Raw genomic sequence first — 56,777 nt, forward strand, 5'->3', positions numbered from 1 at the left:
CGAGTAGGAGCAGAGAGGTTATTGTACTGCTGCATTGGCACCAGTGCGGTTGCCGCTGCAATATTGTGTCCAGTTCTGGTGTCCACAAAACCAAGAAGGATATTGAAAAATTGGAGAGGGCTCAAAGAAAAGCCATGAGATTGTTAAACTCAATAGACCGAGTTACTTGAGATGTGTTTTCCAATCCTTTCAGCCAAGAGATTCATTAAAAACGAAAACAACCACCCTGCACCACACCACGCCACCAGGAGCACAGTGTAACCATGTGTCGTCGTTGTACATAGTCCTGCTAACCACTCTCCTTCAGCGCCGCAGGGGGTGTAAACCGGCAGAGCTCCATCAGCCTCAGGGGAGCTCTGCTGATCTAACCAGCAGCAGGCACGGCCCCAGGCCCTGCAGCTATGGTATCGGTCACCCTTTGTGATGGAAAGGCAATGCAGAAGGACCATCTTCCGAGGCCATGAGGCAGGCAAGCACGAGCATGTGCTTTATGTCATTGCTAAGATGCAAAATGTTCCAGCAAGAGGCTGGGACAAGGAATGGTACCAATGTATGAAGGTGGGCCGTGCAGAAGGGAGGTGCTGAAAACAGATTTTGTTGTCATTTTCAGCCAAAACACCTCCCCTTCTGCAGCCGTACAGCCCTTCAATCAGCGCTCAGTCGGGGGGTTGGGAGGGGCCATTCACCCTGCGGTAGGCTCTGTGCCAAGGGCTTAATTTCTGAAAGGAAGGCAAGGGATGTTTTCCCTTCATGCTGAAGGAAAGTTCTGCTGGAGCCACATGAGCAGCAGCCGTGGGGTGTGTCCACTTCCACCAATAAAATCAGCGCGATGAGACATTTGCACCATGAACCAGTGAGTGCTGGCATTTTTGGGGGCCTGGCTACACCGTGATTAAAAAACCTGCAGCACCAAGTCACAGAGCTGGGGGGGCAGCTGAGTCGGGCCTTCGGCGGCCCTGCTGCGGGGCTTTTATCACACCTTTTATGTTTCCCCAGCTAAAAGGGGTTTTCAAAAATAGGGGCTTACGTTAGGTGACTAAATCAGTAATGAGGCACCAAGGTAAATGATCTAATTTTCAGCAGTGCTGAGCAACCAAACACGTTAAAATGGCAACATGGTGGTTTCCTTTGTTAATGGACCGCTGCAGAGCCGTTTCTGGGAGACAGGAGAGGCTACTGGCAGGAGGACGGATTAGGCAGTGGGGAGGTCACTAGGCTAGTCCTTGGGAGGCCGGTGTTCAAGGATCTGCTCTGCCAGAGCCTGCCTTTGTGACCTTGGGCAAATTCCTTAGCCACGCTTTGCCTCACTACCCTGTGGGAATCACAGGCCTGCCCTAGCTGACTGCGGACATCACCTAATACCTGAAGGCCTGTGAGGGGCTCAGATGATACGGTGCTAGGGGTCCACAAAAATATACACAGCTAACCGGCCTGTGTGTCATGGGTCTGAACACACCAGGGTCATTCAGAGACTTTTCTATTCACCTTCCTGACGTAACGAAGCCAGTGCAGACATGATTTTCAGCTGATATAAATTGCTGCAGCCTCAGCTAATTTCTACCAACTAAGGAGCGATCCATATTTACATCTGGCTGTATCTAGTGGTGAACGCAGCAATCCTTTTCTGTCTTCCTTGGTGAAAAAAAAAACCCCTTCCGGCTGCTTAGCTGCTGTACTGATCAGTGTCTACCAAGCCAGGAGAGTGAGTGTGCGCCACGGTTAGTGATGCAGTATTGCTTTATTAGCAACCTTTACACAAGGGAACAAAACATTGTGTGCTGACAAGCTGGTGAATGATCAAAATTCAAAAATGATTAGCCTGGACCTAGCCTGGACCCAGCAGGTCTGAGTCCAGCAGCGCACGTGGTGCGCACTTTGGAAGATCTCCAGGCACAGCTGGCAGGACTGGCCCTCCGGAAATCTGTGCCTGAGTCACCCAACCCCTGCCTCAGCTGTGTGGGGTAACTGTCAGCATGGGGTATGTTAGAACCGCAAAGACAGGCACCCCAGAGTATGAATGTGAAACTGGACGTAAGCACTCAGGTAGCACCCGGAGGGGGGGGGGGCGGGGTGTGTGTGTGTGTGTGTGTGTGTAAAAAAGCAAATACAGTACTATACCGTGCTTGTATTGCACCTGAAAGGTCAGCACATCTGGGTTTCTGGGCCCCAACTCGCTGCCATGTGCGGGGCAGCTGCTGACAGGTGGACGGGGAAGATGCTGAAGGTCCCAGGCACTGCTGCCGGCCCAGGACAGCCTGACTGGCGCATGCAGAGCAGACGCCCCCTCTCCCCCACCGGAGGGGGGCATGCGCCTGGGACAGACTGAGTGGCTGAGAGCTGCTGCAGCCACATCCTGGCCTGGCGTGGGAGCCCGAGGTGCCGTTCTGGAGGGGTTTTAAAGGGCCACGGCCGGTGCTCTGCTCGTGGCTGCACTCCTGGGTCATGGCTGCTGCTCTGGACGTGGAAGGGTCAGGGGAAGGTGGGGCGCTGGCAGCCGGCTGGCACCGACCCCCGGCGGTGCACTCACGGGCCGGGCAGCCCGACGCAGCAGCCTTCCATCAGACCCTCCAGCTGGGTCTGGCCGAGCGTGGCAGCTGCTCCCCATGCCCAGGCCCGGCCCCCCCCCCCCCCCCCCACAGGCACGTGGGCCCCACAGTGCCCTGGCCGCTCCACACCCCCACCCCCATTGCCCTGCCCACCATGTGGGCCCAATGGCACCCTGGCCGGTGTGCTTTAGATGCCTGGCCGAGCTGGCCAGGTGCGCGCAGGTCACATGCGCTTAGTGCCCATCAGGTGCTTGCTTGGCCCGTCTTGTACCGGCAGCGGGATGCTGCGGTGCCACCAGGACGCGCTACCCGCTAGGTGTGATTGGCAGAGCTACACAATCTGAACTGATAACGCTGGGGGAGGCGAGAGTCAAGCCAAACAACCAGTCCATTGGGCAGAGCGCCTCTGTGTGTGTGTGTGTGTGTGTGTGTGTGCGCGCGCGCGATGTGCCTCAATTGCTTGTCCAGCCGAGGCAGCGTCAGGCTGAGCCCACAATACAAGGGGGCCCCCCCCAAAACCCCGCATGTGCACCTACTGTGCGTTCCATAGCCGTGTATGATGGACATGGTGGTGTACCATGGGGCGCTGGTGCCGGGGAGAGGTCAATGTTTGCATTTGCAAAACACACACACACACACACACACACACACACACACACACACACACAAAATGTCAATGTCTGTGGTAGTATCCCCCATGGGCCCATTTCCCAACTTTCCCCCCAGCGGAGGGGTGGCAGGTGCGGCTGGGAGCAGGCGTGACGGGGGGGGAGTGTGGGGGGGGGGGCAGGTCTGATGGGTTGTGTCCCAGAGCCCTGTGGTTGGGGTGGCTGCCTGGCCCCTGCACGGCTGCGGTCCCCACAGCACCCTCCTGTCTTCCTGGCATCCAGAGCTGGGCTGTCTGTGCAGATAATCACCCCCCGAATGTGCCTGGGGCAGCAGCCCTCGCCCCGGCCTGAGCCGCACAAGGCGCGCGCGCCTGCCGGTTTAACACACACAAAGAGGTCTTCTACCAGGCCCTCCTCCGGACCTGGAGCCTGGTCTCTGCCCCCTTTGGTCCCCAAGGGGGAGGAGCTCTGTGCGGAGCCCCTGCTACACAACCCACAACTCGGTGTGCAGGTGGCGGAGACCCCCTCGGTGCGACGGAGGCTGGTCTTGGCGGGAGTCACCAAGCTCGGAGACCTCCTGGACTACCGCCGGGGGGACTGGGTGGACCCCCTGCGCTGGCTTGGCGCATGGGGCTCTCCGCCCTTCGAACCCCCCGGCGCGTACTCCAGGAGGTGAGGGCAGCCTTGCCCCCCGCTGCTCACGCCTACCTTGAGCGGGTCCTGAGAGAGGGTGCGCCCCGCCTGCCCCTCAGCCCCGGCCCTCTCCATCGGGCCCCGGCCCCGCGAGCCCGCTCGGCCCCCCCTCCCTGCCCCCCCCCCCCCCCCCCCCCCCGGCCCCCCATGCACCGAGCCGGCTGCACGATTTGCAGCCGGTCCCCTTCCGAACCACGCCGAGAGACCACCTTTACACGCTTGTGCTCCACACCCTGCACTTCCCCGCCCTCGCGTCCCGCCCCAACACCAAATGGCGGGACCTGCTGCCACCTCTGGAGGGCGGGGAGCCCCGGTGGGCCAGCCTGTATTCCACCTTGACCCAACGGCCCGCCGGGGACATCAGTTGGCACCTCCTGCACGGAGCCGTGAGCACGGGCGTGTTCTTGGCGCGGTTCACCCCCCGCCCCGACACCTGCCCCTTCTGCAGCACGAGGGAGACCCTGGCGCACGCGTACCTGGGGGTGCGCCAGGCTGCAGCCCCTCTTCCGGCTCCTCCAGAACCTCCTGCTGAGGGTCTGGCTGCACTTTTCCCCACACTTGTTCATTTATGCACACCCCGTCCGTGGCCCCACTCATCAACCGGGACCTCCTGGCCCTGGCGAAAGTCGCCATCTTCAATACCAGGGAGGGGAGGTTGGCTGGGGAAGTGTCCTGCGACTGTGGGGCCTATTTCTGTTCCCTTCTCCGTTCACGTCTCCAGGCAGAGTTCTTCTGGGCGGCGTCCACCGGCTCCATGGACACCTTCAGGGAGCGGTGGGCGCTGTCTGGGGTTCTCTGCTCGGTGTTCCCTTCTTTTATACCTCTGACCCTCATGCCCTTTCCTGTTTTTACATTTGTTGTCCCCAGAAATTAGATGCTCTCTAGGTTCGGTGGCTCCTCCCCTTGGGCTGGGGGAGGGGCCTTGAGCGGTGGGCGGGCTCACGCCTAGTTTGCAAATAGGTAACACACAGCATGTGACGGCGAGGGGCAGCTCGTGACGCAGCCTGCAGCACCTTCGGACCAAGCCCAGCCCCTGCCGAGCACCTGCTTTGCGTCCCCAGCTGAGCGACTTTGGTTCAAGACTGGCAATACTGAAGCGCGGCCCAGCCCTGCCCTTGGCTCTGCCACACGCTGCGTTCGTATCGGCTACACGAGGACGAGGCCCGTGAGGGGGGGAGAGAAGCCACCAGCCACATTGCTCGGAGTCCTGGCCCAGGAGGGAAGGGGGAGCCAAGCAAGCAGCGGTGCGCCCACATGCCCAGCTGTTAGGAAACTCTGGGTGCGGCAAACGCCTCCCCCAGCCCTACCTAAATGGCGCCCCAGTGTCGGAGTGGGGGGCCCAGGAGGATGCTTGCTCCCCCTGCAACAGGAGCACTCAGCAGCCATGCAGGGCTGTCAAAGCCCAGTGGCCCCCTGGCCGCCTGCAATGTGTCGGGGGGAAGGGGGTGTGTGTGCGTGTGCGTGTGCGCGTGTGCGTGTGCCTGGCCGACGACACACACACACACCCAGTACACCTCTGTGACGCTGCACTGTAACAGTTTATGAATACTGTAGGTTGACCTGGTTGTTGGGATGGTCCCTATAGGAATATGTTGGTTTACTTTAATGGGGGCTGTTGGCAAACCAGTGACTGTAGATAAGACGTTTGCAGGACAATGTGAGAGACACTGGCCCTGAGACACTGGGCTCAGCTCCCAGGGTCCCAGCAAACGGGCTTGGACTGGAGGGCAGTCAAAGCCAGGAGCTGAGGAGACGAAGTAACTGGCTGAGGCGGGAGGGAATTGATGTTGAGAATCTGGTCAGGAGAACAGCCTGACAGACCGACCTCCCCACACACCCCGCCCCACTGGGGAGATCTGACTAAATTAGGTCTGGTGGGACGCATCACCACAGCAGAGTGTGTGTGACATACCCAGTGTACAATCTGGCCTGATGAACCGCTGTCCCCGCCGTCTGGTGCTTGTATTCATTGGACCTCTGGGCTTGCACAAAAGCGTCGCTCAGCAGAGCCATCTCTACTACTGCTTTTAAAGATTTAGCATGCAGATTATTTTTTACATTGTCAGTGCCTATGCTCAGAAGTGTTCATGAGCAATGAGCATCTTCAACCCTTTTTCCTTTTGCCCAGTTTATTAGGTCACATATCTTACAAACAGATTCACTGGATTCATGCCACCACCCTTTCTAAGATTTCCACCTATACACTTCAGGAGTCATTTGAAACCTTTGTAAAACAGCGTGATTCAATTCAGACTATATTACTGCTTCCTGAGTGGGCCTTCACTAAATACAGTCAATGCTTTAACAGACTGTTTTGTAATCCGTGTGGGGCTTTTCTTGTCCTCAGGAATCTTATGAAGGTCACATCGCTTTTCAAAAGTGGTGTGGTATTCCTCAACGCAGTCTCTCTCTCTCTCTGTGTATGCAGGCCACTTATCCAAATTGAGGGGGCCTGGAATGGATGGCACTGTTGGTGACACTGGGATCTTTCCATGTTTTTCTAGCAGGGGCTCATTATATTTCCTCTCCTTTTCCTTTTCTTGGGCTTCCTTCTCTTTCAGCCCCATGGCTCTTCTATGGGCAACTTCCTCGGCTCTTCTGTATGCGGCTTTCTCAGCTTTCTGTGCAGCAGTTGCTTCTTTCAGGCTCATTTTCGCTGACCATTTCTGGTATTCATATTCTTTCTCGCTTTCTTCTGCCGCCAATCTAGCTAACTGACGCTTTGCAGCTATTTTGCTGGTGCTCATTTTTATGCTTTACTATTTCTGATTCCCTCACCTGACATAAGCAAACAGCAAACAGCAACCTCACTTTGGCTGTTTCCAGCCACCACACTTGAGACTCACTTAAAATCACTATGCCAGTGCTTAAAGTGTAAACTTCATTTAAAATAACATGCTGTGCATATATCCTGCCAATTAGAACACTGTGATATACCCAGGTACAATCTGGACTGATGGCCAAGTATTCCCCAACCAGGGCTGCCTTTCCCACTGCTTTGTTGTGAAAGCCATCACTCCTGGTCTGCTCAGACACAGCCTCCAGCATGTAAGTTACTCCCAGTTATAGTGCATGCGTGCTATAGCCAGCCACTCTGGAACTACACTGAAGAGCAACACCAGTAACCTCCCATTCCCAGCCTTTCCCCAGAAATGTATGTCTTGCTGTGCCCAGCTCTCTCCTCAACATCAAAGGCTCATATAAAGTCCATCATTTTATTAATAGAAAATGGTATCCACAAATCCTGTTATTCCAAATAGAGTTTCCCAAACACACTGGCTTAGTTAAAACAACTTTATTAACTACAAATGATAGATTTTAAGTGAATACAGGTAATGGGGTATAAAAATCAGAATTGGTTACAAGAAAAATAAAAGTAAAATGTAGCTCTTGCCTAAGTGTGAATTCAAAGCAAAGGTCTCTCTCACCATGTTTCAGCAGTCTTACTAGCTGAACTTCTTCCAGTCAGGATCTTGCCCCTGGTTGCTTCCTTTGTTCTTCAGATTTTTGGATGCCGTAAGTAGCAAGAAAGGGAGATATAATTTATGGCATCTGCTCTTCCTTCTTCTAGTTCTTTCTCTTCTTCAAGAAGCATCTCCAGCTGATGTTCAGGAGACAGAAAGTCTGTGTGGATGGAAACCCTAACCTGTTTCTTTGTCAAGATGTAGACTTTTTGCCCAATCCCTCTTTCCTGACAAAGAGTGGCCACTTAATCAGGTGATGGTTTTCTGATTTCACTGACACCTGGCTGAGATATCAGTGTGCCTTTTGTCTCTGAGGAATGGGTTTGTGGCTGCTCCCCAGACTTAGAACATGTCTTAGTATTACCATACAGAGGAATCTTATAACTTTACATACAATATTGCCACATATATTTTACCAGGACAATAATGATCAGCAAATTATGAGTGTTCTAATGACACCTCACAAGGCATACTTTGTACAAAATTTGTCATAGTACTGTAAAAGGGCGCACACAGGGGTATAGACCATCACAGTAGGGCTTTAGGAAAACAGACTGGCTTGTAGACTGTTCTTTCAAAGTCCTTGTTCTCTTATGTTATGTTTGGTACAGTTAGGGGTTAAAAAATACTAAGGCTATCTGGTCCCTATATGAGGACAGGTGAGGTCCCAGAGGACTGGAAAAGGGAAAACATAGCATCTATCATCAAAAAGGGGAACAAAGAGGATCCAGGGAATTATAGACCAGTCAGCCAAACTTCAATACCTAGAAAGGTACTGGAACAAATAATTAAACAATCAATTTGTAAACACCTAGCAGATTATAAAGTTATAAGGAATAACCAGCATCAATTTATCAAGAACAAATCATGCCAAACCAACCGAATCTCCTTCTTTGACAGAGTTACTGGCTAGTGGATAGGAGGGGAAGCAATAGATGTGAGTGATATATCTTGATTGTGGTACGGGTTTTGACACAGTCCGACATGACATTTTTATAAAGTAAGGAAATGTGGTGCATTACTGATTGAAACACCAAACTCAAAGAATAGTTATCAATGGGTCACTGTCAAAGTGGGAGGGTGTATCTAGTGGAGTCCTGCAAGGGTCAATCATCGATCTGGTACTATTCAATATTTTCATTAATGACTTGGATAATGGAACGGAGAACATGTTTATAAAATTTGAAGGGGACACCAAGCTGGGAGGGGTTGCAAGCACTGTGGAGGACAGGATTAGAATTCAAAATGGTCTTGACAAATTGGGGCATTGGTCTGAAATCAACAAGATGCAAATCAATAAAGACAAGGCAAAGTACTTCATTTAGAGAGGAAAAATCAAATGCACAACTATAAAATGGGGAATAACTAGCTAGGTAGCAGCATTGCTGAAAAGGATCTGAGAGTTACAGTGTATCACAAATTGAATCTGAGACAACAATGTGATGCAATTGTGAAAAAAGTTAATGTAATTTTGGGATGTATTCACAGGAGTGTTGTATGTAAAGACACAGGAGATAATCATCCTGCTCTACTCGGCATTGGTGAGACCTCCGCTGGAGTGCTGAGTCCAATTTTGAGCACCAAACATAGGAAAGATGTGGCTAAACTGGATTCCAGAGGAGAGCAACAAAAATGATAAAAGATTGAGAAAATCTGACTTATGAGGAAAGGTTAGAAAAACTGGGCATGTCTAGTCTTGAGAAAAGAACTCAGGGAGGGGAGGGGACCTGATGATAGTCTTCAAATATGTAGAAGGCTGGCATAAAGAGGACTGCGATCAATTGTTTGCCATGTTCACTGAAGGTAAGACACGATGAAATGGTCTTAATCTGCAGCAAGGGAGATTTATGTTGGATATTAGGAAAATCTTTCTAAATCTAAGGTTAGTTAAGTTCCAGAACAGGCGTCCAAGAGAGGTTTTTAAAAACAGGTTGAACAAACACTTGCCAGGGATGGTTTAGGTTCACTTGGTCCGGCCTCAGAGCAGGAGGCTGGATATGATGACCTCTCGAAGTCCCTTACAGGCTACATTTCTATGATTCAGATAAGAATGGCTCACTTTCCCCACTGGCTAACCCCTATGCGTTGTCACACTTAGCCCCTGCTTTCACATACCTGAAATTACACAGAAAATGCATCACAGTTTGTAAGTCTGGAACATGGGCAAACTTGGATTGTATGGCTCTGGACACTTCATGGAATGCCTGATATATATGTAAATTATACCTGCCAACCAGCAAAGCCCCACAGTTTTCCCCATTTACCAATGGGGGAGACAGAAATCAATGTATTAGTCTGAAAGCAGGTAAGAATATGCCCTCGCTTCTTCTAGAGGGAGTTAAGAAGTTCTGTTCCCACAAGCTTGCTAATCCTAGGGTTTACATTCCAGTGATTTCAATCAGAGCAGAGTTATGCCAAAGCAGAGCACTTTGGAAAATCCCACGTGTAATGTTTATACTTTCTAATGCACAAACACACCGCTTGTAATAGCCAGTTATGAAACAGATATAGAGAGGTATACAAAACATCTGTGCTTATTACACTTAAAGATCACAAGGTGGACTGACATCAGTGCTCAGTGTATTCCTACACGGTTTAATTTTTCTTTGAACGTAGCACATTTAATACATCAGGATATCACTTGTTAATAGAATATTTGAATCTAAAAGAAATGGTCACCTTTTTTAAAAAATGAAATCACCTTATAATATAATCAGCCTTAATAGGATTAATTAATTAGGACCCAGTTGTGCAAACCTTGCTCACATTGGTGAACATTTACACACTGAAGTAGGCTCACTGATTTCAGTGGGTAAGTAAATACTCACCAGCATAATTGTACAGCAATTTGGAGATGTAACGCACGGTTCAAATGAGAAGCATTATTATTATCAACATCATTTATTGCAGCCAGAAGGCAACATCGTTTTCATTGCCATCTCAATTTGGTTTTGTCAACCCTGTACTCACTGAAAGTTAAAAAAACCATCAGTCCCAAGGTGCCACTATATTGAGCAGCCAGTATCCACATTAACACATGACTTTATTCCTATAAATTGCTGTTTAACCAGGCCTTCAACGCAGGGGTAAATATTAGAACGGAACCTGTGACTGACACCACCAAAAACAACCACAGGAAGATCCGATCGAGAACTTGAGCTACAAATTTCCAGTCTTGAACTACCTAGAAGAAACAACAACAATAATATTAGCTTGGTACTTTTTTGTGTGCAAGTTTTGATATATTTTAGCTGCAAAAAATGCCATTAAAATGTAGTCTGTGCTAGTCATAATTGTGAACAAATGTTGCTGATGCCATAAATATTGCTCCCTTGGACCCCCCAGTCCTTCAAACACATATGCATGTGTTTAACTGACTCGTCAATGAATCTGCTTCAGTGACTAAAGTTAAGCACGTGTATAAATGGTTACAGGATCACAGACTTGGAATGGTTTAATAAAGATTTCTTAAAAGGTTCATCCGCAATCGATACCATCGATCGGGCAAAGCACATACATGCGGGCAGAGCTTTCAGCACATGAGCTATCCCAGTTACTTCGCTATGTTTAAGTCCGTTGCTGGGTCAAAGCTTATCCAGTAGACAGTGCAGTTAGGAAAAAAATGGGATTTTGCATACCCAGCTGTAAGTGCCGCACATCACTGCACACATATGAGCAGTTTAAAAAACAATCAGGAGAACGTTTTTATCCTCCCAATTTCACACCGAAAGCCATGTGCCCATGGACGCTGAGCTCAAAATGCAAAATATTGTTTTTTCTCTAGATCCCCTTTTGACTCATTGCGGCTACTGGGACAGATTCACTGATCGGCTCCAGCTGTTTTTAATGGGCAGCTTTTGGCCGCTTTATGTTGCAGGCGTGATACAGAGACGCTAAAAGGTATTGGTGAATCTGGCCATTTAGTTATAATTTGTTTTTCCAGCCTAGACACCCTGGAACTGCACAGTCATCTGAACGAACCATACACACCCAAAACTAATCCTTTTCTCAACATTACCTACCCCTGCTGCCTGTAGCTAGACTAAGTCATTCAAGGTCTGGCTACACTGCAGTGTAAATCCAGGTCTGTGGACCCAGGCTTGTGGAGATGGTGTGTCCAAGCCTGCACGTGAACATCCATACTGCATCATCACCCTGGGTATACAATTGCTGGACTTGGGTCTCACAGCCACGCTAACACGGCCATATGCAGACCTTCTCACACAGCTCTGTGGCTTGAACTGTGTCCCTGCTACAGAATGACAGGGCTCAGACCCTAATCACAGCAGGGTCCTAGGACCCAGGTCCTGTGTGTGTGCCGCCCAAGTCAGACTGGTGTGTGTGTGAATGGAAGGGGGCTTGGCTCAGATATGAGCCAGAGCCCAGGCTCAGTGTGCTGTGAAGACATCCCTCGGTGGGCACGACTGGTCACATCAATACCAGGCGTGCGACAGAAGAAACATCTTGTACGAACGTCTGAGAGCCGGCTGCCCAAACAAGCACGTCTTTGGGGAGCCCCAGGAAAGGGACCGAGAGGCCAACCCAGAGCCACTCTCCACAGCAAAATCATGGTTGAAGCCGTATTTTTACATCTGAACACAGAAACCTGGACAAATGAGCGGAGGACAGGGCTGACTGGTGCCTTATGCGCTTGATGAAGCAGGAAGAATGATGCGGATGCCCTTAGAGCAAGTCGTCGTGTCCCCCCCCCCGTGAATGAGATATGCTGGCAGGGCAGCCAGTGTAGGACGCTTGCCCTGCTATTGCCCAGCAGATAAAGAGAGGCCGTCAATCCCCAGATCGGTGCTGACTTCAGGAGTGCTGCGGTCTGAGGCACCCACAGAAAAGAAGAGTGAGCTCAGCACCCACCGGGATGATTCGCCGTTGGCGTCCCCCGTGGAGCAGCTATTTCCCCCACACAGCTGCAGATGAGCTGCCTGCCGATCAGCTTGATCTAATCACCTGTTTCCACCATGCCTCCCTGCTCTGACAGGGCCTGAGTCAGCCCTGGGGCCTCTGCTCCGACAGCGGGCAGGGAGCTGCAGCTGCTAACCCAGGGGGGCAGCAAATCCCAAGCCATGTCCCCTCTGCATTGTGTAACCAAACACAAAAGTCTTAAGTGTGGTCAAGGAGCGCTGGGCCTTGTTCAGCCCCTGCTCACCGTCACCGTCTGCCCGCAGGTGTAGGTGAGGGACCGTCCCTCTGACTGCACGTGTGGGCAGATGGTGACAACGCACAGACGGTAGCTGCAGCTCCAGGTGAGTCTGGGGCTGGGGGCAGTGGTGGCCATTGGAGCCCTAGAAAATTGGCTCCCACAGCAGACCTGCAAGGCTGGCCTAGGGACCCACTGGGCATGGGGGTGGGGGGGGAAAGGGGAGCGAAGCCCCGGACGGGAGCCCTGCAGAAGACAGGCGGGGCAGGGGGAATCCCCACTGCCTGTGGCGAGGGGAGGAGCCCTGCTGCATGGGGAGAAGCCCAGGAGGGGACAGGAGCCTGGGCAGAAGCCAGGCAAGTGGGGGGAAAAGCTCCGCCACCTGGGAAAGTCCTGTGGAGAGGGAAAAGCCAGACTGCACCTCCGGGCAAGCGGGAGGGAGCTAAGCCCCAGAGACCCACAGTAGAAGGTGAGTGGGGGAGGGAAGCCCTGGCCTTGGCCCGGGCCCTGGCCCAGACCTTTTTTCCCTTGGGTTGACCTGGTGGCCGGGTGGGAGTAGGGGTGGACCTGATGGCTGGCAGCTCCCACTCTGTCCATTAGGCCCCAATCCTCTCCTGGAACCAGGTGAGAACCCAAGCATCCAGGCTCCCAGCCCTCACACTCTCACCACTAGCCCCCACTCCTCTCAGAGACAGGAGAGAACCCAGGACTCTGGGCTCCCAACCCCCTCCCCCAACTCTAACCATTAGGCCCCAATCCTCTCCTGGAACCAGGTGAGAATCCAGGCTCCCAGCCCCCGCACTCTCACCACTGGCCCCCACTCCTGCCCCAGAGGCAGGAGAGACAGGAGAGAACCCAGACCTCTGGGCTCCCAACCCACTATAACCATTAGTCCCCACTCCCCTCCCGGAGCCAGGCAAGCACCCAGGCATCCAGGCTCCCAGCCCCAGTGCGCCAGCCTCTAGCCCCTGGGTAGAGTCAGGGAGGGGCCTTGGGCGTGGAGTGGGGGGCGGGGCCGTGGAGGGGTGTAGGGGAGGGCACCCACCGGCAAAACCACGTCAGTACTTAAAAGTAAATATGCAGCAGTGTGGGGGGAGGCTAGATCCCAGCAGCTAACACAGCGACACTAAACTGTGGAAAGGGAGAGTTCAGTAAAAGGAGGCAGCTAGTCGAAAAGGTCCCTAGTCAAAAGGAAGGGACGTAAAACGCTCAGGTGTGGCAGGGCTGCCACGTCGGGAAGCAATGCTAGAGTGTCAGAAGAGACGTGTGCCCTGAACAAAAGGGAACCAGGAAGGCAAGACGTTAGTTGGCATGGCTAAATGGCACGCGTTGGGAACCTACTGGAGCCAAACAGCAAGCCTTCCAAGTCTGGAAATCTGACCTCGTCAAGCCAGTCGAACGTGAGGATGAAGAGGGAATATGTAAAGGGAAATTAGAAAGGCTACAATGGATTATGAAGAGCAAATAGCTGCATGTATGAAATCAAGCACGATATTTTTAAGTGTATCAGAAGCTAGAAGCTTGGAAAAGAATCAGTGGGTCCCTGGGTCACCAGGGTCTAAAGGGAGCAGTTAAGAACAATAAGGATGTTGCTGAGACACTAAGGGTATGTCTACACTGCAATAAAACACTTGTGGCTGGTCCAGGTCAGCTGACTTGGGCTCACAGGGCTATAAAATCTCAGTGTAGACGTTCACGTTTGGGTTGGCTTGGGCGCTGGGACCCCATGAACCAGAGTCCAGCTGGAGCCCTGCAAACCAGAGTAAGCTGACATGGCTGCAGTGCAGCGTACTGATTACGATTTCTTTGAATCAGTCTTCACCCCAGAGGATACTGGGAGATCCCTACCCAACCCTGCTCTTCTCCTGTAAATTAGGGACTTTATGTCCGAGATTGAGCTGGCAGGAGGAGTTTACAGATAAAGTGGCTGAGCTGGTAGCACTAAATAGAAGATTCCCAGATAATTGTGTGTGGCTTTAGAGGAACAGTCATACATGGACTTTTCTCTAGCATGCGCTTTCATTAACGCAGCATATTTGGTGTGGGGCCAGAGCGTTGGTTCCACCCACTCCCACCCTTGTCCATCCACTCCCTGCTCATTTGTGCTGGGAAATAGCAGGTGCCTAATGCACAGAGAAGTTCATGATTGAGGCCTCAGTATTTCTGTGATAACTAATGACCTGAACTAATGACTGATGACCTGCAACATCAACCTCATGCTGGCAGAGCTCACATTCGGAGGAGAGGAGCTGTTTTAAGATGAATTGAATCGTTCCCACCAGGATCATGGCAGTTTATGTAGTCATTGTTGTTACTTGCTTTGGGATCTGAGCTTTCTCCCATTCCCCTCTTAGAGCTGACCAAAGAACAAACACAAATTTACAGACATCTTGGATAAGTTTTTGGTTTGAAGTTTTTTGAAAATAATCAATTTTTAAAAAATCACACTTTTTTTTTTTACTAACAACTTTTGGTTTTTCCTTTTTTGGTTTTATCATTCGAGAAACTTCAACCTGCTCTGTCCTTAACCTGCATTTCTTACTATCACTCATTGATCGCCTGAAGTTATCAGAGAGATTTGTAAAAGAATAACCCCTACTTCTTAGGTCCAGACCTCTTTGATCCACTTCTTAAAGCTAGATGGAAACTACAGTCTGAGAGAACTGAAGCTTCAGAACAAAGGATACAATTAAAATTAATTATTTACCACTGATTGGAAGTAACTACAACAAACAGAGCTTCTTTCATCATGGTGCTAACAAAACCGCTATTTCTTTTTCATTACTTGTCTGTATACATCATCCCATAAAATCAGATCTTTTGTAAATTCCATGGTTTGCATGTATCACTTCTACGTTAATTTTTTAAAATGAACATCATAACAGACAGCTAGATAATTGGGGCAAAAAGTTTGGGTAGCCAAAGATACTTAATATTTAGGGCCTTATTCTGACATGACATACATTGATGTAAATCAAGAATAACTTCACTAATGTCAATAGAGCTATGCTGATGTAAACAGATATGAGGGTTTTAGGTGGCTAAAGAACCTATCTGTAGGTGTTAGAAAAGACAAGTTATTTAACTACACTGTAAATGAAAAAAAAAGTTTTCATTCTGTTTCTCTACTAGAACCAACATGTTGGTGTTCACGTGTTAACATTACCTGTCTGATGAAATGCTCCTTTTTCACGTGCCCGGAGATGTACCTAATGGAATCAGCAGCCTTTTCCAAAAAAGCAATCACAATTTTTTCTCCATCCTTGACTTGTTTCTGTTTCTTTTTGCCTGAGAGCTTTGATTTTAACACTGGGACAGCTCCTGCAGTGTCTGAGAAGGAACAGCGGTCCACATGGCCCTTCATGCATAATAGCCTAGGAAGTTTTTGAAGGAAGAGTCTTTTAACCCAGGGAGCCATAGGATGGTAGGTTGCTGAGGACCGATGGTGCACATTAATAACGAAAACAGTAACAATAATTGACAGGGTTACAAAAATCATAATAAACAACAAATACTCTCCAATCAGAGGAATGACTTTGGAAGAAGATGGTATTATTTCTTCAATTACTAAAAGAAAAACAGTAAGAGAGACTAAAACAGATGTAGATAATGAAAGTTTTTCCCCTTCGTCAGAAGGCAAATAGAACACCAGCACAGTCAGAAAAGATAATCCAAGACAAGGGACTATTAGGAAAAGTGTATAAAATAGTGGAAGGCGTCTTAAAACGAAGGAGTAAGTAATGAATGGGTAGGAATGCAATGCATCCTTTCTACTGCCTTTCATACCTTTGGCATTCAGGATTTCCCACTCGCCATTATCAAAGAAGTCTTTCCTATCTACGTTTTCATCTATTAAAATCAGGTCAACCATGCTTCCATCATAGGTCCAGGATCCAAATTTCATGGAGCAGTTCTGTCTATCAAATGGGAAAAACGTCACATCCATAGTGCAGGAACTCTTATAACTGGCTGGTGGAGTCCAGGTAACACTCCCATTGTATTTCACTATGACTTTGGTCATCAGGGAGCCTTCAAAACGTCCATCAGCACTGGGAAGAGGAGAAATAGGATCAGTTTCAGTTTTTCACCAGCCCCAGCTCAATCATTTGGATATTCTGATTCCAGTTCTGTTTCCTAATCCTTGGAAATGAGAGTGGTGACACAGGCCAATCATTGGACAAAGAATTCCATAAAATCCCAGCAGCTTCAGAACTCTGTGTAAAATGCCCTGATCATAGGGTAATGGTGGCACTGGACTTTATAAAGTGCCACTCTTTTCCTTGTTTAGCAGATCTCAACTTCCAGACCCCCCAGGTCCTTCTCCACATGATACCCCCACATGCACTATGGCCCAGCGGTCAGTGGAGCTCTTCAGTGCCCGATGCTGGGAGGCAGCATTAGTTAGTGGGTAAAGCAGGCGACTGGAAGTCAGGAAACACTGAGTCTACTGCTGGCTCTAGTGACCTGCATCATCGCCCTGTAATTGTGTTTCCCTCCCCACCTCTTCGGTCTGGTCTATTTAGATTGCAAGTGCTTCATAGCAAGAACTGTCTCTCACAGCACCTAGCACAAGGGGCTCGGAACTTAGTTGGGGTCAGCAGGTCCGTATCTCCCAACAGGCCCAACTTTTGTGGGACTTTGAGATCCTTCATACATTCATCGAGGAAAAATGAGATCATCTAGTCTGACCTCCTGTATGTCACAAGCCATTAAATTTCACCCAGCTACCCCTGCGGTGAACCCAGTACCTTGTGTTTAAAACACTGGGCCTGGTTTCTAATCTGAATGTGTCAGGCTTCAGCTTTCTGCTCCTGGTTCTTGTTATGCCTCTGTTCACTAGATTAAAGAGCCCTTGGGTACCTGGTATTTTCTTCCCTTGATGGTACTTACATACTGTAATCAGGTCAGAGCTCAGTCTGATTTCTGATAAGCAAAACAGATGGAGTTCTTTAATCTGTTAGCATTTTCTCCAGCTTTGGATCATTTTTGTGACTTCTCTGCACACTCTCCAATTTTACAATATGCTTTTTAAAACATTGACACCAGAACCGGATGCAGTAGTCTCACACTGGTCTCACCAATACTGCGTGCAGAGGTAAAATCACCTCTCTGCTGAGTACTCACCTGTTTACACTGTCTCACTTTGACCCTCAGTGCCCCCTGTATCGGTTGAAGCAGCTTCTGTTCCCCCCGAGGCTGGCTGGGCTTGGCTCTCCACGCTGGATGTTGCAACCTGGTGCATAGGATCACAGCACCACACCCTCCGATTTGGCCCAGCCACGCCCCTCGTTGGAGGGATGGGCCAAACCTGCGTGGCGCTGTGCCCGTGTGCACCAGGGGCAGTTGAAATGCCCAGTGTGAGTAGCTAAGCCCAACCAGCCCCACAGAACAGGAGCCAGAGGAGCTGCTGTTGCGAAGTGAGTGTGAGGCGGGTTCATGCTGCACCTCCCCCTCCTCAGGCCTCCCATTTCCGAGGGCAGGACCCATCCCATTTCAGCCGCTGGAAGTGTTGTCAGGTAGGCAGTTCTACGGTAATGTTATTAATGTTATAGGCACAGCTGGTAGGACTGCCTATTATTAAGTTTGCTTAACACGTCCCATTATAAGAACCTGTTTTCACTTGCTTCTACCTTCGCCAAACTGTAACCATTCAGGCTGAAATTTCCCAAGCCAGGTGACATTTTGCGAACATTTCAGCTAAAATGGTTCCGCCATTCCCAAGAATCCTATTAGTGACAAATATGTTGTTTTGCCCATGTTGAGAATATAGCCCCTGTATGCTGTGGAGCAGGCATTTGGAATTTGGCCAGAGTGTGGCCTTTGCATCAGGGATTTGCCTTTGCTATTCCTGTGAAAAAACTGTCCAAATTTGGTTATGAGCATTTGAAAAATATCAGTTTGCACATGCTCAGTAGAGACTTGTTAGAGTTTGGCTGAGAAATTCTCTGAAGATTCTGTCTGCACTGAGCATGCTCCAGCCAAAGGCTGCAGGGGCTCACTAGGCTTTTCCTGGAAGTTGCTACTCCCATATGCTGCAGGGCACGGTGGTGCCGAGCACCAGAACTGAGAATAGCGGGACTGTCTCTCCTGTGCTCACCATGTCCATACCCACTGCTAGGCAGGCAGAGTGGAGGGTGAACCAGCCGGAGTCGAATGCAGAAGGAACAAGAGCTGGCAATGCAGGGAGAGCGTGGTGGGAAAGCTTGAGATAGAATTAGGAGGCTGGGGTGAGAGAGACACGGGGACTTGCTGGACAAGGAGAATGAGGCAAGGATCCTAGGTTGAGATGCCTGGTCAGAGAGGCTGAGACTCAGAGTCAGGATGGAGGAAGACTGGGACGGGAACCTCAGAGGTGAAGCCTGGGACTGGCTGGGCAAGGAGCCTGGGACTGGGACAAGGAGCCAGGGTGGGGGGAAGAGACAGGATAGGGAGTGGCTGGTGAGACAGAGGCAGAAGGGTCTAGGAGCACTAGAGAACACTCACCTCCAGAACCTGGAATGGAACCCGTTATTCCTGAGTCTCAACAGTCCTCAGCTGTTAGCAAATAGCTGCAAAATGCACTGGCAAAATGTGTGTCTCGCCCCCGCCTCGCCCAGTGGCTGCTCCTCACAAGGAGGACAGCCCACTACTGCTATGAGCACCTCTGTTATCTCAAGTGGCAGAGATCCATACAGTGGAACTAAAGATTTCAACTCCGCTGATGATCCAGGTGGGTGTCAATATGATGGAATTATTGATTTTTTTTAAAATTTGTTTTTTTAAAACAGGAATTTACACACAAAACTATGTTAAAAGAATGTTAATGTTGCAAAGTCACTGAAGGAGGCAGGGGACCTGTGGGAAAAAAATAGTTTGTGATCATATACTGAAAGACTATCACAAATGCACACTCACAAGAGGTCCCCCTTATGGTGGGATGGACAATCTTAATTCTGGCCATTCCTGATTGGAGGGTTTGACTTTGCAACCGCTGTGTTCTTTTAATGTAGCTTTTGTGTGTAATGAACAATAATAAAGTTGAGCCCATGTTTAAGCACTCTGCTGGATCAGGGCCTGTGCTCCTGCACTCTGCACCACTCAGCTCTTCTCCAGGCTTTGCAGCACTTTTAAGTAATATGAACCAAATTCTGCCTGGTGTTTTGCTCCTCTGCACTTGAAAGACAAGTCATGGGCCAAGTGGGAGTAAAGGGAGAGTCCTGCCTCACGCAGGATCTGCTCCAGACAATGGGAATGGGCAACTGCTCCTTTTCTCCAAAAGCCCTGCCTTGCAGAGTACCACAGGGATCATCTATCCTGTCTTCTCTCTGCTACGTGAGGCCACCTGGGAGTAGCGGAGAGATGCTACAGACTCTGCCCTAGCAGCAGGCTGGTGGCTCCCAGCTGTACACTGTGTTCTCCACAGATGCAAGTAACCTCAAACTCCAGGAGTTCAGATCTGGATCTGAATGCTCCCCAAGGTTAGATGTGATTGGATTAACAATTACACATCAGACCCAGGCTGAAATTACAAAGCTCAGGTCTGAATCCAAACTGCTCCAAAGCTCTTTCATCATTTTATTTTATTTCTTGAATTTTTAAAACCCAATTCTAGGCTTGCCCATCCAGTGCATAACATGGACATAGACAAAGGACTGTCCCTAAACAAATCCACACTCACTGTTCAACACCCTTAGGGAAGTGTGGGGGGGGAAGTGGGGAGATGGGCTTGGAAGCCTGCCTGGAAAGTTAACAAATCTGGGCTCTGGCAAGCCAATGGGGGAAGCAAGTTCTGAAACAGAGGACTCCTGACAGAGAACACCGTGCAAGCAGCTCCCCCTGGCTTACACTGTGGGAGCACCATCCAGCTCCAGCGCCTCTGCTGACCTCAGCAGTGGCAATATATCACAAGGGGCAGTGCTCACTCAGGCAATCCTGTCCCAAGCCATTCAGGCCTTCTTAAAACCAACCCTTTGAATCCCACCCCAAACCTTACTGAAAGCCAGTGCAGACCACAGAGCAGAGTTTCTGAGTGGTCCCAGCGTGTAGCCCCATGCAGAGTATATGACATGATATGGAGCAATCTAAGGCACCCAGCATTCTAGTCCAGATACGTTTCTGAGTAACAGCTTTCTAACACGATCCATGTTTAAGCACAGTGCTAGCCAGCATGGCTTGAACTTGATGTTAGCGATTCACTAAACAAGTCTCTGAAACCCAGAACAACGAGCCTTGCTTCTAAAAGGAAAGAGCCTTATACTCACTTTTCAAACAGAACGATATCTGGGAGCCAGAGCATCTCTGACGGAACTCGGATTGCAGTGGTCCCACCATAGTCCTCAGGATTCCAGCATAATTTATGGTCAGTCCATTCCTGCAACGAGCCAAGAAAGTCCTCTTGCCGTTCAGACACAGCAGGCCCACACTGTCAGAAGGGCCGTCTGTCCTTCTCAGTGGGATTTTAGTACACATCTTCATAACACAATGCTATTTGCATTTATTCCTTTATGCCCAGCACAATGGGACCTCAAGACCTGACTGGAATCTATGTATTACAACAACTGTTATTGACGATTAATTATTAGTGATCCATTATTATTTATTATTGCTGTATTATGATTGAAGTTGGCAATGACCCCTATATTTGGGTTGTAACCCTTTCCATTATAAAAGGGTTCTTTTCTTGGAGAAGCTCTTCGCTGTCTGCAACAGGCCTTTGATATTTGGCAGGGGAAATGCCTTCAGGATAGAGAAGAGCCTTTCGTTTATCCTGTGAAGTGCTGCTCAGATTTTGTTGTGATATGAAGGGTTAAAAGTCACCACGTTTCCGTCTCTCCCTGGCCTGTCTGGGGAGCGTCTTGGCAGCCTGCCACCGCCAGTGAGCATGCCAAGGCTGGGCTCACAACCCCTCCAAAGCAGCAGCAGGGAGTGCATGGAGAACACCAGCCAGCTGCCGGAGCAGCACAGGGTGGAAAGCGCCAGGCTGATCCCCTGACCCCTTCCTTGCCCCCTCCAACCTGGCACATGGGAGCCAGTCCCCCTCTGGGGGGCTGTGTGGGGCAGGAGCTCCCTCAACTTCCAGACCTGGCAAGAGAGTGCAGAACCGGGCTCCACCCATAAACCCTGAACCTAGTACATGTCCCTAGCCGCTCTCCCCCTCCTTGGAGGACCCGCACAGAGCAGGACCCCCCACCTTCCTGGGTGGGAAAGAGAGAGAGAGCTGCCTCAGACTCCCTGCCACCATCATACGGGCCCAGCACATGGTGCCAGTGGTCCATATCCCCTCCCTCAGGCGTAACATTGTTCTTCTGCTGCCCAGGGCTGTAGTTTGTCCTACAGCTCAAGGGACGGCAGGCTGTGCTGCAGAGCTGAAGCCTGGGGGTTCAAACCCTGCAGACGATGCAGGGGTGGGGTGTTACAGGCAGGCCATTGAAGTGGGTGTTTTACCTTTGTCCTCAATACAACACTAAGAAATGACATACAAGAACGACGTTAAAAGAGCATTATTAGGTTGCAAATCCAAGCACACCAAAGTTAGGAAATGCCAGATTTATGGTTGCTTGTGCAACTCTCATTCTCCTCCTTGTCCGCATGCACAGTCTTTAATGACATTATCACACACTGTGTTATCCACAAGACCCAGGCCTCATGCCACGCGCAGGATAGTGACCGAGGGGGCTGCAGGGGATGCTGGTGAGTTCGTGTTTTAGGAGTAAGTCAGTGCAGCCATTCTTGCTGCACTGAGCTTTGGCGTCACGTTCCACCTCCTTGCTTTGTTTCCTTGTTTAGTTTTGTTAACTTTGGATTGCTTGGTGCCCAGTCTGGAGACCTGGGGGTATGAGCGATTCTCAAAGTGAAAGAGCAGATTTTTGCTGCTACATTTATTATTTATGAGTTTTTAGGCTGCCCTGTGGGACCGCAAAGAGGGAAGAGAGACCATGCAAACGAAAATCAATACCAATAATAATGGCAGCTTCCTGTAAAAGCTCTGGAGACAAGGCCTAAATAGCATCCAGGTTTTCCCAGAAACATTCTCCCTGGTACTTGCTGACTGGTAATGGATATCCCAGGATGCAACATTCTTTGGCACCTATGGATTTGCAGAGTTTGCAGTGAGTCTGCCATTAGTGACGATGCCTCAGAGTGCTGCTAAAAAGTTTATTCCCATAGCCTGTTGCTTTGACATGTCTCCACGCTCTTTGCATCCTTTCGCTGGTTTGCTCCTCTCCACTGCACAAATACAAATTGCTTGTCTTTGCTCTCAAGGCCCTTCACAGTCAATCCCCACCCTACCTCTCGCCTCTCATTCACCATCAAAGATGTCAGCTCCCATCACCAGTCATCCCATGATGCTAGCCTCCATCACCCACTTCTTACATTTTCAAACAAGCACCTTCATGCTTTCTCCCCTGCTGCCCCTCACACTTGGGAGAAGCTCCCTGTAAACATCCACTAAACTAACTCATCTGCTTCCTTCAAAACCCTCTTTCAAACTCGGCATGGCTGTGTTGTCTACAAAAATCCTGACAACGATTAGGTTGTAGTGTGCTGATCCCAACGCCTGTCATCCTGACTGACACTGTCTCATTGTTTCCTTGTACTGCCCAGTCTGTCTGCAGCCATCTGGTGTTTCTTGTCTTATACTTAGATTGTAAATTCCTTGGGCAAGGACTGTATTTCTGCCCAGGGATTGTAAAGTGCCTAGCACAATGTGGTCCTGAGCCATGGCTGGAGTTCACAGGCACTACAGTAACACAAATAATACAAACAACAACAGCAGCTTTCTGGGATGACTCCAGTGAACAGGAAGTGCTCAGAGGATCTCAGAAAGGAACAAAAATGAAAATTAAGTTAAAACTTATTTCAGAGCCTAATGTGTCAGGCTTCTTTCCACAGGCTGGCCACTGGGGACAAGACAACCCAGATAGGTGGGGCAATGGGGACCGGACAGCCCAGACGGGCAGGGCATCCTCTGGACAGGATAACCTGACTGCCGGGACAGCCAGCCCGCCCACTTATCTTGTGCTTAACTCCGCTTCCAGCTGTGCTTTACAGCTCACCTTTGACAACCTTTCCATGCTAATCCCTCATCTGTAGCGGTGGTGAGGGAAACAAACAGCAGCAGCGTCTCCATCTCAAAGCTCATGAATCCCAAAGCCATGAATTTCTGCAGCAGTAGAAGAGCATTATTCAGATAGTGCTACCCCCAGCCAAGCCCTGGCTGCGCAGGTGGACTCGGAGCTGCTCCATGCGTGGCTAAGATCAGCACCTGCATGAAAGACCCTTCGCTGACGTTGCTCCTGAGCAAGCGTCCTGGGGAGTGCCGTGGAGAGGGTGACCCAGGGAACCACCATCACATCACATCCCCTCTATCGACAGAGCCAAACTACCCCACAGCCTTTCTTGTACGCGCTTGTGTAACTCCTGGGCAGTCTCCAACTGCTGCAGCACATCCTAGCAGACGCTAATAAGGGTGCTGTCGTTATTTGCGTAGCAGGAGCAGTGAGGGCCCATTGGGGTAGCCCCGGTACAAACAAGGAATTCACAGCTGGCCAGAGCCACTGGCTTTAAAGCCCTTGGCACTGGTGGAGTGGAGCAAAGGGGATGAAGCGGGCCAGAGATAAGTCTGAGTATGTAGCACCCCCTACCCACCTGACTACCTCATTTAGCACCAATCTCCTTATGGGTTTGATGGTACCTGATATCTCCCTGTGCTACGGTCCCATTTTGTGTCTGCACGGTGAACAGTTGTGCGTCATGTTACAAGTCCTAAAAAGACACAGCGTGGGGACCTGCAGGATGGACAGCTTACATGAACACCAGGGATTTTTCAGTGACGTGGACTCTCCTGCCAGCTGCTGCAGACTCCGAGGAGGAACGCGATAGATGAGGCCCATTGCTCTGCGCCACTGTCGTTGTAAAGCCCCTCTGTGACTCCAGGCATTGTCCTCCTTTGAGCTGTCAGAGGGCTGTGTCTGGCCCCACTTCTAAGTGTTGTATTTTGCTTGTTACATAGTGTTCAGGAGTCTCAGGAGGCAGCACCCTTTTGTGTGCTATTGGCAGAGGAACTTCCACACCCAAAAGGTTAGCCCAAGCACACAATAGCGATAAATGCTATTGCTGTTGTCCACTGGACCCAGACCCTGGCCCATGCCTGCTACCAATGATGGTTACAGCAAGATGATCTGTTGGCCTTTTCCCGCTCTAATGTCTATAATTCTGTCACAAAGCGCCTGACTTTCATGCTGTTTCCTGAATCCTGATTCTTCTGATATGTGATACCTTTCTAGCTGCCACTAAAAGTCACAGAATGTCCTTGCAACATTTAGCCAGACAGCCCACAGGAGAATCCATATCCTGTTACGCCAGGATTTTCAAAAAGAAGTCTAAGCAACGCCCCCAGCACATCCAAGAACTAGCTCAGCAAAGCAGAGCCAAAAATGGCCAGAAGTGGTGCATTTTGCCCTGACATATAAAGCGTTCCCCAGAACTACCTAGCCACATGTCTGCAGTCCCTGTCACTGCAGAAGTAGGATCTGATTGATTTTTTCACTTTTCACCATCCCAACTGATCATTTCATTTACCTTAATTTTATCAACATTTGCCCTGTTAAAATGTTGTGATCTCATCTTGCCCTTTTAAAAAATAATCTTAGCATCAGCCCTGAACCATATGACACGTGGGTCCCAATCTTTCAAACCTTAATGGGATGTCCAAATCCAACTCACATCAGACTTTAGGCATCTAATGCCTAGTTGTGCACCTAGGTGCCAATCTGAGCATTCAACTGTTGGAATTAGATGCCCAAAGTATCCACGTCTGAAAACTGGGCTCTGTTTTCCACTTATTTTCTGTTCACTTAGGAACATAGGTCATAGGACTGGAAGGGACTTCCTGGATCATCGAGTCCAGTCCAGGGCTATCGCAGGCAACCCTATCATACAATCATGTTAATTAATTTATCAGGATCCATCTTCAAACTAGTTCGCTTGTTTGCCCCACTCATTCTATTTGAAGGCTGTTACTTGATCTTCATTGTTTTCAGTCTCAACATTGGTACTTAGAAATTCTTCAGCCCTCCAACAGAGATCATAGTCCTGAGCCAGCAAAGCAAACAACTGAAAGATATCGTTTCTATCTGAAACTCTGTGCCCGTTGCTTACATTACAGTAACCACATTGCTGGCTTTAACTCTCACCAGGGCCAGGTGCTACTCACTCTTTACAGGATGCTTTAACGGTTTGGATACTCATCATAATTGTCCTGGTGCCTATGAACCAATACAACTGACTAAACAAAACACAAAGTTCTTTGGGAGCTCGGGATAATAAGGGTAAATAATCGTTAAGCTTGCAGCTCGTTTGTATAAATGATACATCATTCCGGTGACGGGGGGTGTCCCGAGGGAGAAGCACATTATAAAACGATGATGAATTTGCAGAAATCCCAGGTATTTAATTGTTTTGGAAATCTGTCAACAGTTTGGTTTTTGCTCCTTGGTTTGGCTTTGCTGAGAAGGGACCTGGCGGAAGCATTGACCGTGGCTAGAGGATAGTGCCAACCACTCTGATGCCTTCCAAGAGAGAGACATCATAGTCCCTCAGGGCTGCTGTACTGCACATCACATCCTGAGGCCTGGCTTAGTTCTCTGCAGTGCAGTAGGAAGTTCTTCCCCTAAAATACAGCCGGCATAAGCCCACTGCCTGGAGCGCAGGACAGAACGGGGAGATCACATGATTGTGTTTGCCGATGTGTAGCCAACCACTGGAAAAGAGGTAAGCTCTTAGTCCAGAATCACCATTGCTCAAAAGCCCCTTTGTGCTACTGTCCGCACTGCTGTGTATAACAGTGCAGGGAAACAAAAACTTCACAAAGGGCTAGACGGTCACAGGCCTTATTCAGCCCCGTGGGGAAGTAAGAACCCCATTACTCCCCTGATCCAACCACAGAGCGGGGGGAGTGAGGGCTGCTTGCCCGATATGCCCCCCTGCCACCAAACAACCTGACATGCAATGTAGTGTAGTGGTCTCTTTTACCTGTCTCAGCCACACGTTTGTCGTCATCAGCTGATTCTTTTCATCCTAGGGAGACAAGAGAATTGAAATTAGAAATATCCAGAGAAAACAAATAAAAGCTTTGTCTGACTTAACGCATTTCAGAGCCTTTAGAACTTTCTGGATCAGCACACAGCATTAGAGTCAGATTTTCCAACGAGCCCAGCGCCCCGCAGCTCTCCTAGCTCATGTCAGGAGCCCCTGGATTCAAAAACCTCAGCTGGGCTTTTCAAAGAGGCGTAAAGGAGTCATATGCCCAACTCACTGCATTTCAATGGGCTCGCAGCCCAAGCACTGAACGCCCAATCCTGCAACCTGCTAGCCCACACAACTCCCACTGAAATCAGTGGGCGTGCTGCCTGGCTGCTCCTGCAGCAGGGATAATCCATTATTTTTTTCTCAAGGTCCAAATTTCTTGGTCAAGGTGTAGTCAAGGTCCAGACTCCAGAGAAAATAATACAAAATAATGACAGGAATGGCAAGAATAAGTAAAGAAAAAGATTTCAGGATCTGTTCAAAAGTGTCCGGCAGTCCGGATTTGGCCCACGGTCCACCTATTGACTACCCCTGCCCTAGAGTAACAGATGAATGCAACTCTGGGAAAGAATTGTCTTCTATGGAAATTAAAGCAAAATGTGCTGGAAAACCTGCTTTAGAAAACAAAGGATTTTGTGGACTGAGCTGCTTACCTTTAGATAGAGAAAAAAATTAGCCACAGTCTGAACTACCTTTATTTTAGATTCTAGTCTAAGAGACTGGGCCTACGCCAGTAAAGTTAAGCACTGGTGCAGTGCTCCACGCTGAGAGGAAATAAATCAGAGCGCCCCCTTGCACAACTGCTCCCTTTCTCGTCAGAGCATGGGGATGTAGGTGGAGAATGAGGGTGTCTGAGACGATGTGGGCTTAGGTGTGATCCAGTGGGCTCTTTTCTTGGACTTTACAGCTGCTACTATGCAAAAATAATTGTGGGCCCATGCTCCCATTCATGCCGAGGTTATCCACCATGCTGCAAACTCACTTGGGCATCACAGTGTTTTATAGCAGGGTTTTACATCTGGCTTCTTATTTTGATTGCCAGCTGTGTCCAGAAATGAGTCATGTCCAACATCTGCATTACAAACATTTGAGGGTTGTTGTTATGGATATTCAGTGGAATTGGTTGAAAAAAGGGGGAACACATTTTAAATTTGCTTTCACCTATTTCAGAATTTCAAAATGTTGAAGTCTGGAAAATTGAAAAACTCCAACCAGCAGGATAGTTGGAAAATGGGCAGGAGGAAATTGGGGAAAGTTTGATGAAAGTTTTCCTAATTTCTTTTTAGTTTCAAAATTTTGACTTTAGACATTTCATTTAAATTAAAAAATGTCAATCAGCTCTAAGATTCACTTCATAACATGAAGAGCAACCTTATTTGTAAGCTCTATTGCTTCACCCACCATTGGGTTGTCTTTCTATTGGACTGTAAGTTCATCGGAGCAGCGGCTGTCTACTCCTCTCTGCTTGTGAAGTGCCTAGTACAAATTATTACTATTTATTATTTGTGCAACCCACAGCAATCTAGGAGTCGCAGTCATACTAAGTGATACACCAACACTGAACAAAAGGACAGTCCCTGCCTCTAGGAGCTTACAATCTAAGCATAAGACAAGAGAAAACAGATAGAAAGCGACAGATCAAAAGGAGAAAACAAAGAAACAATGAGACAATATTGCAGGAGGTCTTCATGCTTGTTTCAGATTAGGAAGATGTAATAATACCGTAACTCCATTATGAGTCCTTTATCATAAGGTGAAAGGTCAGTGAACTAAGCTCTTCTAGATCCTAGTCCCTTAACATTTGCTGTGAAAACTGATACAAATATTAAAACATTGTTAACTACAATATGAGTTTGTTAGGTGTAGACTTTCTCTTCCCTAAAGGTCCTGCAGGTTACTTACCACATCCACTAGCTGAGATATCTTTAATCCAAAGTGGACTTTTATTGTATCATTGGAATTTTCTACAGGTCGGACCCATTTCTGGTACCCATGAAATAAGTGTCTCAGGAGTGCATCTTCATTTTCAGCAATCAAGCTGGACCCAGCGAAAGCTAAAAGGAAATGAAGAGAATGTGGCATATGTAAAAGTGCAGCACGGAGTGTCCTATGAGTCGAAGAGAGCAAGAGGAAAGATAATCACCAGTGCAAGCAGGAAAACCTGCCGCAGGCAGAACCTGGCCAGATAGGGATTACATTGACAGTCTCTCATTAGAGACAATGAGGAGGGAAGTAAGATTAGTCAACTCAGATGGAGCTTGTGTGGGGATTTTATTCTATTCATGTTGTTATTGGGTCTCCGATGTGATTAGGTGTTTAGTATGTATTAGTGTTTTTTTAAAAGATCACCCAGGGGGCCTAGAGCTCTACGGTTTGCCAGTTTGTGATGGCACCCTAGGGACTGTTACACCAGCTGGGGCGTGCTGGAACACACCAATGCCTGGCTCCCTGCTGCCCGGCATACACCCCATGTTGAGGGGGAGAGGGGTGTGGAGCTGGTGGAGCCGGCTGTATGCTACCAGGGCATTTCACCTGGCTCATCCCCCACTGGCCGGCCCCACCAGAGTCATGCCGAGAGTCTGGAGCAGGACTAGAATCTGCCTCTACACGTTCAAGCCCTCTCCTCCAAGTGCTTGCTCACCATTGCCCGTCCACAAGGAAAGAGAACGAGAGGCTGTTTCCCCTGCCCACTGCCAAAAGCCTCATTGAATCGGAATGCGCCAAACCCAACTGCCTCCCACTCTTCCCAGGGACCAGAGTGTCTAGCTGCCCAGCCCTCCAGCTTCCCCGACGAACGCTGCAGCTGTGCACTGCCAGCAAAATCATGCAGCAGAGGGACGCCCTGGGGGGGCCGTAAACTGAAAAACATCCCACACCTGGGAAATATGCTGGATTTAACTGTGAAATAATGAACAACATCCCTTCTCCCTTTCCTGATGTAATGTAACACAACGCTCCCCTGACCCGGGCTCAGCAATGTCCTTATGCCACAGCATCAGTCGAGAAAAGGAAGCCGTTTTCGTAGAACCTACGTGTCAGCTGTGCCACAGAGAATATGAATCCTGACTGTGACCTAGGGGACATAACGGAAATTTGGTGGGATGATTCTTACAGCTGGGATGTTATGAGCCTTGATGAGCATGCTCAATGGAGGCGATGCAGAAAGGGAAGAAGTGGGGACCCCAGAAACAGAACTACGAAAGCTCAATCAGGCCAAATTCAGCTGTGGTGTAAATGGTCACATCAGTTATCCACTGGTCATAAACTGGTCCCCAAATGCAGGAGAGTGGGGCAAGGAAGAGGCAACGTTATGGCCCTGCCCCCTCCAGATACATGGGGCAAGAAGGTTGCATCCCATAAAATCGCAGGCATGCTCCATCTGGGGCAGGGGCTACATTCCACACAATGTCTCCAGGTACTACCCACCCCCTTCCTCTGGAGTGTGCTGACAGGATCCTTCAAGCCCTAAAGAAGGGAAAAGGCTGTTTAGAGAGCTAAGAGAAATGGGGTAAAACTGAGCACAGAAAACATGTAGGCTGAATAGCTGGAAAAACATCCTTCCAGGGAGGTCTAGTCTGCCGAGATCTCATCTCCCCCAAAAATGTGAGACGATCTTAGGCTAGACTCTTTTAAAAGGAGACGAGGTAAAGCAGTGGTGAATACACTGAAAGAAGCAGCGTTGCCCTTGAAGAAAGATGAAGATTATCAGCTGCTGTAGGTTAGATCCATCTCCCATTTCATTGATTCGTGTGTATACGTTTCAGTGCTCATCACAACATTTACCGTGGGTAAGATTAATTCATCACACTTGCCATTCACTTGATATGTCTCCTCGTTAACTTTTTCTAATTTCTACTTGTTTATGCCTTGTGCTTTCTGGCCCTACCAGCAAAAAATTAATAAATACATAGAAAAAGCTCTGGCAAGGATGGTGGAGGGAGCTTTTTTACACATGATGTGCACTGTAAGAAATACATAAATGGTACATTTAGCCTTTCGTCTTTTTATTTGAGAGGCTAGGTGTTCATCCCGATGCTGGGGATTTCTCTGTACAGCATCTCTCTTCAGCAATAACACACACTCTCTCTCTCCTTGTGTCTCACACACCCATAAAAACACGACTTTTCTTCTCAAGTGTCATATATTTTGTGGGATTGGGTACTAAACTCAAAATGCACTTTTCCGAGTAGAAAGTGGCTCTGCTATTTTAGTTACTCTTCATTTCTCCTCTGCTACAATAATATCTACCAGTAACTTCATTGCCTTGTGTTTAAAAGGCTTTTAAATTTAGGAACAAATATAACTATGTTTTACCAGTCAGATGCTTTTAAAAAAAAGTAGAATAAATATTATAACAATGAACACTATAGCAAGCAGACACCTAACTGTGTTACAGAGAGAAATCTGCATTTTTTATATTTATTGTGGAAAAGGAAGAAATCACACTTACCTGAATTGCTAACACAAAGAATGAGGGGCACTATAATAAGATCTAGCAGCAGCATCATGGCAGCTTTTTAATTTTTTGTGTTCATGAGCAAATAAATTCCATCCTAGAAACAGGTTAACACAAACTAATTAGAAAGCATGAAGGATAATAGTATCTGCAAAGAAGGATAGTGCATTTCAAGCCTAATCTTGCATCACTATGAAGCTTTTTTAAAGTACACTTCATTGATTTTCAGTCAGCTGTCACATCCTGTAAGTCTAAAAAAATACCTCTGGGTCCTAAACTCTGACATATTTATTCTTTATATTATAACCAGTGTTCATCTGCTGTAAATCAGAAGATAGCATGAAGTCAGAAAAAATATAAGTGTAGACGGCCAAGACTGACCATAATACCAATATTCCACAAATATATCTTTTACCACCAAATCATAGACAGCAGGGATGGAAAAGGTTTCACTTTACCAATGCAGGAAAGGTTGAAAGACGGCATGTTTAGTCTAGAGAAAAGAAGGCTGTGGGGGAACATGATAACTGTCTTTTCATGTGTAATAAGTTGCTACAGCTGTTTACCTTGTCACTGAAGGTAGGAAAAAACGTGATGGGCTTTATCTGCAGCAAGGGAGATGTAGGTTAGATACTTGTAATAACTATCTAACTATAAGGATAGCTAAGTTCTGGAATAGGAATCCCTATCATTGGATGTTTTTAAAAACAGGTTAGGCAAACACCTGTCAGGGATGGTCTAGGTTTAATTGGACCTACCTCACCGCAGGGGGCTGGACTAGATGACCTCTCAAAATCCCTTCAAGCCCTACATTTCTATGAGTCTTGGATTGTTTACTACTTTATTCCCCCAGTATCCTCCTGGTCTAGTCTAGTGTTAAATAACTAAAGTGATGGGGCTTATAGCAGTTCCATAGGGGAGACTATTGAACAAGTTTCTAGATTTCATTCTTAGGGAATCCTTCCTAGTATTCAACCTGATCTAATGGAAAGCAATGATTTCAAATGGCCTTTAGATCAGACCCATTCAGCCTAATGTTCCTTTTCCCACCCCATTCCTTCCTCAGCAACCCTGAATGGAAGTCACTTAAATATATATCTAGCAAAAAGGGAGTTTCAAGTGCAGGGTTTTGCCCTTGCTATAGCCATGTGAAGGATCTTACCTTCTCCGGTTTCTCTGCACTGTTCCTTGTCTCCAAAAAGATTTGCAAGCGCTGCAGCTTCCTTCCATGTAGAGTAGAGAGATGGAAGCATTAATTGTATTGTACAAGGCATAAGTAAAGACCTCATCTGGAATATTGTGTACAGTTCTGGTCACTCATGTTCAAGAAAGATTCATTCAAACTGGAATAGTTTCAAAGAAAGGCTCCTATGAGGTCAGGGGAATGGAACGCCTACCTTACAGGAGGAGACTGGAAGATCTTGGCTTGTTTAGCATAATAAAACAAAGGCTCAGAGGAGATACGATTGCTTTCTAAAAATCACGAGGTAAGCACCAGAAGCTAAGGGACGATGTTGGCACAAGAAGAAATGGGTAGAAAGTGGTCGTGAATAAATTTAGACTGGAAATCAGAAGAAGGTTTTTAACCATCGGGGGGGGGGGGGGGGGGGGGGGGGGGGGGGGGGGGGGGGGAGCCTGTTTCTGGAACAGCCTCCCTATAGAAAAGTGAGTGCAAACAGCCGAACTAGTTTTAAGTCAGAGTTTGATCAAATTTACAAAGGGGATTGTATAGCCATAGCAGAGGACTGGACTCGGCGACCCAGGAGGTCCCTTCCATCTCTATGTTCCTAAATCACCAAGGATGAGGTTGAGAAATGTTGGGGAGAAGAAATGAGAGACTCAGCTGGAGAAGAAGCTTGACAGGAAGGAACCTGGGCCTGGCAGGGGGTGTGGGCCTCTGACCTGGGCTCCTCCGAAGTATTGTCAGGGCTGTTGTGGGGGGTGGGGGGATCTCTGCCGAGGATGGCATGCAGCTCTTTGTTAAAGCTACAGGTCTGTGCTCTGCACCTGACCACTTGTTAGCCTCCCTTGCCCTCTATCACACCTGCTGCAGCTCCTTGGCTTTCACCAGCACCGCTATTTGTCTCTCTTTGTCGCCCTTCTCCTCCATGCGCTGAGCTGTCTGCTCGTAGATGTCGATGTGTCTATGGCTGGTTCGGAGCTGTGCCTCTACAGCCTCTTCTCCCCACAGAGCCAGCAGAGCCAACATCTCACCTGTACTCCAGGCGGGAGCACATCTGCAGCATGCAGCCACGCCAGGCAGTTGCTAGGTGTACTTGCGCGTTCCTAGGTGAGCTCTCCAAGCTGGGCACACAGGAAATGCAATTTCAGACATTCGTGGGGCTTTAAAGGGAAAGGGCAGCGGAGGTCAAACGTTGACCAGAATGGTCAAGATGGGGCATTGTGGGACACCTCTGGAGGCCACTAACAGCCAATGGAAGTAACTCAGTATCTACACTGACACTGCATCAACCTAACTACATGGACCTAACCTCTATGCCACTTACGGAGGTGGAGTTATTACGTCGGTGTAGTGGGTGAGTTACATCGGTGGGAGCAAAATGTTAGTCTAGACACGACTATCGTTAGGTCAACGTAAGCTGCCTTGTGTCAGCCTCACTCTGTACTGTAGACCAGCCCTTTGGTCCTTAAAAGATCAGGACACTTTTACCAAGGAGACTAAGGCCCTGATTCTGCAAACCTGGATGTATTTAACTTCTTGCACGTGACTGGTCCCATCAACTCGGTGTGATTATTCACATATGTAAGTGTCATTTGGGAATCTAACTTTAGGCACCTAGGTTTGAAAATCTGGGCCTAGGATGATCTTTATGTGCAACTTTTCCATGTTGCTGATGGATGCCAAAAAACCTGCTAAAAATTTATTCTGCAGGTGCCCTCCAGTTTGTCAAAGCTTGAGAACTTTCCACAAATGTATGGCCCTGTTTATGTCAGCAATTCTAGTTTGACTGAACAGATTGATCATGTTTTGTATATTGGTGAGAAAAGCAAAGTACCGGAATCTGAAGTGAGGTGAACATGTAGATTGGCTCAGCAAGTTCTGCAAGGGGAAATGGGGACATCTTGTGGGTTTCAGATGAAATTACAGTGGCTGTCAAATTCGTGCTAAGACACATCTAAAATGGGAAGTTCCTTCAAGTTGCGCTATCATTTGCCAAACACATAGTATATGACATGGCCCATGTTATATGAGTATGCCATGAAAGGCCTCATTATAAGGCAGACATGCAGAAGCACAAATAACCCAAAATTAGTTGACTTCTTGGTGATCAAAAAATGTAAGGTTGCAGGAGCATTATTTTTGCATGGAATATTAAATAATATACCCCAAAATTACATGTAAATCAGACCAACATTTTAAAATGTGAGTGCCCAAAGGTAGACAACTACGCTGGGATTTTTAATTAAATCCAATGGTATTTGGGTGCCTTACTCGCTTAAACTCCTTTAAAAATCCTATCCCAAAATGCTTATTTAGGAAGTTACATAAAAGTGGCCTGATTTTCAGAGGTACTGAGCATGCACGGTTCCCAGAGCACTTAGCACCTCTGAAAATCAGGCCACTTAACTTTAGGCCCCCAGGTTTGAAAATTTAGCTCAAATCCTATATTCTCTATTTAAATTCTGATGACATTAGTAAGTCACTTAAACGTCAGGTGGATTGAATTATAGCAATAGGGCTTGATTTAATGTCCTTCCGTTGTCTTCAGCGAGTTTGGATCAGGCGTGTATGCTCTTTCTTTCTGACAATGCTTACATTTTTTAAAAAATAATGTAACTTAATTTTCTTCAAAAAATGGTTGAAATCTGGAAGGACAATGCAAAGATTTGTGTAAGTAAGTGGCACGTCACCCAAAAAATCACGTATGTTTGTTTATTAAATGGTTTTATCCCAAAAAAATCTATCTGCTTTAACTTTTAAAATCTGTATTTTTAGAGAAAGGCTGGCCTGGGCCTCAGGAGACCAGAATTCACTCCCTGGCTCTGCTACAGACGTACTGAGTGATCTTGATCAAATCACTTAATCTTTCTGTGCCTTAGTTCCCCATCCATAAAATGGTGATATTAGTATTTCTTTTTCTCCACCCTTATTCTGTTTAAACTGTAAGTTCTTTGGAACAGGGACTGTCTCTTACTATATGTATCTATAGTACTAGCACAACAGGGCTCCATTCTCAGCTGGGACCTATAGGTATTACTGTAATTCAAATAATAACATAAATGAGCTAATTGGCTAGCAGGCAGTGTAAGTGACCCCACTTGGACTAACAGTGGGGACTGAGCCTACAGACCTTGGAGCTAAAACCATGAGATGCATTCACTTAAGCTAAAGCACATTAGCTAGAAGCAATACTAGACTCATAAACCTCTGATGTGGGCCAGACACGAGTTGGGGTTACAGTAGCAGCTAAGAGGAGGGAGCGGACATTTGTCTTGGGGTTAATGGGAGTGTCTGACATGGAGCAGAAGTTAGAGGGATGCTTTCCTATGATGAAGTGAGCAGGTACTTGACAGGCAATGTAGCAGGAAGGCTGGGATGCTGGCTGGGACACTTGGTAAAGGAAATTAACAGAAGGGAATGGTAGCTTCCCAGAAGTCATGCAACAAAGAAACCTTCACATTTAAAAAAACCCTTGCACAGTGTGATTCAGGTCCCAGCTTTTATTTCCTCTTTGCCATTATTAAGGAGGAGTGTTTGGATTATTGTCCTTCTCCACCATGTTTATCTGAACAAGGATTTGGGAAGGCCTGGAATCACAGTGATTTTTGACAGTGTAGCGCCCTTGGGTCCCTCTGATCGTGTCTCGGTGATACCCCTGCACTACTGAATTAGGACTGGCCACTCGTATGGCTATTGGGGGTCTTCTGGAAGCTGGCACACCCTTCACAATGGTGTATATGTTAATACTTCTAACAGATGGCATGTTACCCTCTGTGTTAGTGCCTTTGCTTTCCTTACTAGGCTCCTCCTTTACAGACAAGTCCTGTTCAGGTTCCTGCACTGAGTCTTTTTGCTTAGGCGCCAAAGCCTGAATTTCTGCAACAGCAGCTGCTCCTGACATAAGCTGCTTCTCAGAGCTCTCAGGACTGTTTTTATAACCATTAGAAAAAGACTGGCTCTCTTCTGCCCTTATCTTAGCTTGCCTTTCTAATTCCCTCATCCGCTTTCTGACTCGATACCCCCTCCATGCAGCTTGGATTTGAACTGCAGCCTGACAGATCTCTTGCTGCTGAGTCCTGCTTTCAAAGACATTTAGTGTAGGTAAGCCACGCGGAAACATGAAACCTTTCCTCTTGGTCTTGAGTGAACACTCTACTTTCAGGAAGGTTGCTGTGGGGATAAACACGATGCAGTCTCTTTTGTTAGTCTTGTGTTGGCCTCTTAAACTGTCATTTTTAGTGATGTTGTCTGGTGTCCTGGAATCCCAGGCCCGCTGCTGATCGTACCCTAGAATGACTGGGAATAGCTTTTTCTTGCTTTCTGTTCTTCTTTTCATATTTAATTGTAGGCCTTCATCCTTGCCACATGTGTTAAAGCCAAGAGGCAATTCCTGTCGTGTCCTGTAGCCACGAAAAACTGCCTGAATTTTGGCAGCGGCTTTATTCATCCCATCCATCTCCCTTCTGACCTGATAACCACGCCAGGCGGACTGAATGATTGCTGCTGACTGGTTTTCTTTTTGAAGCTGCTGTTGTGTTTTTCTTTGTCTGATTCTGTGCTGCTGGGATGGCGCCTCCCTTTGGCACATAGCATCGCAATTGAAAAGCCTGGCATAGCTTAGAAACTCTCGCTTATGAACAGCATGGCTAGTTTTAAAATCTTCATTTCTCCCTATTGTCAATAGCCTGTGCCTTGCATCATTTTTACCTGCTTTATCACAGATAGCTGACCTGTGTGTGTGCAGTTGTACAGAACACCTGCCTGGCAGTGTTGTGTTAATTCCTTGTATCACAGTTGCTTTAGGAACATTTGCTGTTGTGTATGGAACATATTGCTCACCTTGCCTGTAATGTGAAAAGGCAACGTATTTGCTAGAGATGTCTGAGGGCTCATACTCCGGTGTCACATGCCTCATTACAGGACTGGATGTTTTGCTGGCATTTAGGACTTTCTTCATGATCTTTTAGCAACAAGAAATCCAGTTGCTGTTGTAGCTTTTCCTTTCATGTTCCATGCCCCTGGGAACCTGCTTGGATTACAAAAAGAGACTCATGATCAGTAGCACGCTTTCTCCTTACAGAAGAATCTCTCCATTAAGTGGAGCGTGCTCTCCAATGAGTAGATCGGTAACCACAGCAATGTGGCTACAGGGCTGGACTGGCAGTATTTTCTGTGCTCAAATCTACACGCAGAGCCTAACCCCAACCAACTCTGTTTTATGACCACTTCCTCCTGTTTCTTTTGCTAATCTTGCAGTCAGTGTGGGCTTCCTTCTCCTGCTGCTTAAAAATAACTTCACCAACAAACTCTCTTCTACTTTAGCAATGAACATACCTGGACCAGCAGTGCATGCCTTAGATACAGTCAGCATTATTGGCACCAGTGACCAAGGAAGTCATGCTGCTGCAGTTCACTGCTTTCAGACCAGCTCCTCAATCTGAAATGTCAGACTGTCGGTGGGACGTTCTGTGCCATCTCCTTCGGCAGTGTGAAGTGGATTGGAGTGGCAGAAAAGAGGAGTTAAGGTGGTAAACCCCTCTGAGCCACAACTGAGAGTCCTTGTGTTTCGATTCTTAGATCTCTCGACTATTTGCTTCTGTGGGTTCACTGTGCTGGTGAGACTCCCCACCCCCTCTCCTATTCCCATCACCCTTTCAGCAGCCTCTTTCTATTTCATAATGGAGCCAGGAGTGTTAAGCAGCTCCCAGTTTGGCTTGTCTGATAGAAAACAAGATTTCATGCTCTCTAGAGAGCAATGAAGCATCACTACAAGGACAGCTGGGGACTCTTCTCAGTATCCTGAAAGGGCAGCTGGGGACGCTCTTCCTGTCAGTTTCCTTCATGTTCTCCAGAACAATGAGAACACTGGAACAGGTCTCTCGCTGTTTGAAAGACAGTGAGATGGCTTGGGGTAGGACTCGACCCTTCTTTCTGGAAGTGCCAAGTAACTGTATCAAGCTAGGAGCCATATTATTTTAGCTTGGCTTATTACATTTAACGTGTACACAGATATTTACTCCTACTGACGATTCCTTTACGATTAGACGTGTTCACGTTTACTGCTAAGCCGCTACTGTTGCAATCTAGAGGGCCTTGTGTTCTGAAGCACCAAAAACCACTTTCCTTTGTGTTCCTAGTACACATGGCAAGGCAGCAGGCCCATGGGAAGAGCACTCAGTCAAGGAGTTGACTACCGTCAGATCCCTTCAGCAGCTTCCACTGAAATCAAATCAGACTTCTGATTTAGGTGCTTAAATGTGGACTTGGGAACCTAACGACCCGTTCATACATTGTGGCTGTGAGTATTTTTCATACATGATCTACCATAATTTGACGCTTAGCACCATAAGCTCCAATTCAGCAGGGAGGAATCCCCTTGACTTCAATGGGCCTGCTCAGGTGATGAAGATAAGGCACATGCTTAAGTGTTGAGTTGCAGCCCCACCTGTGTGTTTGAGCTCAAGGATGAGAGTGCAGGAAGCCAGATAACCCTGTGCCTTGCACTCCCTGAGTACAAGAGGGGCCAAAGCGGTGTCAGAAGTGGCAATAGCTCTCACCCCCCTAAAGAAGGCAGAGTGGGCACCTGACACTGCCCCCACATGCACATCAGCTAGTAGACAGGGGTGAGCGTGTGCTGCACTTTTTTAAAGCTGGTGGCAGATGCCGCTCAACTGGTGTTCACATGCTCATGGAAACCCTGTGCCTGCCTCAGACCCTCACTGGCAGAATGCCTCTGGCAACCTGCTGCAGCAGCCCTCCATGAACACGGCAACAATTTCTAAAGCCACTACCCAGCCCTTCTTTTCTAGTGTACTTGGTCTGAAGAATATAACTACGGTAACGCTCTGGTCACTTTCACTATAACAAGCCCATCTGAAACAACTTTTCAATCAACAAACAGATCACTGTTTCAAACAGGTCTCAAGAAGGCTACACCAGGGCCAAGATAAATTCACCCCCAGTATAATAAATACAGATACTCAACCAAACCATAACCACAACCACGACGAGTGGGTATTTGATATAGAAAATCCTTTAGCATTGAATTCTGCACCCCTGTGGTGGTAGAGGGATGATCATCTATGTATCCATACTATTCTATACATTCATTAATTAATCAGTTAACATTATAACCTGGTTTTATTTGACCACAGATCTGTTATGGACACAACTCACCGGAGACTGACCTGAGTGTACTGACAACTCAGCTCCCATTATGACATCACCCTCTACTCTGATATAGGCAGTCAGAGCTGAAAGCACGTTTCCAAGCCCTTGTTACAAGAAAATAAGCCTGGTTAGATCCATTTCAAGTGACACTATTACCCTAATCCTTCCTTTCTTAGAGCCTTATTCTGCGCCACTCCGACAAGTGGGGCAATGCGGACTGCTGATAGCAGGCTTGCAATAGCCCTCTAGGTGAAATCCTGGCCCTATTGAAGTCAATGGGAGTTTTGCTATTGACTTCAATGGTGTCGGGATTTCACCCTTGGAGTTGGCTTAACTCAGCTCCCCTGAAAGTCAACAGGAGTTTTAATCATTGTCATAACTCTGCTCCCATGGAGATCGATGTTGAAAATGCCACCCTGCGTGTCCTCCACAACTTTTGATTTCCAGGGGGATGTCAGAGTGCTTAGAACGTGACAGGCTCAGGCTCTTCATCGGTCACATGGTTTTATACATAAACCAGCACCCAAGTAGGATACAAAGACACAAAAGTTTGTCTTACAATTAGGTACAAGATAAACAATCCTGCATTCCCTAGGCAGGTATTGCCATGTGTGAAAACAGCAGAGGACATTCTCATTTATACGTCCATACAGATGATAAAAATATTTCTATTTTCTGACACAAACACAAGATCAGTATGGTCAGAGTCAATATATTGAAATGACAAATAACTTTCTCATGTAGAGTACATTCTTTAGGCATGGTGTGAAATATGTCTGCATGATCTAAGAACTATAATATACTCTGGTGAAATCTGCCTTTTATTTTGTTTCTATGTTTTGCAGTTTTTTTCACCACCTCTAGCACTTTTTAAAACTAAAGGTACAGCATTAATAGTCAATAGAACACAGCAGATGAAAATTAGTAAATGTGTATTGATCCTGCATGCACTTCTCATAGCCAGTACATCTAAAACAAATGTAATTATACTGTGCACTCTCTTGTTAGGATGACCAGCTAGCAAGAGTGAAAAATCGGGACAGAGGGTGAGGGGATAATAGACGCCTATCTATGAAAAAGCCCTGAATATCAGGACTGTCCCTATAAAATTGGGACATCTGGTCACCCTATGTCTTGTTCCAAGTAGAGAAGAGCAGAGAGGGAAATAAACAAGGACTCTTAGGAGGGGAAAAGGATTGGTAACTCAGAAAACCCTGACAAATTATTCATTCAGTGGGTGAACAGAATTGTGAGGGAAATAGAGGAAAGTGGGGGTATTTTAAAAGGACAAGGCTAAGCACAAAAGGGAAAAGAAAAGAGATCAGAAGCAGCACTCAAGTCCAGAAAGGTTATCTGAATAAGCAGAGAAGTCCCACAGTGTTGTATTCCACAGAAGATGGCTTCAGTAGGTAGCATTTGGTGGAGACTGCTTTCTGAACTGAGGACCAGCACATCATCCGCTGCAAGTGTAAACTGACCAGCCTTCTCCTGGCCATGGTAAGAGCACTGGATGCAGAGATTTTTGTTTTGTACAGGATTCCAGTCTGTCAGAAGGTATTTGGAATAACTTGGGGGAAACCCCCAACTACAGACAATAATTACATGTTCTTACGTATTATCATGTTATATACTGATGTCAATTACCTGAGAGCTGTTATTTGGTTAATGCATGGAGCCAAAAAAATGAAGTCATCACTGCCTTAATACCAAGGCCTTCTGATGAGGGTTCAAGTCATCAGGGAAGCAGAAAAGCATATAGACTGAAGCCCTTCAGGAGTTCTGAGCAAAGAATCAAACCACAATGTCAATTACCATGTCAAAGTTTAGCTCGTTTGCAATGAAATGTGTGATAGTGAAATTCTTTGGATAAGAATTAGAAACTGGACAAAATTCAAATCCACACAACTTCCTGACTTTCCTCCTCCCACACCAGTAAAAATGGGTTTCACTTTGGGGAGCCTTAGATGCAACAGATTTCATTCAAAGCCAAAACTGCTGGAGTGGAGAGGTACAGTTACTCACGAGAGCCTGGAGCCAGATGAAATCCTGGCAAGGTAAAATGATTGCCTGGGATCTTGGCTTAATGAAGTCTACTGTGATGACAGAAAGGGCCATGCTAGTGGCAGCAGCATGGGAGGGATGGCAGGCTGAGAAGACTGGGCAGGAAATGAGAAAAAGAAGAGCAAAGGTAAAGGATTCCCTTCATTCAATGGGACAGTGACATAGCATTTATCTTATTAAAAAGAAGTCCTCTTGTGGTAACGGGGCCGACAAATTTACCCTAGCTGAGAGCTCAACAGTAAAAAGTGAGTGAAAGCTTCTAAGATGCCACCATAACCTGCAAAAAAATGTTGATGGGAAAAGGTGCAAAAAGAGAGACAGAAAGACTGAATTAGTCCAAACAAAAAGGCTTACTGATATCATTCAAGGTTATATTCAAAGATTTTGTTAAGATCGTGCCTGCTAAACAAGTACAGTGTGAGACTGGAAATGACAAATGAGTTAATGGGTTATTCCACCTATCACTCCTTTTTGGGCTTCTTAAGAAAAGCTTTGTGGAGGAAGTACAGATGCACAGACAGAGACAGCCATGACACTGGCTTACTGAAAGAAGCAGCAGCAGCGAGCTTCACGTGGCTGCCACCCCCACTGTCTTCTGGGATCCCGGCCTTCCTCATCCTAATCCTGAGATGTTCTGACCAGATCAGACCTGAAAAAAGGGTGACACCGCTACCTCCACTGGTACAGCTAAATCCCAAACACCCTGGGGGATGTGAGACATGGTCCCCTCTCTCCTTCATGTGTCCTTTTCCTTCCCCATGTTATTTCTTCTCTTTCCTATCCCTCTCTTCTGCCTAATAAGAGACTGGCTAGCTGGCCAAGACTGCACATTTTGCAGCACTGTTGTAAATCTGTGACCAGAAAAGCAGCTAAATGCCATGCCCAGAGTCTCTGAGTGGCTGATAAGACTGGGTGCTGTGTCTGTGTTTTTCCAGCAGCAAGACTGCAAGTGAAAGTGAACAGCAGAGACAGAAGCTGTATTTTCTGTCTTTGCTTTCCTTTCCTCTTATTTTCCCTTTTGTGTGTTTGTTCTGTCTTCTAAGAAATGGCATCAGATTTTAACAACAGCTCCAGACTCTCTCAACTAACTTATTCTCTCTTCCCCAAAAGGACAGTCGTTGCCCTCTGTAATACCATTTAACAGACTGTCAGATAAGGCTGAGGGTAGGAAGGTTCTTTTTAAACTCTCTCCAGCTGAAAGGGAAAAAGGGATGTTGGTAAAATGTAAGCCTTCTTTAATACCTTACATTGCAAATGCTTTACATGGTTTCCCTTCTTTTCTGTATCTTTAATAAAAGGTTAAAGGATTGTTAATGATGTGTTTGCCATGATACTAAGCAGGCTAAGGTCTCTGCACACCAAACCCCAAACCTTGTTTAAAACAGTTTAATGTTGGACAGTTTCAGGGTCATGTTAACATCTTTGACTCTTTTGGCCCCTATATTTCATCTCATTAATTCTCCACCTTCACTGAATATTTGCTACTGAGGCAGGAATTCCTCCGTAATTAAGCCACTGCATACTCCAGTAATATATGGACCGCTACTACTTCACAGAGCTCGAAGATGAAGCAGGAATTAGCCAGTTACAAAGGGAGCCTGCATTAAACTAGAACATCCTACAGTAGCAAATGGGAAATTGTGGACAGTAAGAAGTTTTTTTGTTTAAAGGGGTAACACTTCAACAAGCAGAGCAGTGAAGCCCATTATAAAGAGAAAGCTTTACAAAGTGAAAGGAGCTCAGGGCTTCAGAGCTCAGGGCTTTTTTTTCCACTCATTTTTACCTATTTTAACATCTCGTAACTTCCCTGAATTGTTTTCTACATAAAGGTTTTGAATTGCAGCTACATATATTTGAGCAGAAATCTCTTCTTTCATTAGCAATTAGATTAACACCGCTATTAAAAACCTTCTCACACAGCCTACTTTCCCACATTTTATTCAGCCCCAAACATTTTTCAGGAGGTGTTTGAGGCTGCTGCTCTGCACACACAGGAGACCTGTGGCCAACAAAAACAGGAAGTCACACAGGGCTGTTATTTACAACAGACTGTGTGAACTGCATGTGCAAAGTCCCTTTAAAGGAACTTTTCCAGTTTGTTCTACTCGTTTTATTTTTTTGTTTTTAGTTAAGAGATGCTTGGAAAGCTAGTCCATGTGTTGACAGGTTTTACAAAAGCCAGGATCCCTTTCCAGTAGTGGGCAGTCTCCACCTCTCCTTCACATACTGCACCAACTGCAGAATGCGAGTACATTGGTGGTGGAGGAAGTTCCAGTGGGTCAAGAATCACTTCTAACAGGATTACCAAAAGGCTTGTTATTCACATCAACACTGCATGGTAAAGTTACAGCTCTGAGGGGCCTGGCAGAGATCATCATCCACTGTGTTAGCACTGCTGTAAGGAAGGAATCAAAGCAGGGAGCTAAGAGAATCTTCCAATGGGAATAAAGATGCTTCATTATGACTGGCTGCCTCTCTTGCCATCAGAAAACTGATTACCCATAGAGGTAGAAGAGGAAGTGGAAGCATTTGGGGGCACAGTTCCTTCTCTTCCTCTTACTGGATGTCAAAACACATGAGGCAGCACCGAGGACTAGCAGTTACTGCTTTCTGGATCTCAAAAAATCACAGTACTCATTTGGGCTGCAAGTCAGCAAGGTACTTACATGTTTAAAGTTAGACATGTGCTCGAGTATTTTGCTGACTCCAGGGCTTGAAGAGTAGGAATCTGCAAAAAAAATTCTTGTAAAAGAAAGAACAAGCTGCTGTATGGTGACATAGGGTATGTATGGGTACATGCTATCAGTATGTGAACATTAACAGTTCTTTAGAACTGACTGTGCTTTTGTATTAGCCATTTTTAACCTAAATATTCCCCAGTTTATTTTAAGTACTTAAGAGTAATAGTAATAAACTCAAGAGTATTGGTTTACACGTTTCTGTTTTATATTTCCAGATGCAGGGGGGAAAAAAGCACCCGAGACCACAAAAACATCCCTTACAAAACCATTAAAATGACTAACAGAATTTGGCAAGGAGGGAGCAGAGAGGGAAATAAAAGTACTCCAAAGCCAAACCACACTATTTTGTTTGCTAAGTTTCTATCTGGAATGAATAGTGAATGTACACAAGTAATTTGAGACCTTGAAAAATTGAGTTGAATAAAAAGGCTTTCAGACCGTTAAGTTTAGGAGCACCCCTAAACACTAATGAAAACACATACAGGATGTGATGCCAGAGTATCATACTGTTTCTAAATGCTATTTCTCATTTAGAAATGCCATGCCCAAAAGAGCAGAGCTAAGGGGAAAAGGAAACACACACTTTTAAAACCCATCTTGAATTGCTAATCAGGGCTAGAATTCACACTGCATAAATGTGGACACAGCAAATCACTCTCTTACTTTCTAATAGATTTGAGCGGTGAGAGGCGTATTTCACCTGTTGTGACTAAACCAAGGTCGGCACCAGCTGCTTCTCATTAAAAACGAAGATGATTATGAACCTCAACAGTGTGGTGTCCAGGTTTTATTAGACATATAATTAATTTAAAGTTGTTGTACTACACTTGTCATTCTAAGCAACTCCCGTATCCTAATCCTGATACTGCACTGATCTGGAAAGTCACAGTTGATTGCAATGAAAGTTGTGAGTGCTCAGCATCCTTGAAAACCAAGCCATTTATTTGGTGCCTGCTGTCCAGCACACAAGTTTGAGAGTTGTCTCAGATGACTCATTTGTAAAAAGGGAAATAATCTTGAGCCCCACTCTCCCCTCAGTTTTCGACCATATGGGAGCAAAGCACCCTACGCCTGCACCACAAGAGGAAACAGAGACAACATAGTATAATCCCACCTTCCACAAAGCTCTCTCACCCCTCTGCACTTGCTCCATGGATTAGAGGCTGTGGCTTATCAGAGGCAGTACTGAGAAGCAGCCACGCACAGCAGCATGCTGCTTTCCTGATACCACACATTTCTAAGCAGAAACCTAACGTAGGTTTGATGGAACTTCCAATACAGTATTACACCTCAGGTAGTCCTGCTTCCTCAGGGGAGCATCTCCCCCAATAGCCACAGCTTCAGTCAGATATTTCAACATGTTTCCGCCTGCCCAGGGGTTTTTCCACAGGAAGATATGTACACACTTAGGGTATACACTCAGCCCCATGGCACACACCCCTTCTCTACCTCCCTGGAGTGATGCTGGATTAGTGTTTATACAATGATTTGACAATGTAATATGCAGAGGATCATTAGGCTGAGGTTAGAAAGTTATCCCATCCTGAAATACACACAGAATAAAAGCCAGAGTGGGATTTTCAAAAGTGCTCAGCGTTGGCCTAACTCCGCTCCCACTGAAGTCTATGGTAGTGAACTTCAAATGGGAGCAGATTTCAAATGGGAGCAAAGTTAGGCAGACGCTAATTGCTTTTGAAAATCTTGCCCCCCAATAATCTAAGTCTTCACTCTCAGCTGAGATTCTCTTTGCCCATGCAACCCTCAGACAACCACTGCAAAAACCTGTTACCCATTTTAAACATGTTTAACCCTGTATCTTCCCCATCTTAAAAGCATGGCAGATTTTAAAAACCTAAATGCAGATTCTAATTCTAAGATATGTTTGTAAAACGTTTATTAAAAGTAGGCTTGGAAGGATTAGATTGTAATGCCAGTAAATGTTGATTTCACATAAACCAATAAAAAAATATTTTCATCCATATCAAAATTACAGATTGGCAAAGTAAGAAAAATGCTGCTTGACAATTTATTACAGTGATTTAAGGACATTTACTTTGTATATTTTGACATGTAATGTTGACAATTTGTGTTTTAAGTTATAAAGGTTTAATTTTTTTAATTGCACTGTCTATTGTCATTAGACAATTATCTGATCCCCCTATGGTCTGACCTCCCCCATAATTTTGCACAAACAGTGAACATTTAAATTGATAACAATAAAAAAAATACTTAAAACTAAACATTTTCCATCAAAATTACAGAAAAAAGTCTCATTCTGCCAAGCCTAATTAAAAGCATTAAAAGCTGTGATGACAATAAACAAAAACTGTAGTCTATTTAGTATTTTATAGCTTCTTTATTTTTTTTAAAATGGTTTTACACACAGTTGGAGAGCGTTAGTTTTGAAACTGAACTTCTGTGTTAATCTGAAGAGGCTATTTGGCAAAGCCCCTTTAAAATTAATGTCAATGTTTTTATGCAGGTACTTCTACGATTTCAAAATAGTCATTAGGTAGAATCACATAGCCTTTTCCTGCCACTATGTCTTTTTCCTTTTGAAACTGAACAATCTCTCGCAGTTTTTCAATCTGTCTTTCCTGACGTCTGCATCGCTGCTGCGCTGTCTTGAGCTTCTTTCGCAGTTTTTCAACTTGTTCCTCCAGCTGCTGAATTCTCTTTCTTTGATGTACTGTATCCTCTACAGTATAGTTGTGATCACAGAAAACTGCAAGATTATTAGGGGTCTGGAGAGGAGGCATTAATAATCCAATACTCGGATCTACAAATCTTGTATCTATTTGAGAGAAAGGAAGGGGAGGTGGCGGTGGGGGAGGTGGTAGCAGAGGAGAGGGTGACGGAGGTGGTGGTGGTGCAGACAGATCTTCTGGTTGTTCTGTAAATTCTTCAGTCTAAAATAGCAAGGCAAAAAGTCCATTTTAATCTGTTTTGTAAACAACATATCTAATTGCCACATTGTAACCTGTATGCAACTGTTGCACACCCAGATGACAAAGCAGTGAGCATGGCTGAAATTAGTGAATAATGGCGATAAGCACCACCTTTTCAGCATGACATCTGTTCCGGAAGTTCGATGGCTTACATTTACACTAGTAAATAATGGCGATAAGCACCACCCTTTTCAGCATGACATCTGTTCCGGAAGTTCGATGGCTTACATTTTCAAAAGTGACGAGTGATTTTGGGGGCCTCAGTTTTCAGTCCCCACCTTCAGCCACCTGAAAGGCTTCCAGAAACGCGGAGCACTCGCCCTCTGAAAGTCCAGTCCCTCGGAGGTGTCTCAAGTTGGACACCAAGAAATGGAGGCACCCAGAATCACTAGTCACTTCTGAAGACTTTGTCAACATACTTTTAAAACTGTCTAGTCTTAACCCTTCAACCACGTGGTGGAGCTAACCAATCAGCTGCAAGAATTCACTTAGTGTACTTAACCAGCACAGATGGAATGCCCCAAGCCTCAACCCCCCGAAAATGGGTAATAAACAGAGGAAAGTGTTAGATCCTTGATGCCCCAAAGATATAGCGAGCATTCAGAATTGCATCTGTTTGGACTCTTACATGAAAAAGTACTCCTGAAACACAACAGTAAGCATAGATCCAGTATCTAGCAAAAACGGCTAAGAAGTTCTCAGTGCAAGATACATTGAGCTAGAAACCAATTTTGTAACCATCTGCTTTGATAGCCTCAAAGCATTTACTGGTATTAACAATATCAGAGACAGCCTGGATGTTAGTACTTCATGCCAAGTATTTGCAGATTACATAACCTGCTGCCAAATCTTCAGAATGCATGATTCCAAGGGTATGTCTACACTACATAAGCAGTGTAGATGCTTCCTACATTGACAGACAGGGTTTTGCAGTTAATGCAGATAATCCACCTCACCACGAGGTAATAGCCACAATGAATTCTTCCATCAACCTAGCTCTGTCTATAATGAGGATCAGGTCCACCTAACTAGGTTGCACAAGGTGCAAAATTTTTCAACGTCCTGAGCAATGTAGCTAGGTTGATCTAATATATAGGTGTAGACAGGGGAATCCAGCACTATGCAAGACATCCTAGCCAAGTAATTTAGTGTCTGTTTTTAATCAACTGCCTAAATATTGTTCCTGCATAGACTATGATATTAAACAGAATGTAACTGGAAAGTCAGTTTTGCTTCTGGTGTTGATTTAAAGTTTCTTGTAGGATTCCCAGGTATTATCAATCACTTTACATTAGCACAACCTCAATCTGACAATCCCAGTTGTGTGCCTCAGATAAAATTAATCTACGTTTTTGTCACTTGTATCTTTTAGCCTCACACATGAAGATGTCAAGCATTTTGACCAGGTCAAACTTCAGTCAAACTTGTACTAGTCAACTGTAATTCTCAGAACTATAATTCTTCCCTTTACATGGAAGATTGCAAGGGAAAAAGGAAGGGGAAGACATGTCTCAGAGTGAGCAATTCACCCTCCTTAGGAGCAGTTGGGACAATCTGACAATTGCCAGACAACTAGACTTACTAGAATTGGAGGAAACCAATTTCCACCTATGCTTTTTGGCTGATGGCACAACATCTTTCATAAAAGATCTCACTATCAGAATATGTGGCCTACTCCCTCAGTAATCCATCACTGACATATTTTAGGTGAATTCAAATGAGCTGGTAATAATATCACAACAGCTCCCAGTGAACAGCTGTGTACATTGCTAAATCCACCTCCACAACTGACACTAACAGGCATCCTTACTAACAGTACAAAAAGAGGGGCCAAAGAATGAATGAGCAGAGAGAGGGAATTACACTCTGCTCCTTAGAAGTGCTCCATCCACGTGGTTTGAGCACAGTGGTCAGATGCAGGAGCTTGAACTGCCACTAACCTTCATGTCCTATGGCAGCTTTTGAAGAATGAGGAAAAAAAAAAAAAAAAAAAAAAGAAGTACTGGTGTGCCAACCCACATCCTGGGCTGCAGCTTGGTTAAAATATTCTCCATCCCATCCTCTCTCTTGGACCTAATTTAGCTCCCACCACATTCATCTTTTCTATCAGGGAAACACAATCAGAGAAGAAACTATAAAGTCTATTTGCCTGAAAGCTGTTCATCTTTTCTTCACATTCTGGGTCTTTCTTTCTTTCTTACTAGCTGCCTTCCATTTTCCACTTACATGCCCTTTCTATCTCCAGGCTATTTTATTTTTCTATTCTTCCTGTGTGCCTCTCTCCCCATCTCTTTCTCTCTGTCCTCCTGCTATATCTCCCTTTGAGCTTTTTCTGCTGTTCTTCTGCTATCCTCATCATCCTCTCTGTTCCCTTCTCAAAGGGGTGAGAGAAAAGAGACTAATTGGTGCATATTTTATCTCCCTTACAGAAGCCAGCAATCCTCCAATCTTGCAGTCAGTGTGCTGAGGGGGAAGAATTGAATAACCCACTCTAGTCCCAAGGATAGAGCCTGGGTATGCCAGTTGGTGGCACAATGGAAGGAAAAAACATGGCTCTGTCAGAAGGCGTTATATTTGATGTTTGGAGGCAGTAACACTGTCTATGTAACAGACAAATTGTGCGGGCAGAGGAGAGTGGGAAATGCAGAGGTAATAATATGTATAATTCTATTACATTCCACTTTTTCTTGTACCTTATTTTACCACTCTGCTAAAGCACAGGCCAGAGTTCCATGGTATCCAAAACCCTGAAGGTGGGAGTTAATAACAGCTGTGAGAGAAAGAGCATGCACCAGACAATTCCTTAGTGAACAATTAATACATGTACAGACACTTGCAAAAACAGTATTAGGAATACTTCTGAATAAATTATTAAACTATTAGGCAGTAAACCTTCTGGTAATCCTTAAACAGATTTCCTCACTTAAAAACAAAAGTACTGCCATACTGGTCAGACCAAGAGTCCAGCTAGCCCAGTATTCTATCTCTGACAGTGGCAGTACCAGAGTTTCTGGGGGAGTGAACAGGACAGTTGAGTGATCAATCCCTGTGTTCCCCTCCTGGCTTCTGGCTGCCAGAGGTTTAGGGTCATTTGCATCCCTGATCATCTTGGCTAGTTCTTTATGAACCCAATTATACTTCTGGCCATCACTACATCCCATGGCAATGAGTTCCACAGATTAATTATGTGTTGGGTGAAAAAGTACTTCCCCCTGTTTGTATTAAACCTGTTACCTATTAATTTCATTGTGTAACCCCTGGTTTTTGTATTGTGGAAAAGGGTAAATAACACTTCTCTATTCATTTTTCCACGCCATTCATGACTGCATAGACCTCTGTTACATTCCCCCTTAGTCATCTCTTTTCTAAGATGAACAGCCTTAATCTGTTTAGTATCTTCTCATATGGAACCTGTTCCATACCGTTAATCATCTCTGTTGCCCCTCTTTCAGTTCCACTATATTCTTTCTGAGATGGGACGACCAGAATTGGACATAGTATTCAAGGTCCAGGCACACCAGAGATTTAGATAGCAGCATTATGATTTTCTGTCTTATTTTCTATCCCCTTGCAAATAGTTACTAACATCATTATTCTTTTTGATTGCGGCTGCACACAGAGCTGAAGTTTTCAGAGAACTATCCAGGGTGATTCAAAGATCTCTTTCTTGAGTTCTAACAGCTCAGTTAGATACCCTATTACATATGTGTAGGTAGGTGGGCACTTTACACTTATCAGTGTTGAATTTCATGTCATTTTGTTGCTCTGTCACCCAGTTTTGTGAGACCTCCTGTAACTCTTTGCAGTCAGCTTTGGACTTAATTATTTTGAATAAATATGTAGCATTTGCAAATGTTGCCACTTCACAGTTCACTCCCTTTCCCAACTCATTAATGAATATGTTGAACAGCACAGGTCTGTGGCAGAACCCGCGGTTTACCTCTCTCCATTGTGAAAATGGACCATTTATTCCTACCCTTTGTTTCTTACCTTTTAACCAGTTATTGATCCATAAGAGGACCGTCCCTGTTATTCCATGACTACTTAGTTTCCTTAAGAGCCTTTGGTGAGCAACCTTGTCAAAGACTTTCTGAAAATCCAAGTACACTATATCAATTGGATCACCCTTGTACAGACGCTTGACAACACCCGCAAACAATTCTAATACATTGGTGAAGCGTAATTTCCCTTTACAAAAGCCATGTTAACTCTTCCCCAACAAATCATGTTTATTTATGCACCTGATAATTCTGTTCTTTACTATATAGTGTCTACAAATTTGCCCAGTACTGAGGTTAGGCTCACCAGCCTGTAATTGCCAAGACTGTCTCTGGAGCCAGTTTTAAAAATTGATGTTACGTTAGCTACCCTCCAGTCACCTGGTATAGAGGCTTGTTTCAGTGATAGGTTGCAGAACTACTAACTACTGTATGTAATTTCATATTTGAGTTCCTTCAGAGCTTTTGAGTGAATACCATCTGGTCCTGGTGACATATTACTGTTTAATTTATCAATTTGTTCTAAAATTCATTGATGCTTCAACGTGGGACAATACTTCAGCTCTGTCATCCAGAAAGGATCTCTCTCCCACATCCTTGGTTGCTTTACATACATTTCAGTGCAAGTCAGCAACAGAACACATACACACTCTACCTTCTCAGTCTCTGTAATATGGCTTCAAAATATGCCTGTGTCACCTGGATTCTCTCTGGAGCGTTAGAAGGGCAGCCTCTCTCAGTTCCCTCCAAAACACACCAGAATCTCCTCAGCAAAAACAGCAATTCAAAGATTCTTGCAGTCAGCAGCTAATTCTGGTCCCTGAGCAAATAGTTGACTACTTACCTGGTTTCTGTGCACTGTTGCTGTAGCCACAGTGATCCCAGGATATTAGAGAGACAAGGTGGGCCAGGTAATATATTTTATTGGACCTACTCATTGGACCTGGTGAAAGAGACAAGCTTTTGATCTTGAAGAAGAGCTCTTCTTCAGATTTGGGAAACTACTACTCAGTGTCACCGCTAAATATAAGGTGGAACATATTGTTTAGCCCAAGTTGTTCACACGTATTTTCAAGGGACTATTCAAGGTAAAGTTGCCTATTAACACCTCTCCACTCACAAGGGGAAAGGGGGCTACTGGAAAGGGAGAGGTTGAAGAGAGTTATAGATTATTGTAATAAGCCATAAATCCAGTCTCTATTCAGTCCATGATTTTTGGTATCTAGTAAACTCATGACTTTAAGCTCCCAGGCTCGTCTTTTGAAGGTGTTGTGCAGGAATCCTTTGAGTCTGAGGACTGAGAGATCAGATATAAAAAGGGATTGCTTTCTGAACAGCGTTTACCCACAAGTGATGTGCTGCTTTTTTCTTTTATCATTTTTCTGTGTGAGTTCATTCAAGTGTGTAGTGATTATCTCATTTCACCCACATAGTTCAGTTAGTGGGGCACTTCACCTTAAACAGTCCCTTGAAATGTGTGTTAACTATTTATACTAAGTAGTTAACCTTGAAAGCTTGCCTCTCTCACCAACAGAAGTTGGCCCAATAAAAGATATTACCTCACTCACCTTGACTCATTGGTTTCTAGCAAGATAGGGAATCTGTTCCTGTATCCAAAGTGAGAGAGGTATTGGAACACACCAGCCTTCGTGTCAGAAACATCTCTTGGTCCTGCATCAATCGGCTGATGACTCCAATTCAACCTTTTCCCCGAGTGCCAATTGGCTCAGCTCTCAGATGATGATTGTGTGGAACCATATAGCTTCACCTTCACCATACACCTTCTCTTCTAGCTGTCTCTGGACCCTTCCAACATGTCTCCTTAATACTGCTTCTCTCCCTTCTTTGCATTTAAAAAAAATGTATATTATATATATATATATACATACATATATTTATACTGCAGTATTTGACTAAGTATACATAAAGTAACTATTACAAGAAAGAGTTTTCCTGTTACCTTTACCTTCTCACTGGGTTCAGTGTAGCAAAATATTGTGGGCACAGCATTTTCTTTCAGTAGCTTGTTGTTGCACTCTCTTTTAAAGCAATCTGGAGTAAAGTGTTCTGAACAAATACTGCTATACTTCGTTGGTTTAAAATTTTTTCTTTTAACAGCAGCTTCCCATTTCTTGCAGAGATCAGGTCTTGTGAGAGGAAACCTGCAAATGAAATGGACCTTTAGCTCGATTTAAAGGCTTTCTAACAAAGTGATAGCACTGTAGATATACAAAAGACACTTAAGACAAAGTAGTAGTATTATTATAGCATCTACAAACCCTCATCATGGACAAGGACCCCAGTGCTAGCTGCAGTACAAAGAAAGAACAAAAAGACAGCCCCCTGATACTGCTACATTCAGCAACATTGCTTAGCACCTGATTTTGCAAGCTGATACACCCAGCCAGCCCCTTGCTGCACATAGGGGCACAATGGGGAGGCAAAATGGGTCACCTGCACAGATCAGCTTGAGGTTCTCTTCAAGTACATGAATTGGCCAGAGCCCATGGGCAAGTGTTTGCTTTATTCAGGGGAACTGAGAAATGCAGGCCACCACCAAGCCACCCAACTAGCGAGTGGCAATGAGGATTTCAACACAGAGCACCAGGCCTCAAACAAGCAAGTCCACAGGTAAGGTGTGCAAGATAGCATGTGTGAAAACTCAGGACGGAGTGTGGGGGTAATAGGCGCCTATCCAACAAAAAGCCCCAAATATTGGGACTGCCCCATAAAACCGGGACATCTGGTCACCCTAGTCACAGGACACCGCAAAGTGAGAAGAGACCTCAGGCCTGTTTGCAAGACCTTGTAAGACACAACACCAAGCGGTGCAAATGCCTGGAGCCAGCCCCGGCGGGCGGGTGGTCGGGCGGGCACAGCCCATCGCTTGCCCGGCTTACGTCCCACTGCAGGCCCCACGTCTGCCGGCTAGGGCTGTGCCGCTGACCTGGCCCGCCCATGCCAGGCAACGGGGCTCCTGTCCGCCCCTGGTGCTGCACGGGCAGGTGGCCGCGGGCCAGCCCTGGGGTGGCCATGGCAGGGTAGGCTCGCCCCCTTCCCAAGGCGGGGCAGCCTCTCACCAGCGCTCTGTACAGCGCCAGGCACAGTGGGGCCCCGCCCCCCATGCCCCATCCCACGCTGGAGCAGTGGCGGTGACAGGTCCCCCGCCCCGTCGTTGGTGCGCACGCGCTCTGGGCTCCTCGCCAATGACAGTTCCTCCCCCCGCCCCAGCGCGAACCATGGCCCCGCCCCCCGGCCCAGGCGCGCTCCCGCCCCGCGCACGCGCGGTGCCGTCCTGCCCCGTCGTCTCCACGCTCACTGACTTGTGGAAGGAGACGGGCTTCTCTTTGTCGTATCGGTTCCGGCAGCGGTAGGCGGAGCAGGACTGCACCATTGTCCCCCGCCAGCGCGGCTCCGGCCCGCAGAGCAGAGGGGCGCGAGGACCCCGCTACCTCCGTCACTGCCCGGCCCCGGCCCTTTCCTGGTAGCCCCTCGGAGCGTACAAGGGACGCGGCCTCTCCCGACTTCAAGATGGCGGTGCCAGCTTCAGCTCAACCCCCGCGATTGCAGCGCTTCGCTCCGCTCTATTGGCCGTTCCCGCACGCGTGGGTGGAGTCTTTCCGAGCAGCCCACCAATAGGAGCCAGAGAGCGCGACGCGGGCCCCAGTCGCCCCGCCCCCTCCCTGCCCTGGGCCCCTGCCGGCGCCCCCTTGGCTTGCGCAGCTGGGCAGAAGCCTGGCCTTAGCGGCGCATCTCTGCACGTGCAGCGCGGGGGTGAGCTGGCCGCCACAGCCTCGGGCAGGCCGAGCCCGTGCTCCAGCCTCAGCGGGACCGAGGGGCCCTGAGCCGTCAGCATCTGCAGCACTCACACTCACCCCCGCCTTAGAAGGTCACCTGTGCTGCCCTGGGGGCTGCAGAGAAACCCTTCACCTGCTGCTCTGCTGCCCCCGAGCGCCTTCCCCAGGAGCAGCACAGGCCACTCACGACAACCTGCCACCCTAGGCAGTGTGCCGCCTCTCCTCCCCTTCAGGGAGAGAGTGCTCTGGGAACTACCCTGGGAAGGTTCCCTGGCCTGGGTCATGCAGGTCAGATTAGATGAGCACAATGGTCCTTTCTGGCCTTGGAAAATCTAAATCATAGGCCTAGGGTGGCAGATTTTCAACGCCTGATGTTGCAATCCGGCATATAGGGTTGCAAAGCCATTCAAATTCCGCCTGGCCACCCTAGGCAGCTGCCTAGTTTGCCTGTAGGTAGAACACCCTCTGGCAGCAGCAGCACAGTGGGAGTTAAAAACTGTTCAGATGCCTCTGGGCAACAGTGCCATGTGGAAAACTGCAACCAGTAGCAGAAGTAGGCATGGGAGGTAAAGGCCAGGAGAGGGGGAAAAGTAGCGCAAAAGCCCAGCTCCCTCAAAAGCAGCAAGCTCTGAGGAAAGAGAACTACCTTTCAGCAGCTGGAGAAAGGAAGAGAGTGGGTGGAAAAGTATCTACCAGCTAGAGCCAGAGGTGATGTGAAGTAAGAGTGTCCAAACAGAGTCCAGACTCCCTGTTAGGCGTCCCAGCAGCTAGGGACTTCTCCATCAGGGCATTGACCTGGGTCTTCTTGGTAGGCCTCTCCTCGTCTTTCTTACTGGACTCTGACTAGGAGGTATCTGGTCAGTTTTGCAAGCCTCAACTTTCACCAGTCCAATAGGTTATAACTGCATATTAATTTCAAAACAGCACACAAGCTTTGTAAAAAGCCTCATAACAAGACTGAAATACCATAATAAATATTTAAATTAGAGACTTGATAAATCCATATTAATTTCATTCATTGAATACCGAGTCTCAAGATATAAAGTTTCATCAGATACTTCCTGCGAATCTAAACAATAAGACATTACACATTATTGACAATCACACAATTTATTTATTTATTGACAATAAATGTCTTAATTTTTCTCCGAGATGCCCTCTCTATGTTCCTATTTGTGGGATTCACACCCTTACATCCCAGATCTTTAGAACAGTGTTTGGAGAAGTTATCCCATGTTAATGACCAGTAGCTCAGGTGCATGGTGGAGAGATCCACCTCTAGTGTTGCTTATTGGAGGAAGATTTGGTCTGCCACTCCCTTGCTCAGGATCTACTTTTAAGACTCTATCAGATCAATTCCATCTAACTGTGGGTGTACTCTCCTTTTCCTAGGTATGTAGCAACTACAAATGCCTTGCAGCACAGAGTCCACTCTCACACCTGCAGGGCTTTAAGACCTGGTGCCTCTCTGCTTGCTCACGTAGAATATAGTAGGATGACTGTCAGAATGAACCTGGCCCGCCTTTTGGGATGCCACATCTCTGAACTCCCTTTGTGTATACAGGACCATCCTCATCTCTAGAATATTAATGTGCATCTGATGTTTCAAGACAGACCAATTTCCCTGGTAATGGACTTCAATACGTCTCCCCTGTATTTTCCTCCAAAACATCCTCTATTCTCTCCCATGCTAAACAATTTCCCCTTCCTTCAATCCCACATTCTCCCTGCTCCTCCCCATACCTTCATTCTCCTTTTTCACCTCCCTCATTTCTCCCTCAAGCCCCTAATTCTCTATTATTCCTTGAAATCCTCCATCCCCCTCTGTCCCCAAAGTGTCTCAGAAACTTATAGTGGTTTTCCTCATTCTGCCCCCATGCCCCCCCTCCCCCA

General features: G+C 46.6%; 2 protein-coding genes across 3 annotated transcripts; both read right to left on the minus strand.

Moving 5' to 3' along the window:
* Nucleotides 1–10,360: 10,360 nt before the first annotated feature.
* On the minus strand, nt 10,361–31,038 carry CHRNB3 (cholinergic receptor nicotinic beta 3 subunit). The gene is made up of 6 exons (XM_067553422.1): nt 30,981–31,038; nt 28,433–28,584; nt 26,477–26,521; nt 20,704–20,813; nt 15,630–16,512; nt 10,361–10,495 (listed from the first exon to the last, which is right to left on the minus strand). The coding sequence occupies exons 1-6, from the start codon at nt 31,036–31,038 to the stop codon at nt 10,361–10,363; spliced, it is 1,383 nt and encodes a 460-aa protein (XP_067409523.1).
* Nucleotides 31,039–46,477: 15,439 nt separating this feature from the next.
* THAP1 (THAP domain containing 1) lies at nt 46,478–54,647 on the minus strand. Of its 2 annotated transcripts, none has more exons than XM_067553476.1 (3): nt 54,411–54,647; nt 53,048–53,249; nt 46,478–47,050 (listed from the first exon to the last, which is right to left on the minus strand). In XM_067553476.1, exons 1-3 carry the CDS (start codon nt 54,479–54,481, stop codon nt 46,616–46,618), a joined length of 708 nt encoding a protein of 235 aa, XP_067409577.1. In that variant the 5' UTR covers nt 54,482–54,647; the 3' UTR covers nt 46,478–46,615. The 2 variants fall into 2 exon arrangements, with proteins under 2 accessions (XP_067409577.1, XP_067409578.1); XM_067553477.1 differs by having other exon boundaries at nt 53,054–53,249; nt 54,411–54,645.
* Between the last annotated feature and the right edge of the window lie 2,130 nt (nt 54,648–56,777).

Source organism: Emydura macquarii, unplaced genomic scaffold, assembly GCF_026122565.2.
Source record: "Emydura macquarii macquarii isolate MOO-44397 ecotype Brisbane River unplaced genomic scaffold, CSIRO-AGI_Emac_v2 contig_1451, whole genome shotgun sequence".
Classification (NCBI taxonomy): Eukaryota; Metazoa; Chordata; order Testudines; family Chelidae; genus Emydura; species Emydura macquarii.

Excerpts from the sequence above, each read along its gene's own strand:
- CHRNB3 (XM_067553422.1), bottom strand. The coding sequence starts at position 31,038 with ATGATGCTGCTGCTAGATCTTATTATAGTGCCCCTCATTCTTTGTGTT. Across the intron at positions 16,513-20,703 it reads GATATCGTTCTGTTTGAAAA|TGCTGATGGACGTTTTGAAG; the intron begins GTGAGTATAAGG and ends TCCTCTTCCCAG. Across the intron at positions 10,496-15,629 it reads AGGAGCATTTCATCAGACAG|GTAGTTCAAGACTGGAAATT; the intron begins GTAATGTTAACA and ends TGTTTCTTCTAG.
- THAP1 (XM_067553476.1), bottom strand. The coding sequence starts at position 54,481 with ATGGTGCAGTCCTGCTCCGCCTACCGCTGCCGGAACCGATACGACAAA. Across the intron at positions 53,250-54,410 it reads AAGCCCGTCTCCTTCCACAA|GTTTCCTCTCACAAGACCTG; the intron begins GTCAGTGAGCGT and ends TTTCATTTGCAG. Across the intron at positions 47,051-53,047 it reads AACCCAGTGAGAAGGTAAAG|ACTGAAGAATTTACAGAACA; the intron begins GTAACAGGAAAA and ends TTGCTATTTTAG.